The sequence below is a fragment of the Panthera leo genome, chromosome A2, assembly GCF_018350215.1.
Source record: "Panthera leo isolate Ple1 chromosome A2, P.leo_Ple1_pat1.1, whole genome shotgun sequence".
NCBI classification, from domain to species: domain Eukaryota; kingdom Metazoa; phylum Chordata; class Mammalia; order Carnivora; family Felidae; genus Panthera; species Panthera leo.
Genome location: NC_056680.1, coordinates 32,202,256 through 32,273,288, shown reverse-complemented (window position 1 = coordinate 32,273,288; position 71,033 = coordinate 32,202,256). Strand labels below are relative to the sequence as shown.

The following is a 71,033-nucleotide window of genomic DNA, read 5'->3' as shown; positions in this document are numbered from 1 at the left end:
AATTTCAATAGTTTTGTATGTCTTACAGAATAGGGAGGCCTGAGGGCAGAGAGAGAGAGAGAGAGAGAGAGAGGAAGAGAAGAGAAGAGAAGAGAGAGATATGGGGCAATGGTTGGTTGGTGGTGTAGTCAAAACACATAAAATATTTATAGGTTAAGTTCACCGTCTTATATGTGTGTAGTTCATGGCGCTCCAAACAATTAAAATAGCAACCTCAAAGATCACTGATTATGGATTCACCATAACAAATATAATAATGAAAATGTTTGCAATATTTGCAAGAACTACCAAATTGTGACACAGAGACACAAAGCAGAAAATGTCTTAGACATCATTTTATTTCTCCATAATTGCTTATGTTGTGCCTCTAACAGAGAAGGACTTTTAAAAAGCATACCTACAGCGCTATTAACACACATAGCAAAATTAATAATTCTGTTATCCCAATTGTATATTGTTGACATCATCCGAATCTAGCTGTGCCACAAGCCAATCAATTCCCTTTTCTGTTTAAGACAGCGTAAGTTGAAGGTTCTGTTACTTGCAACCAAAGTAGTGTGCTGAACAAACCACCACGGGAAGAGTTTTGGGGGACCTGGGTGGCTCAGTTGAGCGTCCAGCTTTGGCTCAGGTCATGATCTCGCAGTTCTTCGGTTCAAGCCCTGTGTCAGGCTCTGTGCTAACAGCTCAGAGCCTGGAGCCTGCTTCAGATTCTGTGTCTCCCTCTCTCTCTGCTCCTCCCCTGTTGGTGCTCTGTCTCTCTCTCAAAAATAAATTTAAAAGTAATAAAGAAAAACACTTCTTTAGCAGTAGCACATGATTTTTTCAGATGGTCTTTGATAGCATACATTAACATATAAATAATGAGTTTACCAAGAATCAGTCCATAAATAACAAATCCATTAGAGCTTCATAATTCTCCATAGATTGCAAAATACTTTCACATACATTATGTTCATAGTAGCTTATGAATTGGTCAGTAATTATCATCCTTAGTTTATATGAGGAAGCTAAGATACAGATTAGTTCAAGAGATTTTTCCAAAGCCAAGAAAAATGATATGAAAGGTCATAATCAGAACGATCTTCTTCCTACACTCCCAGTGACTCCTAGTGGCTGTTTCCTATGAACCTTTGTGAGTCACTAGTTCCAGGTCAGTAAGAGCATCTAGCTAAAGATATAAGTAAATAATATATCTTAAGAACAATTCAAATGTGTGTATGTGTGTGTATGTGTTACAGTTCAAGTTAAGCAACACAGGAAAAATAATCTGATATCCTAGACAACTTACAGTATAGTTTCTATCAAAAAAAATATGGCAAAACTTTCTAAGCACTTTCTATTAGTCCTTTTAAAGAGGTGCTTACTTAGTAGCATTTAGCTTTGATCTTGTGATACGAGGGAAAGTCAACAAGTTTTCATGAAGAACCACTATCCCAAGAACTTTAAATTAGACTCTTGCTTTCCAAAGTGTTAGCCAAGCAATACAACTTGGTAAACTGTCTTCTGCTCCATTTATCTAATTTGAAAGGATAAAAGCCTAAGCTGACCTGGCAGGATTTGAACTCACGGTTCCAGGAAATCTAAATGAGCCAAAGATAATGCTTGGCCATGGATCATTACCTCTGGCAGGGAACATGGACAGCTTCAAGCTTGTTTACACTGACAAAGCGTTTTATGATAAGGGATTAAAATACTCCCTAAAAGCAGAGAGTCTTGGTGTCTGTCTTAATGCAATAGGTAGATCATTCCAGTACACTTCTGAAAAAGACCTTTGTTTGGGATACTTTCCATGGGAAGGGATAAGGAACTTACGTGTTACCAAAAACAAACAAAAAAGGCAAGCAAGTTGTTCTTCCCTACTATAATATGAATAAGACCCAGGGAGAGAGACAATCTTACCTTGCTTTAAGATACGGTTAAAAAGAGGTAATTTTCTCCTCCCTCAGGCTCTGCAGTAAAGTGGAAGAGTTGGAACTTAAGAGAAAGACTAGCAGCTTCTGTTCACAGCTTAGATAATCACTTCTTGCCTGTCTGTAGGCAGATTGTTTCATCAGTTTGAGGAGCCTTGATTAAGGGTGTCTCAATTTACCCATCTAAAATAATAGCTGTTTCATCAGGGGTATTGTGGGGTTTAATTAAAGCCTGTGAAGGGTAATGAGATCTTCAGATAAGACCCTGTGTAAACACTAAGTAATGTGTGTCTGTATACATACTTGCCATATAGAGATATAGACCTAGGTCTACAAAACTGGATTATCAGACAAAACTGTTTTCTTTATCACATCAATATGCCTCATGCTCATCCCACACTTAGAAGATAAATTCCTTCAGGCCAGTGTTCTCTAAGGATTGCCAAATACTCAGGTAAAGCACTTGGGTTAAACGTTAGATGCCACAGCCAAGTTCAGGTCACTTGCCTTACTACAGTGTTTCCCAAACCTCAGGCATTCCTTTATTTCCCTGCTTCTGCTTCACATATTGTACTATTTCTGCCTACCGCCTGTACCATTGTTTACTTATTATCTTTAAGTTGGGATACTTTTTTGCTTTAAAAAGCTTATTCAAGGCAAAAGCTTTTTATGACTATTGTTCATAGAAAACTAGTGTTTTCTATTAGTCTAAACATATATTTATTAGAAATTTTAAGGCTTCTTTGTGTTATTTTTAAAGTATCCTGCATATCACTAGTTTATGTGTATCACATTTAGATGAGGTCCAAAGTAGAGATATTTCAAAATTTCATATAATCCCAAGACTGCTTATATTTGTGGCACATTTTGATGCTGTTCTTTTTTGGCAGCTTTATCAATGAACTATGGTAACAAACTCCTCTAAACTGAGAGGCTTGAACAATAATAATTTATTATCACTCTTCAGGCGTCTATAGGTCAGCTGGGCAGTTCTGCTGATCTGAGCTAGACTTGGCTGGCATTGGCTGGCTTGTTCATGTGTTTGTGACCAGCTGGCAGGTTGGCCAGAGCTGGTTGGTCTAGAATGGCCTCCCTTACATCTCTGGTGGTTGTCTGGTTTTTGCCCTGGGGTAATGCATGGAGTGGACCATGTCTTTTACCTTCCAACAGGCTATGCTAGACTCATTCCCATGTTTCAAGGTTCCAAGAGAAAGCCAAAGCCATAAGGCTTTTTGAGGCCCACACTAGAATCTGGAACCACCTCACTTCTACCACATTTTATTGGTCAAAGAAACTTGCAATGCCAGTTCACATTCAAGCAATAAGAAAATGGGACTTTTGCTGTAAAGTCACATTGTAGGAGGCCCTGAGTCAGGGAAAAATGAAGACCTACAGCTATGTTTGTAGCCAAGTTACCGTAAATATTTAACACCTGCTCAGATTTGACTTTGAAAATAGTAAAGTGAATGTGAAGTGACGAGGGAAGATGACATGCAGTTACGAAACTTGGTTCCTGAGCCCCATGCTTTGTGGTGAGGTGATCTTGGATAAGTTATTTCCTTTTTCTATGTCTCTGTTTCCTTGTCTGCAAAGAGAGGACTTGGGTGACCACAAGTCACTGAATCAAGGATCGATCACGGCATGTCAGTTAGGAGTAAGTAGGTTTTGCTACAGTCCTGAGCTGCTACTATAATGCTGAAGACTCATTTGGGACACATATTCCCCCAGAGGACTTCGTGAAGGGGCCTGAATTCATTTGTGTCATACCTTGAAGCAACTTATGCTGGAGAACATTGCCAATAAACAGTAGAGCAATAAGTCAATAGTTAGTGTAGCCCAACATCTGGGTGTGATACCAACAGAGGCAGTCAGTTTAAGAGAAAGCTCAGAGAAAGAAACAGAGATTCCTGCAGAAAACACTGTCACCTGGGTTGACTGTGTACACGCCCAGGTTTCTTAGAGAAACCAAACAAAATTGATAAGCATTTAGCATTCTGCTCAAGAAAAGAGAGAGAGAGAGAGGAAGAGGAAGAGGGAGAGAGAGAGAGAAGACAAATTGCTAAATAGATAATGAACGAGGGGGTAATACTAATAACTTCAAAGAAATAAAAGTGATTACAAAAGAATATTACAAACAACTATATGTCAACAAATTAGATAACCAAGATGAAATGGAAAAATTCCTTGAAAAATACAAAGCATAAGAACTGACTCAAGAAGATATAGGAACTCAGATTAGAAACCTATAACAAGAAAAGCCCAGGACCAGATGGCTTCCGTGATGAATTTCAGCAAAATTTTAAAGTATCAATACCAATTCTTCACAAAGTCTCTCAAAAAAAAAAAAAAAAAAAAAGGGAACATTTCTTAACTCAGTCTGTGAGTCCAGTATTATACTGATATGAAAACCTGACAAAGACATCACAAGAAAAGAAAATTACAGCTAATATCTCTTATGAATAGAGATACAACATTTTCAACAAAATACTATCAAATTGAATCCAGCAATACAGAAAAAGGAGTATACACCATAACAAAGTGGGATTTATCCTAGGAACACAGGTTTAGCTTAATATTTAAAAATCAATTAATGCAATATACTCTATCAATAGCACAAGGGGCAAAAAACCATATAATTATCTCAATAAATGCAGAAAAAGCATTTGACAAAATCCAACACTCCTTTCTGACAAAAAAAAACACTTCATAAACTATGAAAGAACAAAATTTTCTCAGTGATTAAGGATAGCTACAATATACCCATAGCTAACATTATATTTAAAGGCAAGACTGAAACCTTTTCCCCATGATCAGGAACAAGACAAGAATGTCCATTTATGCCACTTTAATTTAACATTAGGCTTGAGATTTTAGTCAGGAAGATTAGGCAAGAAAAATAAAAGGCATCCAAATTTCTTCTCTTTTTCAGATGAGGCATATATATACATATATATGTATATGTATATATTTTTTAAATTTTTAAATTTAAATCCCAGTTAACATGCAGTGTAATATTAGTTTCAGGTGTACAATATAGTGATTCAACAATTCCATACATCACCAGGTGCTCATCACAACAAGTGCACTGCTTAATCCCCATCATCTGTTTCACTTATCCCCCCCCCCCCCCACCGCCCCGTAACTATCAATTTGTTCTCTATAGTTAAAAGTCGGCTTCTGGGTTTTCCTCTCTCTTTTTTTAAAGGCATCCAAATTAAAAGGGAAGAAGTAAAACTATCTCTGTTTGCAGGTGGGATGATCTAATTTATAGAGAAAACTCTAAAGAATAAAAAATATATATTAAAGCTAATAAGTGAGTTCAAGTTTGCAGGACAAAGATCAACATACAAAAGTCAATTGGATGTAAATACAGTAACAATGGACTAAGTAAAAATAAGATTAAAAAGTGAAATTCCCAGGAGCGCCTGGGTGGCTCAGTCCATTGAGCATCTGACTCTTGACTTTAGCTCAGGTCATGATCTCACAGTTTGTGAGTTCAAGCCCCACGTCGGGCTCAGTACTAACAGTGTGGAGCCTTCTTGGGATTCTGTCTCCCTCTCTCTCTCCTCTTCCTCCCCCTCCCCCCCCCCAAAAGAAATGAATAAACTTAAAAAAAAAAAGAAATGAAATTCCATTTACATTAGCATTAAAAAGAACAAAATACTTAGGACTAAATTTGTCAAAGCAATGCAAAACTTATACTTGAAAACTATAAGGCTTTGCTAAAATTAAGGCATAAATAAATGAAAACTCATTTCATGTTCATGGGTTGGAAGACTTATATTGTTAAAATGGCATTACTCAAATTGATCCTCTAGGTCCATCCATGTTGTCTTAAATGGCATGATCTCATTTTTTTTTTTTTTTAAGTAGGCTTCACACCTAGCATGGAGCCGTGCAGGACTTCAACTCATGACCCTGAGATGAAGACCTGAGCTTAGATCAAGAGTCAGTTGTTCAACCGACTGACTCACTCAGGTGCGCCATGAATTGTACATTTTAAATGGGTGCGTTGCATAATATATGAATTATAAATCAATAAGTTTATATACATAAGAGAATATACCAACCAAAAGAGAACAATCCATGAATGCCAACAACAAAAACATGCCTGGTGTCAAATTTAGCTCATCACCAATTTGTGGTTCCCAGAATAGATTCTCTCTAAGGTCTTCTTTAGCTTCAGGATTTTCATTTTGTGGCAGAGAAGTCTGACCTGAAAAAAATGAATTAATGTTCAGTATGGAGGACCAACAGGTGACTCGAGTTGATGATCTACATCTAGATCCATCCATCCATCTTTCTACCGATCTTTGTTTTTTTAAAAGTTATTTAATTTTCTTTTGAGAGAGAGAGTGAGTGTGCCTGCAAGTGCCTGCAAGAGTGCAGGCGAGGGAGAGGCAGAGAGAGAGGGAGAAAGAGAATGCCAAACGGGCTCTCCCTAACTCACAAACTGTGAGATCATGACCTGAGCCAAAGCAAGAGTTGGATGCTTAAATGACTGGGCCACCCAGGTGCCCATCTACCTATCTTTCTATGTATCCATCTCAGCTGACCAGAAGTATGGAGAGATGAGGAATGAATGTTATGCCTAATTAACCAGATAGACCAAAAGAAAGAGTTGGTTGCTAATTCCAAACTTAAAACAACACAGTATGAAGACTAAAATTTCCTCCTTGGTGAGGACACATGATATTATGAACTGAGATGCAGAGAAGGTCCTGGAAAGAGCAAGAGGCTTAAGAATCAAATAGTACTGGGTACAAATTCAGGCTTTGTCACCTGTTACTGTAACCTTAGACTTACTATTTCCAGGCCTCAGTTGCCTTATCTATAAATGAAGACAACAATAACTATATTAGAAACTTGCTGGGGGATTAAATAAAACATGGTTAAAAGTGCCTAGCATGTTGAAGATACTCGGAAATATTAATTTTCCTTCCTTTTGCATGGTGGAAAAATCCAACTATAGAATATAAGATGATATAGAGGACAAGAAAATATTTGTTCAGATTCACTAACTTAGACCCAAATCCACCATCCTGTTCCATACTGTCATATCCTCCTTTTGAAAAATTCACCACATATGCTCTCCCTATATTCTGGGGAAAGCATAACTTACTATCAGCATGATAGCGTGTGATTTAGAAAATTGCGTTATTTGACTTAAAGGAGAAAAGAAAATTCCCTACCATCACTGCTGCTACCAAATGTCATCAACTCGCTGCTTCTGGATTTCAGAATAAATTGGGTGAGAAGGATAAAGAAAATTATTTGCCCAGGAACAAAATTCAGCTTTAAACCCAGAAGTGGTCCCAAAGCAGAATTTGGTCTAAAGCCCTGTGCGTGCAGCCAAGTGCTACAAAAGAGAAGTGCAAGGTGTTCCAGGAGATGATGGAGTGAGAGGGGCTAACTGTGTCCAACTGGCTCTTAAAGTCGCTGCATCATCATCTGTGCTTCCTCTCCATTCCCCTCCCCACCAAATGGTTGGAAACTGGCCTTTTTGAAGTTGGTCTTTTAAACAATCATTCGCTGTCTTTAAAAAGTTTTAAATGGCTGTCTCGGTAAAAGCGAAATCAATATTCTTTCAGCCCAGGCTTTTAGCAGATAATGTCTCCCCATAAATCATGGGCATAATGACATTGGAATAATTCATCATCTCATTACATTTACATATGATGCGCCACATTGTTCTGAGGTGAAGGTTATCTTCCCTGCCTGGGATTCCATCCAGAAACAAATAAAAGACCAAGGAACCTGATGATTTCATGGTCCGTTTATAGAAGCTGTTGTGGATCAGTTTTCTGTCTGTCAGCTACTTTTTCTTTACAGTCCTTCTGTGCACACACTGCCTGGATATATCCTTCCAGTGCAAGAATTTCAATAACCTGTAAAACTTTAACTGTTGAAGAGGCGCCTGTCTGGGATGAAGATGTTCTCTGTAACGCTGGGCTTCTTTTTATATCAGTGCCAGGTCCAAGGCTATCAGTAAAACAGCCTTTATTGAGCTCCTACTCTGTTTGTAGTGTGGCACTGAGTGGTGGGGATACACATGAAAAAAAAAAAAAGACAAATGTGGTTTGCTCTCATTGGGCTTACCGTCACATGGGGATAGATGATCAAAGAACTCTTTACAGGTAATCATGCCACCTTTGGCAGTGGTAAGTACTAGCAAAGTACAAGTTGACAAAGGATGCTCTCAGTCAAGGAACCTTCTACTTGGTCTGGTGGGGCATAGATTACAGAAGGCGGCTCTAAGGGTGATGTCTAAGGTAAGACGTCAATGTGAGGTACTCGAATTGAGCATTTCGGATGGAGAGAACATCAATACTGCTCAATAAATACTTGATGAAGGAATGAATGAACAAAAGAACAACAAAAGAGAGTGAATAGATAAATAGTTCAGATAGTGATTCAAATTTTGAGGACCTATCTTCGGCTGGCAGAAGAGAGTTGCATTAGTGAAATATCAGTGAAGAGCTGTTTAGACCTGTGGCATTACCCCTTCCACAAAAACTCTTGCCATTTATACACACTGCTGGAATCCTGACCTGGGTAAGTACTTTGAAAGAAACAGACCTGAGTGTGAATTTCAGACTTATCCCTTATGGTCAACTTGGTCCAAGCTTTCCTTAGGCGAGTTACATTCTGAATCTCAATTTCTTCAGGTTAAGAATGTGAATCAAAAGGTTCTCTTAAGGCCTCTGTGAAGATTAGAACAGATGATACATGTCAAAGCAGTAAAATACAGGGGTTAAGAAGGTAGGATGGGTCCCTTAGCAGATGGCGTCTGAATCTCTGCTGGGCCACTACTTGGCCATGAGATCTCGAGCAAGTTACAAATAATAATGCTATAATACAACATATGTGTTTCTGAAAATCACTGTGCTTTGCAAAACCAGGCAATAAGAACCACAGAGCTTATGGGGAAAATGAAGCAAGGGACACAAAACAAAAACTTGTCAGTATTTAGGAGTCTAAATGGTAGTTTACGCTTGTTAGATAGCTGGGAAATACATAAATATGACAATAAATATTGCACTTAGCCTTGAAAAACATCTTGAATTTGCTTGCAGCAGTGGGCATTGAAAGGGTTGCAACTTGTGGGCATTTGTGAAGCAGGTGGAAGCCGGGTTATCTGAAATGGGACAGAAAATTGTGGCGGCAGACAGGGATGGTGTGGTTCATAACCGTTGGTGACCTGAAGGTGGATGGCGGAAATGCAAGTATGTGTTTTGTGCATTTCTATGGAGCCCAGTTCAGCCAAGTGCAGTTTCTGCATCCGCCTGGTGTGCGTTGCAGTGACAAATAAGCATGAGCAAACGTGAAAATCACAAATTCACATTAGGTTCAAATTGTTTCCTAAAACATCAATTATGTTGGAACAAAAACCTTTAGAGCAGAACTGTATGTATTTATCTCTGCTCTGCCTCAGTTGTCTCATCTGTGAAGGGGACATAGTGCCAACCTCATGGGGTGGGTATGATCATCATTACACAAGATGATTCCATATAAAATATCTGGTACTGGACCTGACATATAGGTGTGATCCCTTTTCTCTAAGCATTTAACATTTCATTTTGTGTCAAATTTGATTTGGAGAGTTTTAGTGGAGGGTGTGTGTCACTTCTCAGTGAGTGAGGGATCTACCTTGCTGCACAGAGCTTGACAGGGGCACGCTCCTACTCGCTCCTGGTAAATGCACTGAGTCTCCTACCCCCTTCCGTCGAACAGACAGCACTGAGGACGGAGACCGAAGGCCCCATCTTCACAGGGAGGAAGCAGGGAGAAGAAATGGCATCAGTGGCTCTCTAGACTCAGCAAAGGGACAAGGACCACAGGGTGAGTGTTCACCGTAAGCCATGGCCTCAAATCCCCTGTACCTGCACCCGGTACCGATGGGTCACATAAACTCTCTGTAGCTGTAATCCATTTCTCGGTGACCCTCCAAACTGGGCCTGATAGAGGTTTCTCCATCAACGATTACACTTGATCCAGCCTGCAATGAAACCCAAATGGGTAATTTCATCTTTCACCTGCCCTCCTTTTGGGTAGCTGCAAACCGCCAGCTAAGAACAGATGTGAGGGGCCAGGGCATGACTCATAGGGTTTGGTTGGCTGAGCTGGAAAAGACAGGCGGTCTGTGTGCGTGAGGTGCATGTGAGTTGCTTGCAGTAAACTCATGAGGCACCAGAGCAGGCATCTGTGTGGGCTCTCCTTGTGTTGTTTGCTTCCAGCTGAATCGCTTACAAGCTCCTTAGTCACATAGTGTCTTTCCTTTCCAGAGGTTTCTGCCCCACCTGTGTGTGAGGGGGCATAGCGCTGCCTCCTGCTTGGCATCCAGCCCCAGAATACCCTCTCTTATTTGACATTCCATTCTCTTCCAAGGGTGACCTCATTCCCCACACCTCCATCGCCACCTTCCATCCCTTCTTCTGGCTCTGAACCGTCAAGGATGCCTTTTATTAGCTCCTTGACACCTCATCTTGTTTGTCCCTGTGACCTCCAGCTCTCTGATCATGGTCTTTTATGTATCCACATCTCCTATCCCCCCAACACAGAACAGAGGGTTGGCGTGATTCAGAGTACAGACTTTGGAGGCAGATGGAGCTGGCCTGGAATTCTGCTTCTTCGGCTTATAAGTGGGAAAATGCTTCACTTTTCTAAGCTTTAGTTGTCCTGTTTCTCCAAATGGGAAACTAGTACCTTCCTCTTTGGGGTTGCTGTAAGGATTAAATGAGATAATATCTTTGAAAGATTCAACACAATGCCTGGCAGAGATTAAATACTCCATAACTGTAGCTGTTGTGATTATTAGGTAGTTTGACTTCTGACAACCAGGGGTATGATCCCCATGGAGCTAAAGCCACACAGTTAGGAAATGCACAAATAGTTATCAGATGAATGAGTTATCACTTATCATTAATTTTTAATGCTCTAGTCAATATATATATTTTTCAGTCAATATATTTTTATTTTGCTTTTTTTTTTTAACTTTATTTATTTTTGAGAGAGAGAGCGAGAACAACCAGGGGAGGGACAGAGAGAAAGGAAGAGAGAGAATCCTAAGCAAGCTCTACACTGTAAGCACAGAGCCCGACACGGGGCTCGATCCCATGAACCATGAGATCATGATCTGAGTTGAAATCAAGAGTCAGATGCTTAACCAACTGAGCCACCCAGGCGCTCCAGTCAATATATTTTTATATGAATGTTTCATTCATTCATTTTTATCAATTGTCCAATATGGATCAGGCTCAAGCAAGGAAAAGGAAGATAGGAGTAAAGAGGAGAGACAGTCATTGCCCTCCTTGGAGTCTCTAATTCAGCAGAAGAATGCATTGCAGGGTATTACCCGTTCTAGACTTATTCCCCCTGAGAAACTGTCTCCCGAAGGACTTTTGACATGAATTTTTTTTCACCTGCATATATTTGAGTACATCAGGGAATGAAATATAGATTTTGACCAGCAAAATGATGCATCACATAGGTAGAACACTGATGAAATAATGAACAAAAGCCAAATGTGGAAACCATGAAATAAAGTAGACAGTATCACCAAAAGTCAACTGCCGAAACGATTAACACTCGTTGACCTTGGCTTTCATGAGATTTATGGTCTATAATATTTTTAAGTTGGACTTAGAAGCCGCCTTACCATTTTGACTGGATTCCTATTTAATATAAAAGTCCTGTTTACGTTCATGGATGAATTGTTTCATGATGAAGGAATTAGCTTATATTATAAAGCAGTGTTTCTCAAAGCATAGATTCCAGGTGATAGCACCCAATATTGGTTTTTTTGTTTTGTCTGTTTTAGTTTATTTTTAACATGTATCTTTGGTTGATTTTGACACAGATGGTATTCACTACCCGTGAGAAAGCAGAGAGATTGGTTTCTGAGAACTACAGAAATAAGTTCAAAATGAGTGAGAATGCCAGGCCCTTGGGAATAGGAAGCAGGTGGAATTGGTACTATGGGAATGACATTCAGGTGGAATACTTAGAAGTTTGAGGTATTGTCTGGAATGCTCCAAGTTTGCATCTTCACAAATCCAAAAAGTATAAAATCCACTTGTCCAGACTTTTAGCTTTCTTAACTCAACCTCAGTCCACAAGTGCCTCTAAAGAACTGTGTTAATAGAAATACTGAAAAGACTGCTTGTAAGGAATTTGCAGTTGATTTAGAGATATAAGACACCTTCATATGAAGCTTTCAAATATCAGCATGGGCTAGCAGATAATTACTCATTGATGTGTGCCCTCCAGATAATCCATGTAACAGGAGTTCAGAAGCAGGAGACATCTGGTCCAGCTAGAGGAGTTAGTGGCCGGCCAGGTCTAACATGAGGGAATGAATTTAGTGAGCTCTAAAAGAGATGAAGCTTGTATCTAGGAAAAAGGTGAGAATAGGTCATCCCTTGAAGGAACCACAGTACAAATTATACAGGAAAGCACTGGTGTTTTCATCAGACATTGGTCCTCAAAGGGAGCACAATCACCAGGAGGCGTTTGGAAATTTGTGTGGATGATTTAGATTGTCACAACTGGGGAGCTGCTACTGGCATTTAGTGGGTGGCATCTGGGGGTGCTAGGCATCCTGTTATGAGTGCGATGAACACACAAGATAGGAAATGTACTTGAGTCTTGTATGACTTTCAGATATCCTGCTGGACATTCATTGGGCTGAAAAACCTACATATGATTATCTTAGGTAGATGATAGATGTTAGATGTTAATAGATAGATGGTTTAATATTATTACATTTTCTGGGATTGTAACTACAGGGAGTAGGTTTCAGGGTTTTTCTAAGCATTGTTCACCATTTCAGAAAATCATATCACTAGTAACAATCCCACTTGTGAAAATTTGGGATTGAGTTTCACTTTGAGTTTGTAACTGTCATACTCATGGGAACTCCACGCATGTATATGTGAATGTTCTTTAGTTCTCATTTCAAAATGTGTGATGGAAAGGTGTGGGGAAATAGGTTCTACTTATATAAATGGGTTAGAAAAAAGCTTAGGGCGGAAGGCCGCCTCGTTGGGGTGAAAGCCCCCAGGCTAGGTATCCAGCTATTGTAATGAGATCACGAGTAAAATCACTTTCCATCTGACGCCAATATACTATTGTGCTTTGATCACAAACTCCACTCGACTCCCCCAGACCCTTTGCTTCTTACACACAGAAGTTAATGATTACTATCTGATTGTTTTCTCCACATTCATGTGTGTTAAGTTCTTGTTTTCCTCACTCTCACCACGTGGGTAATATCTTGTAGGCTCAATAAATACGGAGACGAAACGCCTGCTGGGGGTGTTTGTCTCCTCCTGGACATTAGCGCCTCTCGTATTCATTTCTGCATCTGCTCTCTTGCTGGACAAGGGAGAACTTCATACTTTTACTCTGTGACTGAAAGGGAAAGAATAGACACATTCTGTGAATACTGTAACTTTTCTTAAATCCAAGGTGATTTAATGAAAGTAGGTGAAGCAGCAGTAGGTGTCTTCAGTGTAATCGTGCCTGAGTGCTTCTATTTTAAAATGTGTTAATTTAGCTTCTTCTTATTAGTAGTCCATTTAAATGAGTTTTCTTTGTTTCTCTTCTATATTATAGTGAGGTGATCTTGTTAATATTTTTCCAATTGTATGCGTACATTGGCTGTGTTACCAAATATTTATCATAGAAATGGGATGTAGAGTTTGAGAAGCATAAAAACTCCTAGGTTAAGACATCAAACCTGAGAATTACAAAGGACATGTTGCCTTAAATTCCCTGGGAGTCGGGGGTCAGGGCTGGGGTGGGCATGGAATGGGAGTGAATCTTTGATCACCTTTTGGTCTTACCTTCCTAGTGCCAAAATAAAGTTAGCTCAGATATGTCAATTTTTAGTCGTCTATTTTAACAAGAGGTAGATAGGCCTTTTAATATTTTTTGCAATGTTTAAATAACTTAGATACGAATATTTATGCAATAACAGACTTGACCAAGAAAATGGCTCTTAATATAACTTCTTTTTCAGCATTTTCAGTGGATCAAAATGTTTTCCTCATGTTCAGAAACCATAGCATCAGAGGGGACTCCCCTGAGAAGATTTATCTGAATAAGCCATTTTAGTGATAAGTAAAGGACACAACCCAATAACCTTCCCCCCCCCACCCCACCACCACAGTTTATGTTCTTAAGCTCAATGGAGTTCCTTTTTCTTCTTTTTACAAACTAAATAATGCTTCCCCCACCGCCTGACAGATGGTTGATGCTTCCCAGAACTCCATGCTTCTCCAGAAACTATTCCTCAGGCACGTCTGAAGATCACTTAAACCAAACTTTGGCAAGAGGGAGGAATCTTGTTTCCTCAAAGACATAATGAAATAAGGAAGGCACGAGAGTCAGGTCTCTAACAGTTGGGGCTAGAAGTTGTTCATAAACGTTGTTAGAGAATTGGTGCCAGAGTAAATCCTAGGCCTAGTTTCTCAATATCTGAGGATGGCAGAATGCATCACAGAGGCTTATAAAAGTCTACCAAGAGAAAATAAACTCACTGCTTTTACTTACAAATGAGTTTTCATGTCATTTTAAGAAACAAAAGCATGAAGCCATAAAGTCAATAATGATTGGTTATGGAAACATGACTTGTGTATTGCTGTTAGGTGTTTAATAAAAAGAATCATCTAAACTCAGTCCCAAAGATCCCCCCGATCATTATTTGAGATGAGTTTCTATTATGAGGGATAAATAACCAGGAAACAGCAAATGCAGTGCTCGTTTTATGCTGGAATTGCAGCCAGATGCCACGTTAGCTGTTCTTGGGCCTGCTGTGTCTGGTAAGAAGGGGCTCCTCATACCACAAATGGAATGCAAGGGAAATAAATAAATGAATAAAGCTCATCCATGGTGAGCATGCGGTTTGGATTGGTCTGAGAAAAACAGTCAAGTCATTTTCACCTAGGAAATGCTTTTTGTAATGTGATTCACCCAGAAATTTCTGTCAAAGAGTCATTTTAGGATGGCTGCCTGCTGCCGAGTACACGAAATGGACTAACTTGTTTCGGTTTGGGTTTTGGTTTTCTAGGAAGTTGTTTTGGCATCAAGTGAACATTGGCTAACATTTTCAACTGGGCAATAGTCAACAGTATGGTTACGTTTAAGAGCTTAGGCTTTGTAGGCTCAATAGATTTGGGTTTGAAACCACAGCCTTGGGAAACTGAATGTAAGAGCAATAGCAATGATAACGTTATATCATGAAAAATATTATAAGTAAAATTAGAGAAACTAGTACCATGAACTGTCATGTACCCATCACCCAACTTCAGACATTACCAACATTTTGGGCAAGTTACTTAACCATGTTCTCAGCAGTAAAATGAAAACAGGAATTCTCCTGTCCAAGAGTTCTTATGAGGAATATAATAGCAATAGCATATGTGACTTTTTAGCATAGAGGCTGGCATATAATAAATGCTTTGAAAAGTTTATTGACATTTAAATCAAGAATATTCTTGGGGTGAAGACACAACAGCCTATGCTGAGCAGAAGGTAGGATCTTTGTGGTTTTTACTGGTGTTCAGAAGTTCACAGAGCATATAGGCCCTAGGCATGAAATGATTAGATCTTTTCTTAAAGAAGTAACCCCCAACTAGTGCAGGAATCCAGTGCTTAGCTAACTAGGGCCGTATCTCAGTGAAAATTCCAAATGACTCGTGAAGGGCAAATAAAGCTCCAGAGGGAGATGAGACTGTCCTTGAAATAACAATAGCTACAATAAAACAACAAGTTTATAGCTAGACAGTCTTACCCTAAGGAAAGAATATTCTTTTTCCTTAGGTCTCTGGGCCACCAGCATGAGATGACCTCACAGTTAAGAACAGTCCTGCCATTTCCTCTTGGCTATTCTCACAGGCCCTTGTGGCAGTGAGTGAAAACATTCTTTTGGAGCCAGAAATAGTTGTTGCACTCAGCGTAGAATGAGAAACTTTTTGCTGAGCTTCGGGATTCAGAATGATTAATTTGCAGAAAGCTCTTGAGGGCCAATTAGATGGGGCTCCCCTGCCTGGAGAGGCGATAGGCAAGACTAGTTTTGGAAGATGAAAAATGAGCCGGGTACCCATGCTGCTTTGCAGAGCAACTAAAAAAAAGAAAAAAATGCTAGGGAGAGAAAGGGGAGCTTCACACTTGATTTGTAGGGATCATTATGACCTGCAAAGAGTCAGCGGACAGGGTACGTAGATGTAGAAGTTCTTAGACCCAGAACTAGTTTTTAAATTTTGTTAGTTAAATTGTAAATGGTAAATTGTAAAGTATGTTAATTTTAAAAGGGGAGTTATACCATAGACCGCATGCTTTTAGGTCTCAGATCTGCCACCTAAACGTCTAGACAAAATTCTTAATCCATGCTAGCTTTAGTGTCCTTGTCTGTAAAATGGGGATGACATTAGTGTCCTTTTCATGAAGTTTTACCAGGGCAAAAGAGATAACACACATTAATGCATGTGCACTGCTTTTATTTATTTATTTTTGAGAGATACAGAGACAGCGTGAGTTGGGGAGGGGCAGAGAGAAGGAAAGAGAGAGGAACCCAGGCAGGCTCCTCGCTGCCAGCGCAGAGCCTGATGCGGGGCTCGAACTCAGGAAACCATGAGGTCATGGCCTGAGCCAAAACCAAGAGTCAGACCCTTAACCGATGGAGCCACCCAGGTGGCCCTATGCCCTGCTTTTAAATACGAAAGGTAGAGGTTTACATCATCATTGCAATCATTACTACTATTCTTCTCATGAGTTTATTGGTGATGCTACAGGATGGAGAACTTTTTCTGAATGACACTTGTGTTGCTATTAACTTGGCACTAGGTGGATAATGAACTGGATGTGAAAATCTCCATGCAGTGATTTTATGGTCTCCTTGTACCAAACTGCAGAAAATCCATGCATAAATCACACCTCTTCTCTCTGGCATCCAATCTGTTGACTCTACTTCTACTGTAAACAGTGAGTCAGTGCTGTATCTGGCAGGATGGGAGTTTAAAAACAACAACAAAGTCTGATTCTTTTGGTTTGATCCTAGCTTAGGGCCTATTACTAAGTAAGTGTTCAGGACTGATTAGTTGAATGAATGAATGAATGAATGAATGAATGATGCACATTTTCAGTGTCTATTTTGGTTCTTTTACCTAGGGAAAAGTACTAGGCCATGCTTTGTTGTTTTCCTAATGTTTGTTTTATCTGCCTAGCCCTAGACAAAATCAGCCAGCTCCCGTAATATATATTCTCCTTGTTTTATAACTCATCTCATTACTTGTTTTTATTTGAATAGAAGCTGAACAGTAAAAACTTGGGAGTATTTAATTTTAAAAAGCAACTCAACAAGCCCCCTTTTAGAAGAGTACAATATTGATCAAAGAAGACACAATCCATAGTGAATGAATTGAAAAGTGTAATGAATTTAAAAGTTCTTTCAAGGGGCCAGGATAAAAAAGCCCAAATACTTGGGAATTAGGGGTGACTTTGGAAACCAGTGCCATCTTGTCCATTTGCATTTCATTATTCTTCTTTCTGTCTGCTGGGCCCACTGCATTCACTATCAAAATGCATTTATTGCTTAATGGGAGTTAGACACTAAACTGAACGGTTAATCCCTTACGACCATATTTTGAGGTATCTATTCTTATGTTTGTTTTATCCATGAATAAAAAATGAGTCTCAGAGAGGTTGAGCACCTTGTCCAAGTTTACACAGCAGGTCAGCTGCAGAGCCAAGCTGGCTCTGAATCCCAACTCAACTGGCTCTGAATCCCAAACTCTTAAGTTTGCTGTTGAGCAAGGACTGATTGGGGCCAGCCAAAATTTTTTTTTCCCATAGACATTCAGACAGACTCTTCAAGTAGGATAAAGGACTTCTGTGATCTTTAACGTGACATTGTCTTTGCCTTCCCCTGGCCTGATCAGCACATCTTCCCTTGATTATCCATTCTCCGAAGGTGATTGGCCAATGAGAGAACTAAGACCAGGATCTAGGACTTGGCGCTGAGATCTCCTTTGATGAAAATTAGGAGTTGGTAAAATTTTGCAACTATTTTGGGCACCGAGACGACAAATACAAAATGAATGTGGTATTCAATAAAAATGTAATGAGATCAGAAGTCCAGTTACAGTGGTACGAAGAGTAAAGAGAGGTAAAAATGGAAAGTGTGAACTTTTGATTCATCTGACAGTGAACAGGGAGGGGAAATAATGTATTTGAACTGTAAATGGAAAGAGGAGAGATTGAAAATAATAGCAAATAAAGGCTGGGGGTGAGACACCCTCTCCCCCCCCCCCCAGGTTTCAGGTATAGCCTACTCCCCATCTCTTCTCTCTCCCTTCACCAAATCAGCTCTAATCATGGTCACCTCTACCTTCCTAAATCCAATCGATATTCCTTAGTCTTTAGTTTAGTTGACTTCTGAGCAGCACTTGCATGACGGCCTACTGTTGCCTCCCTTCCTTGGCTTCAGGGCACAATTCTTCCTGAGTTTTGTCCTATTACTCCTTGTCTCTCTCATGTGTTGGCTCACCTTCTACCCAGAAGTTAAATGTTGGAAGCCCTACACCCTCTACTCTTTTTATTCTAGTTTCCCTCCCTGGTGATCTCATCCACCCCCATAGTTTCATATCACACATATTCTCACATGACTCACAGTTTTTATCTCCAGTCTTGATCTCACCACTTAACTCCAGACCCGTACATTAACTGTCTACTTGCCATCTTTTGAATGCCTCAAAGGGATCTCACACTCAGCAAGTCCAAGACTGAGCGCATAATCTTCTCCCCCCGGCCAGGTCCTCATCCAGGGTGTCTCTCGGTGAACAGCAACACTGTCTAGTTGCTCAAGTAGAAGCCAGGAAACTATTCTCTGTCTTAACCCTCATATTCATCACTATGTCCTACTGATTTCATCCTCCTCAATCTCTCTTGAATCTATCTGCTTCTGTCTCACACTCTAGTCCAAGCCACAACTCTTTTTTTAGACAACTGCCACATACCTTCTGATTGGTCTACCTCCATCCACGCTGTCCTCCCTGCAGTATTTTCTTCACCCTGATGCTAGAGTGATTTGTTTTCCTTCAGATGTAAATTGGGTCACATGACCTCCATGCTTCGAATCCTTCAATAATTTTCCATTCTCCTTAGGACATAATCAGAAACCCATGCCCTGGTCTACCAGATGCTGTATAATCTAAGGCAGTGGTTCTCAAAATATGGTCTAAGAATGCATCGACATCACCCAGGTGTGTGTTTTCAAATTCAAAGTCTACTGTATCAGAAACTCTGGGGATGGGGTCCAGCACACTGTGTTTTAGCAGGTCCTCCAGATGATTATGATGTGTCTACTCAAGTTTGAAAAACCACTGCTCTAGAGCCTACTTTCCTTTCTGGCCAAATCTGGCCTCTTGCTCTTACTATTCCAGTCTCTTACACCTTTTTTTTTTTTTTTCCATTCCCTCATATAGCAACATGTTTCTTTCTACCACAGGACCTTTACACAGCTCTTTTCTCTTCCTTAGAAGCTTCATCCTCTCCTCCTTCCCTGGTTCATGTCTACTTTTCCTTGAGATCTTAGCTTAAGAAAGCTGATGATGACTAATTCCTCCTAATACCATAGAATGCTTCTGCATAACACTTAAAATAGTTGTATTTATTTTCTCATTTTTCTGGTTATAGATTAACATCTGTCTCCCCCACTAGACTATAAACTCCAAAAGATTTGGGACGGTATCTGGTTTTGCTTGTTGCTGTTTGTAGTGTCTGGTAAGAGGATAGAGCCTGTGCTCAGATGAATTTTCCCTTACAGTTTGTGTAAACTATTTGAGAGCACAGACAGACCGGAGTTCTCATGGTCAGCTTCCAGTGCCTTCTTCCTCTCAAATGGGACACTTACCTCACAGGTTTAGGGGGCCAATGGAGTGAAGTACTACATGGATAAAACCTGGGATACGGCGAAGCACACAAGTCCTTGATAAATGTTAGCTCCGAGCATCGTTATAATTACAACTACACCGTTAATTACCATTATTCCAGTTTCCAAAATCTCCCTTAATCTTAAGGTTGAGTGTGATGAAAACCAAATAGAGTGGTTCTTTGCAAGAATGCACATTTTAAAATTATAAGATAAAAATCAGGTATCTGTGCAAGATCTCAATTTTTTTTCCTCAAAAATTATTTAGCTGCCAATATATTTGCTCCAGGAACTTCTTGTTAGCCTGTTCACTGGTTTCTAAGGCCATTCACTGATTCGGAAATAATTAGGGAGCACCCGTATGTGCCTGTATGTACTAGGTTCAGGGGCTGTGTTAGTGCTCATGATGGGCACGGTCCTCATAGAGTTGACAGTCCAGTGGGAAAACTGTTCACCACAGTGACAATAAATGCTATGAAGAAGTACAAGGTCCCACATTATGTGTTTGAACCTAGGAGGCCACCCATAAGCTGGGAGAGGTTTTCTCCTCTAAGCTCACCTTTGACTCACAGGTTGAAGCTGCCTGTGCACAAAGCAGATCAAGCAACCGGAGTACACAGTGGCATATGCAGCAAAACCAATTAGTGAAGTTGATGTTTTCCTCCCGCTCCGAGTCAAACTGGTCTCTGTATGTGCTAATTCTGTGTCGTTCTTATAAACAGGGTTTCCATGAAAACCGGCTCTGAGAGGAACAAAAGGGAAAGGCTGGCCAGGAAGCCTGCACTGTTAACGTGTTTCCCAGGTGCTTGATATGTACATGTAGTGGCTGAGAACTATTCCTCGTTAGGCTCTCTGCCTGATTTTTCTTTGGCTGGCTCTGATTTCTTTACCACCCTGAACACCTGGGGCCAAGACTCCTTTTCATAGCAGTGTGAAAGCAATCCTTTCTCTTTCTCTTTTCTCAGTTTGGTCCAGGTCTTAATCTTTGAACAGCATCAAATATTCATCGCCTTTGACAAAGCTGGGGTTGGAGGATCCAGGATTTTTCAAAAGCAGGTCTTGCCTTACCATTGGTGATCCAGTGAGCCTTTCAGCAAGACTGACTCTAAATCATCCAGGCTCAATTAGTTTATTTCAAAGAAATATCCAGGTGTTGTTTGACCTTCAAACATATGGACTGCTGGAGTAAATGAAAGGCCTGCCTGTTCCCATAATGCCGAGGGAACTGGATGGGGTAATTCTTTTTCATATTCCCTGAGTTTTGTAGAGGGATTATTAGGTTTGGGTTAAGTGAGTTATTTACTTTAGCAACCGCTCAGCGGTGGGCTGCATTTGCCTTGCTGAGGGAACAGCCAGGTGTGAGCTGTCACTAAGCACCAGTAAAATAGTGAGAGGTAGGGAGAGGGATTGGGCCACGGACGGACGTAGTGCGTGAGCTCTGAGATTTGGGGGAAACAGCCCGGGGCACAACCAGAGGCAATAAGGTGGGTGTCTAGCTGAGCTTTGTGTCCAGGTCTTAGCAAGTTTCCGTAGCAGGACAGAATGGGTCCTGGGGGTCTTGCCTTTTTGCCTTTTCCCGGCACAGGGGGTGATTGCCATCCCCAGACTCCTGACTTAATACCCTAAGGTTTTCTTTAGGAGGGTATTCTATCTGGAATTGTCAGAACTTGGTGCAAAGGCCTGTTTTTGCAGCCTTAACAGTTTCTAAGAACTGGGGCAGTGTTGCAAATAATTGTCCCGTAGCCAGGAGCATGGTTTTTGGAATTAGAAAGACCCCGTTTCAAATCACGGTTCATCCTGTTTGTTAGTTGGATGACCTCAGACAAGTTACTTCTCTGAGCCCCAGTTTTCTAGAGATGGAGCTGTTAATTCTTTTTTGAGCCATTCACAAAGTATGTTTAAAAAGTATTTCAGTACACATCCAACCAAAAAAGGATTTAATGGTCAAATATACTTGGAAAACCCTTTAGACTTTCTTCTTCTCTCTGGGATTTGATCATGCATATTGTCAGATTAAAGGCTCTGAGAAGCTCCGAAGGTAACAAACCTGTTTAACTTAGTTTCATCCAAAATGTCAAAATGTATTTGAGTTCATGAACTTTTTTCTTTTGTAGAAAAATGGGAGCGGTGTTTAATGAAATACAAATGACCTCATAGGATTGTTGTAAGATTTAAGAATTTAAAATGAATGCTTCCCGTGATGTCCGGCCCAGAGTAAGTACTCAATAGTAGTATTACAGTCGTATGATTATTATTAATGAGGGATTTTGGTTTCCAAAACAGAAAACTCTAAATATGATATACCTGATTTTTTTTTTTTTAATCACAGGTACTTTATCAGTGTTTGCCGGCTGGAAATGTACAGATTTCAGCTGTCAGTTATGGGTAGAGGTTGAAGTTTATTGAGTGCCTACCACATGTCTGGGCATCCATTAGGTTCTTTAACCAAATTATCACTACATTTAATGGTCACACCTGCTCAACAAAGTAGGTATTATTCTTCCATTTGTAAATACCAAAGTTGAGGCTCAAGGATGACACGTGACCTGCCCAAGTTGTGTAGACACCCAGTCGTGAAATGGGAAATTTGGCTTGGATTTGTTTTCCTCAAAGCCCTTTATTATTCTCAGTGGGTATTCTACAAATCAGGGATCTGGAGGAAATTTACAGTAGTCTACCTGAAATCAAACACTTGACCAACGTGAGGTGATGCAGGACTCAATACTTTGGGAAAGTCCCATTCCAGCCCTACCAAAAATCTTGCCTGTATGGGATTCACCTTGTTCTGCCACTTTGAAGCCTTGCATTTAATCCCTGTGCCCAAAGCACTTCCCCTGTATCTTCTTTCTCGGCTAGCTCTCATTCACTTGTCAGTCCTTTTCCTTGTCTGGCTCCCCATCCTGCTGAGCAGGAGGCCAGCATTGTATCCCGAGCACATAACACCTTGTGTTCCGTAGATATTTATAGATAAGTGAATGATGTCGTTTCAAGACTGGTTATTTCTGCCCTAGAGTCGTAAAGAAAAGGAAAATAAGGTTATTATTTAATAAGCACCATCTCTGTGATATATAAGAGTCTCAGAACATGGTTTCATGGAGTTTTTGGCAATAACATTGAAAATTTCTGTGTAGAACAATGCCGGCCACTAAACTATAAGGAAAGCTTTGGGCCTCAGTGGAGATTGTTGAAAATGGCAGCCTAATTTTGCCTGAGTCTTGAGGTGTCTACAGAACGGTGCACAGCTCTGCAGGTTCAGAAACTCTCTTTTTCACAGAACTGTATCTTGACGAGAGGGTGGTGTTTGTGACGCCGCTCAAAGAAACCAATTCACGTGAATGCTCCTCGGTTATAATGGTTACTGTCTGTGGTGACTTCTTTTACCACGCTGTGTCCTAAGCACATCTCACATGTTACCTCTCGTTTTCCTGCTATTTCTTTAAAGTACTGGTTAGTATTTGCATTACAAACGAGAAGGCATGGCATAAGCCCTGAGAAGTTTTGCCACTTGCCAAAGACCTGTAGCTAGTGAGTGGCAGAGCAAGAAGTTAAATTCAGGTCTGTCTCTGAAGCTCATTTGGCCTCACGGGGCTACCTGGTCATCCAAGATGGGAGCTGTCTCCCTCTTCTTATTATGGGAGTTGCATTGCCAACGTAATTGGTACTGGACATGAATGAATAAGTTCTCTCTGAAAACTATCCTTGTGAGAAGGATACACACTGACCTTAAACTAAAATTCAAGGCAAATGTTCCTTTAAAGCTTTGTCCGCTCGGCTTAATCATGCTACCGGCTCATCTTCCTCAATGCCAAGAACATTTTGATGGTGATAACAAGGAGCAGTTGTTAATACCTGAACATCTATTTCGGTGCTTAATTCTGAATCCATGCTTAGCCTTTGAAATCAAATTCTCCTTATGTTCCATTTCTTTGTTTGAGAGTACCTCATGTTAGGCTTGTTTTAGTTCGACATTAATTACAGCTTTGCAAGCAGAGAGTAACCCTGGTTTGGAGAGCCTGACTAACTTTCTCAGTGGTTGAGGGATTATTTCCTGCAAAGATTTCCATGGATGAATTCTTTGATGCATTTTATTTTGATCTTACCTATTTCAGGGCATATCTGGAAGGCAAGGAAGAGCTGGGAAAATTGATTTTCTTGAGCCCATCCTCAAAGACTGGCATATTTTCAGTTATGTATTAGGGTAGTATATTGATGAGATAATTGTGTTGGTTCAAATGACCAAGTACTGGGGAAGCAACACTAAAGCAAAGGGCGTATATGTTCAGTATATGCTGGAAAATTATCTCCAGGTGATGGGAAACTAGAAGAGGGAACCAAAGCCTGCGACCATTTGTGATACTAACTCCTCACTTGGAAATGCCACAGCCTCTTAATGTTGGAAATGAGTGATGCTGCCACCTGGTTGTGACCATTACAGGCCCCCTGGCACAGGGCAGGGCACACAGCATAGAATCAACAAGGGGTGATAGATAGTCTCTCCATTTAAATTCCAATGAGATGATCTTTTTTTTTGAGATGATCTTTGTTTAAAAAAAATATTTTATTTTTATTTGGGGGGGTAGAGAGAGAGAGAGCCTGCGAGCATGGCAAAGAGGGAGAGAGAGAGAGAGAGAGAGAGAGAGAGAGAGAGAGAGAGAGAATCTTAAGCAGGCTCCATGCTCAGCAGAGAGCCGGATATGGGGCTTGATCCTACAACCCTGGGATCATGACCTGAGCCAAAATCAAGATTTGGATGCTCAACCTACTGAGCCACGCAGGTACCCCAAGGTGATCTATTCTAATTTGGCTTCTATTTCCCAAAGGTATAATTGGATACTTGGGGCTCTTTATGATTAACTGTATAGGGGCCAGTTCCTGAAAGAGTAGTCATCTCCAGGCCTCTTTTCTATTTTTTTTTTTAATTTTTTTGTAACGTTTTATTTATTTTTGAGAGAGAGACAGAGACAGAGTGCAAGCTGGGGAGGGGCAGAGAGAGAGAGAGGGGGAGACACAGAATCCAAAGCAGGCTCCAGGCTCTGAGCTGTCAGCACAGAGCCCGACGTGGGGCTCAAACCCACAAACCGTGAGATCATGACCTGAGCCGAAGTTGGACGCTTAACTGACTGAGCCACCCAGGTGCCCTCTATTTCCATTTAAGTGAAGGGACGCTCCGTTCCGTCAGAGTTTCTCAAATGTTGGATCTGAAAACCAGTGTATGAGATTCACTTGGGGCACTTTTATTTTTAAATGTTCCCACTTTACACCTACCTTACCTACATTTCAGAGGGTGAGGTTTGGGTTTCCACGATTTTAACAAGCTTCTCAAATGGGTCTTCTTAGCAGATTTCTAGCTTCAAAATGACCATCTGCAAGAGGTCAGGGTTCAGAGGAGGAAGGAGCTGGGAAAAGCCTGGTAGATCATATAGTCCGTTAATTCCCTTCATTTGACAGATGAGGAAATCGAGGCATGGAAAAGCACCAGAGTTGTTAACAGCTCAGAGAGGACCTCAGTGTAGGTTTTTTCAGATTTTTTCCCAAAGACTAGGACAAAAATCCTTTTGTTTGACATTCCCTTTTTCTTTTTAAAAAAGTGTTTATTTTGAGAGAGAGAGAGAGAGGTCAGGAGAGGGGTGGGGGGGGGGAGAGAGAGAGAATATCCCAAGCAGGTTCACAGCTGCCAGCACAGAACCTGATGCAGGCCTCGAACCCACGAACCATGGGATCATGACCTGAGCCAAAAGCAAGAGTTGGCGCTCAACTGACTGAGCCACCCAGACGCTCCTGACATTCCCTCTTTCTGCCGGGAAATGGATTTGCTCCGTAAGGCTATATTTTATAAAGAAGAAATGGTGACTTGGTAAAGTCCTCATGGCAGCACCACCCTCCTTTAGAGTCTCAAACAGTTACATTTCAACTAACCTGTTGTGAATTCCTCTGTGATTCCCCGTTGTCCTGAGAGTAGGGCTCATGTGGCTCATGGGTGAAGTGAGCCGTATTCTTCCTTCTGCTATTGTCTCTGCGCTGTTTTTCCTAGCAAAGCTCTCTTCCTTTTTTGACGTGTGAGGGGTCAGGTTATCTAGCTCTCCCCGCCTCAACTGGAAACATTTCTCTGAGTTCCCAGTTGTGGGTGACAGACCCTCCCAGGTGCCTACTTGGCATCCTGTACCCTTTTCAAATGGATAGGTAGTAGTATATCACAATTGTGTTGGTGCTTTTCTCCTTAACTGTGTTTTTAAACTCCCAAGGACAGTAATTATGTTTTGTGTGGTAGGAGCACACATACATGGTATGTGTACAATAGAGGCACTCAGTAAACTACACACTAAATAAGTAACAGGATGATCATCAGGTCCCCGGAGCAGAACGTTCAAGCAGATAATGATCTGCCTGGAATAATGATAATGTTAGTAAGTGACAGAAGATGAGATGGGTTAGGGAAAGTGGGATTGATCATGGAAGGCTTGGGTTGCGAGTGAATGGTCGTGATTTGCTGATGGGGGTGCGTGAAGAAGATTCCTTCTTCGGTGAGGAGCAGGGGTGGGTGTGAGAGGAGGCTAGGAACCACGTGAAGATTGTGATGTGACTCGGGTAGTCCAGACTCCAGGCAGTGAGGGTCAGGAGCAGGATGGTGGGTGAGTGAATGAGGAGAAAGGAATGAATCCCAGAAATGCTGCCATGAAAGAATCAAGAGTGCTTCATAGGAGAGAGCCTAAGATTGTTCCCAGGTGTATCTGTCTTCTTTCATTAAGAAGAAATTGGTTCATTAATAACTCAACAAACATTGATGGAGGTATGAGGCACTGCGTTACGACAGTAACTAAAACAGGCACGCTCCTTGCTGTTCTGTAAGTGCAGGAGACAGATAACAGATAAGTAAACAGACCCAGGAAGGGGTGCCTGCCTAACAGAACAGGCAGGTAACGAACCTCATGAATTAAGCTGAATAATTTATGTAAAGCCCTTGCCACAGTACTTGGTATACAGTAAAAGCTCAATAAGTGTTTTCATGTCCCTCTACTGAGTGTCTGTTTCCTACCAAGTTCTATGTCCTGGGCTTGGCATGTATTAACTTGTCCTTATAACCACTTTGGCAGAAGGTGTGATTGTCCTTTTTAGTTTCAGATAAGGAATCAGAAGCTAAAAGAAATTAATCAACTTCCCCGAATTCCCAGAGTTAGTGAGCAGAAATGCCTAGGTATGCCCAACCCTCGGAACCCAATTCCATTCTCTTTCCATTATCCCAATGTAGTTTTTGCTAAGCAGTAGTGTTATGGTGGTCTGCTTTATGGTGAATCTGGCAGGATCTAGACTTGCCTATCCATTCAGGGAGCTGAAACAGCAAAGGTCAAGCAAATGGCAGCAGTTACATGTGTCTCAGTTACCGTCATCCAGGTATGCCCCATCGGATGGTCATTCCCCACCTTCCAATGAACATCTTTGATTTGGAAGGAGATTTGCATAATGTGACATTTTAGCAACTCTTTTAAGAATGTGTTCATTTATTTCTGTATTTTTAGAAATCTTAGACTATAGAGAAAGCACCTACAGTATTGCTCAATTTAGATTCTGGATATAGACAGTGGTAGGATAAAAAGTATAACCCTTGCAGGGGTGCCTAGGTGGGTCAGTCAGTTAAGCATCTGACGTTAGCTCAGGTCATGATTTCATAGTTCATGAGTTTGAGCCCAGTGTCAGGCTCTCTGCTGTCAGCACAGAACCCACTTAGATCCCCTATCCCCATCTCTCTCTGCCCCTCCCCTGCTTGTGCTCTCTCTCTCTCTCTCTCTCTCTGAAAAATAAACATTTTTTTAAGTATAACATTTTCAGATCTAGTTGAAGTCTTTTTTTGAAATTTTTTTTGAGAGATAGAGATAGAGAGTGAGCAGGAGAGAGGAAGAGAGAGGGGGAGACAGAATCCCAATCCCGAATCCGACAGTGCAGAGCCTGATGTGGAGCTCAAACCCGTGAACGGTGAGATCATGACCTCAGTCGAAATCAAGAGTCTGACCCCTAACCAACTGAACCACCAGGTACCCCTGGTTGAAGTCTTTTTCTTTTTTCTTTTCTTTTCTTTTTTTTTTTTTGCCACTCACTAGAATGCAATTGAACAGCTCACTCAATGCCCTCTATGCTATGTTCTCATTACTTATGAATGATGAAGAAATAGGAGGGCAATAATAGCACCTACCTTATCGAGTGTATTTGGCATCGAATTAATAAAAGTAAGTAAAGTGTGTTCTTAACTAGTGGCACCTTTGCTCCCTCAGGAGTCATTTCACAGTGTCTGGAGATATTTTTGTCTGTCACAACTGGGGGAGTGCCGCTGGAATCTAGTGAAAAGTGACTAAGGATGCTCTAAAACATCCTACAACACCTGGATCGTCTCCTCGGCAAAGAATTATTCAGCCCAAAGCGTGAATACTTGCCCAGGTTAAGAAACCTTGGTCCATATCCCAGTACCTGCTGTGTAGCAATGCAAAAACAAAAACAAAAACAAAAAAACCCTCCTAAAATGATCCAGGAATGTGGAACACTTGGAAGCACTGACATATAGCACACTCAGACGAAAATACATCTGAGGAATTGATTAAATATTTCACTTTTCATCTAACTATGTTGAAGTCCTGAAACAGACATTTATTTCCATCTGTCGATTAGGGGTGTGGGGTGTGGAGGTTCTTTGTCCATTGTTGAGGAGTTTCAGAGGCTGAATTTGCATTTGATGGCAAGCTCTGTTTTTTTCATTTCAAGAGTGGCCGACTCTACGACACGGCTTTTGGAAAGGGAGGTTTATTTGTTTTTAAGTATTCTTTTTGTAACTTAAAAGCATCTTGAATTATTAAACCAGTTATTTTCCGGGCCTGTAAATGTTTTCAGCATGTTGCCTTAAGTTTTCCCTGAGTCAGCACATAGTATTGCATGTTGGAAGACCTCAGTCAGAACCATTTCCTTAAGACGTCGGTAATTTTCTTCGGGGTTGTGATGTTTTCTTCAGGGTTGTGCTCATTCTGACAAGAGAGGGTGTTTCTCTCCCAGACCCCCACATTCATAGCTGTGGTGGGGACTCTGCTCGGAGCAAAGGTGTGTGCGCCACAATTTCAGACTAGAGAAAAGGATAAAAAAGAGAATCACAGGTGATAATTTAATACTTTGCCCTGATGTTAGACTCTTGCTTACTTCTAGCCAGGAGTCAAACCATGAGGTAAATCCTCCAACCCACATTTTATGAAAGACAATAAGAGAGAACTTGGTTGGAGTTATAACTAAAAAATTCTTTTTTTGTGCTTTGAAGCCAAATGCTTTTACAAGAGGCAGAAAAAGAAAAAGAAAAGAAAGAAAAAACACCCGAGTCAAACTGATGAAAACCAGTCAAAATATGGCCTTGTTGTGGCTGATACAGCTACCCTGGCTGGTCCCAAAACACAGAAGGCTTCTTCAGGCATGGCTCTCAACACTGATTGAACCAGATTTCTGCGTCAACTGCTTGAAAGCTGCACCACACATTTCCTGAGTATATTATTGAAAATTATCAGACCTGTTTTGTTCATTACCGGGAGCCTGAAAAATGACCGGCAAACGTGGCTGCAAGCCTTTCTCTAGCAAGTGGAGGCCGACTTTGAAACAAATGTCCTCGCAGCCTGTGAATACATCATGTAGAGCCTTGGGCCTTGGGGCAGGTTCCCTTCCTAATAACTCCAAGGAAATCTCCACTGGCCCCTGAAGAGGGTGGACAGCCTCCCACCTAAGTCTGTTCACTTAATAAGCACTCACAACCTATGGTTCGTTGTCAAGGAGCAAATGTGTTCATTCTTAGTATTTATTTGAGACAATATTTATTGATACAGAAACCATAGCAAGAAATGTTTTTCCTCTTTATGTCAAGAAATCTGAATTACCGCATCAGGAAATCAGGAGATTATACCCTGTGAGGACTGGAAGGGACATAGCTCATGACCCAACTCAGTTTTATAGAGAGGCTCCTAAGATCCCCAGGTGAATTAGGCCTGAATGGGGAATGCCAGAACCCCAGCCAGAGGTCTCTGTGCTATAATACATGTGGCAGTCGAGGTCTTACTTTTGCTAGCTCTTCTCTTTGTTTTCGGCTAAGACTAGACTCCTCAGCTCTTATTTCTCCTGATATTGCTAACAGTTCATTTATAACCCTTACCCCCTTCCCCCCCATCTGACTTTGAAGAACCTGAATTCATTTAGGCCTTGATTAGTGGTAATTATTTACCTGTCAGACCCCAGCTGGACTGCATCACCAAAGCTGAGTCACATAGCCTTGCTTCCAGTGACTGCTTCCAAACAATTAAATCAGAGAAGCACCTGTGTAAATATGTAATATTTGGCGATAAGAAAATGATTAGGCAACAGACACTGAGCTGAACTGCTGAAAAAAAAATAGTGAATATTTTCCCCTGGGGGCTTTTCACATATGCCTTTAAGCGTTTCCAATCTCAAGAAGAAGGTCAGGTTATTTTCCCACCCCTCCTACCCCTTGTTTGTGTGGAAAATATAGCTCATCTGATACCACCAGATTTGATTTGTTTGCAAACATTAAAATTTCAAGGAAACCTTCTGTGTAAGCTGAAAGAGAAGAAGTTGAAATAGGGTGACAGACTAACCACTGATTTTCTTTTCCAAAGCCAAACTCTCTATCTCAATAGACAAGCTGACAATTGAAACTCATCTTGGACAGTGATCTCTGTTGTTATTTGAATTTAGGGCTTCAGTGATGAGATTCAAAGTGCAGGAGAGTGGAAAGAGTGAGAGTTTTTGAAAACAGACCAGGAGATGAATCCCAACATTACCACCCGGGAGAGCTGTGTGACTTGTAGCACGTTTGGAGCCTCAGTTTCCAAATCGGTTAGAAATGACATAATTCTTAACCCAACATGCCGGGCCGTGTGTAAAATGCCATTCTCGGTGCCTGCTGAGCAAACATTCACTGTGCTCCATTCCATAACAGTAGACTGGAAAATCTATTCAGTATTCCATAGTTAAAACTGTTGGTGATTTTTTAAAATTGTTTTCTGATGAAGATCACTTTTTAGCAATAGAATGTATCACCAGGAAGTGATTCTAAATTTCTCTCTTATATTTCAGAAGCTAACCTGCCCTCGTTTTGGTATTTGTACCTTCCTTAACACAAATTCATATGGACTGACTATAAGAGAATCTTTTTTACAATTGGGCATAAAAAGATACTGACCCTGGCTGACCCTCATTGATTGTTTGCTGTTTCATTCGACTTGGCTGGTATTTTTAGCTAAAGGACATCTACAGGTGAGTTTTCATGGGCCCACTCCTGTTGTGTTCCTTGTACAGTTACGGATGCATTTTTGTGCAGAGCTCAAACCTGTTTCATCTCTTCCCAAGCTCTGCGATCTTGAGCACGTTAAATATTCTTAGCGCTTCAATATCTTCACTTGTCAAGTGGAGAGGATGATAATTAACGCGTAATGTTATTCGGAGAATTCAGTGAGTAACCGTAGAGAACTTAGAACAGTGACTTGAACAGAGGGAAAAAAACCCTGTAGTTGTAGTTGTTACATTACTGACACTAATGTAAGCAGCTTACAATAGAGCTGGTCTCACAGAGCTAGTGTGCAGAACAGAGCGTTCAGACCCTCAATCAAATCTTTCCAAGTCGAAAATGTTACTGTTAAAAAATGTTATCCTCTTTCATAAAAGTTCTTAATTTCATTTAGTTTGAATGCAACGTTTTATTTGTGGTTTCCGAATTAGACAACGAAAAGTAAGAATGCCTTCTATGGAATGTTACTAATTATTCATAGAAGCAGGTCCAGTTGTCCTTGGACCTTGAGTCTAAATTGAGATAGTCACTAGTTTTTAAAATCCATAGGATACCATTCACTGTCTGACCTCAAGTTGATAGGGAATAATAGCAAAAAGTTGTCACAAGTCCGGCTTTATTTACTATCTATTTTAAAGTGAACATTTTGAAACCAGGATATGGAATGTTTGAGGATATAGATGTATCTGATTCTGCTGCACTAAAATGGGAAGTTACTCGAAGCTACCTGATCGCTTTGTCTGTTTGATGTTTTCTATTTTTGATGAGCCCTTTGCTTGTTGGTAGAGCTGTCTTACTACTGTAAAAAGTGACTCTCCTGAACTCCCCCACGATTCCTGAAGCCAAAAGATGTACTTAAGTTGTGACAGCACAGCTAATGTAGATTTGTAAAAGGCTGTGAAAGGAGTTATAAGTGCAAAACTTAAAGATAAGAAGGATCATTTTACTTGGGGCACATCCTTTCCCTTCCTAATCCGTTAAGCAAATTGATTAGTGTTAAATGAAAAGATGTGGTGGGGTGATTTGCTTTAGAATAGAAAAAGCACTTGGAATTATTAAGCTGCCTACACATCTGTAAAATAAATTTACTCTGAAATTTCCATTAGATCTCACTGAATTCACTGAGCAATATGGCCTCCCTGTTTTGTTTAATAGCTCTTCATTCCCAAGGGTGTTAACTCATTGTGTTAGACCAGAGCTTTAATGTTCTTCTTCCCCGAGGCCTTATCACTTATCTACAACGTTGATTAACTCTGTACATCCATATACTGTGGTCCAATTGAATAAGCTGTATGACAAGTATCTCCACAGTAATACCATAAAATCTAAGCAGAGAAATAGATGGTACACTGATAAATAGAAATGCATGCGCTAAATTCTAAAAATATGTTTTCCCCTTCTGCAGTTTCAAAGCCACAGTTTAAATACCCCAAGCCCTTTCCGTAAATGCATCAATGTATTACTCTCTACATTTGCTTTCTTTTTTTCTTTTTTTAGTGAACATTCATCCAGTTTTTCTAGGAAGTTGAAGAAATCATTATTCTAATACTACATTTTTGGTCACTTATTTATCATTAACCTTAAATTTTTTCATCTGGTTTAAATATTCTGCTAGTACCTCTTACAGCTGACTTTCTGGTCAATTTCCACTTAAATTTCTGCAGGTGCAGACTCTCAGGCAGCTATTTATTGATTGTCTGTCTCCTTGCTAAAGGTTACTAACTTCATCAACAGTAGTGCTATAAATTACACCTGTTAAGATTCTCTCATTGTTGCTAGCTGACAATGTACTTTTGTTTTTTGGCTGTTCAGTGTTGTTGACCTGCATTGTGTCCAATCACTCTACAAAGACTGGTGGACTGAATTATTCCTGGGTACCATTACCCAGTTGACACTTTGAGCTCCTGAATCACCAGCTGAAACCAAAAATCTCATGTTTTTGGCAACAACACCCACAGTTTGTATTATCTTTAGTCCAAAGAGGCTTTCAGAGCATGAAAAGAGTATTGAGTCTCCAAGCTTTTTCCTCCTGCCTCCTTTCACCAATGCATGGCATTCAGGAACGTAGACTTGGGATAACATCCTTAGTTTGTTGTGTTTAGAAAAAGAAGAAATAAAGTCAACTTGCTAAAGATCTGCCTAAAGAACAATTAACTTAAGCATTGCGGCATCAATACGAGCTAGATTATAGATCTGTGGGTCTCAGTTGGTTTACCACCAACCTTACATGGGTACGTCACCTAATTGGGAACAGTCTGTGAAGTTTTCTTTTTGTACAACTGAAAGCATTTGCAGACATGACAACAGCTATCACTTATTATGTTGGTCATGCACCATGATTGTTGGTCATGCACCATGATGGGGGAAGGGGCTGAAACTTACCAAGTGTAGGAAAGGGGAGACATCAGAGAATACAAATCTGAAATAAAAGAAATAGAAAAAAGATAAATGATACAAAAGATGTATAGGCAGAAACCTAAAATAACTTTGCCCTGTGAGTGTGTAAATAAACATATTCTCAAGTTTATTGAAGTATAATTTACATACTACAAAATGAATGTGCCTGTTTAAAATGTATAGCTCAGTGAGTTTTGATATATGCATAAACACATGTAACCATCACCTAAGTCAAGAAAGAGAAAATTTCCAACTCACTAAACTATTCTCTTCTGCTCCTGCCCAGACAACTTCCCAACCCAACCTTAGTTGCCGTTACATTACTATCAGTATAGACTAATCTATCTATACAAATGGAATCATGTGCTATATATTCTTTTGTGTGTGGCTGCTTTCCCTCAGCAAAATATTTTTGAGGCTCATTCATATTGTATGTATCAACAAACACTCACATAAACAGACTAGCAGACTATACTTTTTATTTTTTAGGTTCATACATAGGAGATGAACTGATGGGTTATATGGTAAGTTTATATTTAACTTTACAAGAAACTACCAAACTGTGTTCTAAGATACTTACACCATTTATGCTCCCACCATGAATGGGTGACATTTCCAGATCTGTATTCTTGGCAAATATTAGTAATGTTCCTCTTTTTTTCATTTTAACCATTTTAGTGGGTATAGAGTGGTTTAAAACTGCATTTCTTTGGTGACTGTGATTTGAAATATCTTTCAGTGCTTATTGGCCACTTACATATTTTTTTCATTTGTGAGGTGTATGTTCAATGCTTTTGCCCATTTTTAAAATTTGGTTGTGTTTTTATTATTGAGTTATGACAGTTTTTTAATATATATATTCTGGGTAAAGATAAGTATTACAACTATTTTCTTTGAATTTTTGACTTGACATCTTTTTTTGTGGTTGTTTTATCAGGAGCAAAATTTTTAATTTTGATGAAATCTAATTTATCAGTTTTTCCAATGGTTGTACTTTTTGTGTCCTAAGAAATCTTTGCTTAACTAAAGTCACAACTTTGTACAGTTTTAGATTTTACATTCAGTTCTGGGATCTGTTTCTAGTTTATTTTTGTATGTGATAGGAACTTGGGTTCAAAGTTGATATTTTCCAACACAGACATCTGATTGTTACAGCACCAGTTTTTGAAAAGATTATCCTTTCTTCTCTTTGTTCAAGTTCACTGACCTTTACCTCTGCAGAATCAAACTGCTATTACACCTAGTGAATTTTTTCACTTTAAATATTTTTCTGTTTTAGAAGTTTCACTGGTTCTTTTTTTTAACAGTGTTCATTTCTGTTACTGTATTCGTGTTTTTTTAATCCAACTATTTATGATAGCTATTTTAAAGTCTTCGTATGCTAATTACATATTCTCTGTCACTTGTGGGTCTATTTCTGTAGCCTAATTTTTCTTCTGCTTGTGGGGGAAGAAAAAGGTTTTTTTCTAATCCTTTGCAGGTGTGGTAATTTTAGATTAGATGCGGTGCTTTCTTAATGTTGTACTGTTGAATGTTCAGGTTTTATGATGTTCCTTTAAATAGTGTTGCTCTGTGATCTGGCAGTCATTTAAAGTATGGATCACTTTAATCTTTATGAGACTTGTTTTTAAGATGTGTTAGGGAAGGTATGGAGTAGTCTTTATTCCAGGGATAATTTTGTATCATTACTGAGGCATGGCCATTCTAGGGTCTCTACTAACTGCTTAATGGTTTCAGTGATGTTTCTTCTCTCTGGCTGGCCTGAGCTTAAAGATGGTTCAGCCCAATGGGAGATAAGGTAGCCATTAAGTTAAATATTGTTCTTTCCCCAGTTCTGTACTTTGTGGAGTATTGCTCTGTATGGCTTGATAATCACCCAAAGGCTCAAAGGCGCCCTTGTGCATATTTTTTGAATTTCTTTCCTAAATATCTCTTTCCTTTCTAGTACTTTGTCCCACAAATTCCAGTCACTTCAGCTTACTCAGTCTTTGAACTCTGTCTGTTCCAGTTAGTGAGGGCCCATGTTCTACCTGGGCTTCCTTTCCCTGACTAGCAATCTGAAAAGTATCTCCTGGTTAAAAAAAAAAAATTCTATTACATCCTTACCTCATCTGTTTTATTTTTCTTAGGGATCATAGTCTTGTGCTGTCTGTAGTCCATGGTCTGGAAACAGTGGTAATATATAGATGTTTTCAGTTTTCTAATTGTTTATGGTAGGTGGTTTCTTCAGTAGCTGTTAATCCATCATGGCCAGAAGAACAGGTATATTTTAAAATTTTTTTAATGTTTTTATTTATTTTTGAGAGACCAAGAGACACAAAGCATGAGTGGTGGAGGGACAGAGAGAGAGGGAGACACAGAATCCAAAGCAGGCTCCAGGCTCTGACCTGTCAGCACAGAGCCTGACAAGGGGCTCAAACTCACGAACAGGGAGAGATCATGACCTGAGCTGAAGTGGGACGCTTAACTGACTGAGCTGCCCAGTAGCTACTGTATATTTAATGTAAAGGTATTAAAAATACCTACTATATTTTTAAAGAGTACAGTGAAGGTAGTTACTTTACTACAAATAGGGCTGTAGTGTTCAAGGTTACCTCAGATGGGATTCATTCCTCTAGAGATCACTAGTCAAAATCAGGTTTTGAGATCTATGCTGTAAGTATCGATGGAGGTGCTTTTCTCAAACAGGAGTTGCTTGTATTCTACTTTTTGTGAGTTTTGCTGTAAGACACTTGCATTGTAATTTACTTAAAATATTTTAATTAAGTTGACTTGCCTGTAACTTTATTTGAAAAGTAAACTCTACAACATTATCATAAATGGAGTTGAAAAACGAATTGTATTTTTCTTACACATATCGAAAAAAAAAAGGTTTCATTTTAAAGAGTAATTATCTTTGGACTCCTGAAGACATCTTATACCCCACCAGGGGTATTTTTCTACACCTAGCCATGCTAGAATAGATCATACAGACATTGGATGAAGAAATAACATAGGTAATAGAGATAAAAAATGTAAAGTCCATTTTTTCATTTGTAGTTTCTGATACAACCATAAAATTTTAAAACTAGGATGGTCTTAGAGAATATCTAAACCTACTCCCTATTTCACAGATGTACTGGTTTCTTTTCAAGGCCTCACAGCTGGCTAATTAACTCAATAGATAATCATCAAGGGCTGAGCATGATCTAGGAGCTTGGAATACAGCAGTGAACAAAACAAGACTTCTTGGAGCTTATGTTCTAGTGAGGAATGGAACCCCTTTCTTTGGCTCTGTGTCCAACTGTGTATTGTTTACTGGTCTATTTACAACAAAAGAGACTACCTGAACCTTGTAATACCTGTCCCCATCCTGTCTCTCGGCACCTTTAGAAATAAGGTTTTGCTTTACGAAAAATCAACCCAGTTCCATAATCATCTTATTCTAATTCACCTGAGATGTGCCAGTTCACATGATGACACTTTATTCTTCCTAATGGGGCTACTTCTCATGCTTTTTACTTTAGCCATAAAAGGGAAAACAAATCTCTCCTTTTTACAAGGAAGCGCCCATTACCCATTGCAATTATGTAATGTGGAATTTTGTGGGATATGGTCAACCTCTGGTTGCAACACACATTAGAGCTTTTAGACAGGGTCTTCTGGTTTCTTATCTCATCTTGTGTCATGATCTTGTTCTTGTCCTATTCTAGTCTCTCTTGATATATCACTCTCTCAAGGTGTTTGTGCTGTTTATCTGTATCAGTTCCCATGTCCCAGCTCTGTCTCCTTTCAGACCTGGAAACTTACCAAATCAAGTCTCTTCTGGTCTGAGGAACAGAAGTCTCTACTCTGACATTCCAGTCTTGAAAGCAGACTCTGTTCCTGACAACTTCAATGTTTTTTACAGGCACAGCCACCCCCAGAGAGGCAGAAAGGGTAGGATGGAAGAAATCATCAGAAATGAGTTTGGGCACACAGTTGACTCTCTTTTGTCTTTAAATCTGTGGAATTAGTGAAAGCTTCTATGAACTCATGGAATTTTCAGCCTTTGGAATTCCCAGACGTCTTCAGGTTGTCTTTGAAGAATGCTTATTTTACAACGTGTGTTTTTCCTTGGAAAAAGAGAAAAGCAGAGTGAGCCTTGTTAAAGGGATAGCTGAGACTTGAAGATAACTCCCTTTTATATGAAGGCTTTGTGCAATGCACTTTACATGCTTTTTCACTTTTGACTTCACAGCAATCTGATGAGAAATGAACTATAAGTATGAACTCATTTTAAAATGAAGACGTAGGCATAGAATCTTGAGGAGACCATTTAGCTTACTTAACGTCAGTCAATCTATAGTTAGGTCAAGATTCAGTTGTGTTTGATACCAATGAAACCCTTCAATAGCTTGTTAACATCAGTGTCAAGGTAAAATCATGAATACAAAAGTATGTATAAAACATTAAGCATAGGATTTGTCCTTGTATATTCATTTGATAGCTGAACTGACACAGAGTCTGTGGGATTTGTCTCAAAAATCACTAAATGAAGTAAGTGGTGGTCTGAATCAGAACCGTATTCTTTTGAATTTTATTCTAAGGTTTTTCCAACACAGCATTGTAATTCCAGGAGAAAACCTTTCATCTTGGCAGTGACTTGGTTAAAACCCAGTGTATGAACAGTCACAACACAGAGATTTTCAAGATAGAGTTATAACACTGGCATTATGAAAATATTCAATTATTTTGAATTCAACAACTATTTATTCAAAATATTTATTGAAGGGCGCTTGGCTGGCTCACTTGGTTAAGCTTCCGACTCTTGATTTTGGCTCAGGTCATGATTTCACGGTTGGCGAGTTGGAAGTCCTGAGACAGGCCCTGTGCTGACAGTGCAGACCCTGGTTGGGATTCTCTCACTCTCCTTCTCTCTCTGTCCCTTCCCTGATCTCTCTCTCTCTTTCTCACTCACCATGTGTGTGTGTGTGTTTGTTTATTTATTGAGAGAGAGCAGGGGAGGGGCAGAGAGAGGGAGAGAGAGAGAACCCCAAGCAGGCTCTGCACTATCATCACTGTGCCCGACATGGAGCTCGACTCATGGATTCATGCCTTGAGCCAAAATCAAGAGTGGGACATTTAACCGATCAAGCCACCCAGGTGACCTTCATGTCCTTTTACTGATTATATTATGCCTTTCTGCTACTGGGCATCCCTAATAAGCTATTCTATTACCAGATTAAAACAAAATTGTCTTGTTCTGTCTAGATTAACTCTCTTTTCCTGAAAGACTGGTAGATAAGTAACAGGTGAGAATACAGTGGGCTCTGTCTCTTTCCTCAAAATGCCTTGTTAGGATACATGCTGTTTGAAAGAGGAAAAATAATAATAGTTCAGTCAGAACCACACAGTCATTGAAAATAATCTTGTTTCAATTGCCGTCACTGCAAATGCAATTATGGCCAATTCTCATGAGTCTCTGCTAATGGGAAGAGGGTGTAACATGGATGGTTGACAGGCTCAGATAATCCAAATAACTGATTTTCAGCATTTCCCCCACTAAACATATTCACCAGAGTTGCTAGCAAGTAATGGAAATTGCTGATTCTAGTTTCCTTCCTCTCCTCCCCACACCCAGGCCCTCCAACCCCAGTCACCCTTTGATGGAGATACAGTGAGCAATGAAATGGCCATAAACCTGTGGGAGGAAGAAGAGAGAAGGAAAGTCCATCAATCCTTGAATAAATTAGAGCTATTTTAATCCAACGCTTTAGAAATGGAAAGTCCTACTCCTATAGAATATTGTTTTGCTCACTATATTTGTACAAGAAATACATCTCAAATGACATTTTATTAAATCCTCATCACAGAACTAATGTGTCAATTCATTTTCTCTGTTTAAAAACATTAACATTACCGATAACTTTTCCTTGACCTTTGCCCTCTGTCTCAGACCTGCCTCCTTTTCTCAAAAGGAACACAACAATCCTGATGCTTGTTTGTCATGACAAACAGTGTCCAGCTTTTTATCTATTCAAATTGCTTTTATGTATGCATGCAGAAATTCAGTCAGAGAAAGTAATCATGTCCTTTTGGTTGGCAGTAATGGTAGACGATTCGATTGTTGAGGCGCGAGATAGATCTGCTGTGCATTGCCCACATGACTCTTCCATGAAGGACTCCTTGCCTCATTATGGAATGTCGTTAGCAGACAGTCTTCAGCTGTCAAGCCCTTCAGGGACTGACGACTTGCACAGAAGCTCCTCAGCCTCACCCCTTTCAGATTCAGCCAGCGTTCAATAACCGATCCGGTTCCATTTGAAACCACTGTGCACATTCTTACCCCAGTTCAGTGCAAGACTCTAAATGTTGGCCCATCTTGGGACAACTCAGAATGAACTTTTAGGTTCAGAACGCTGTGGAGTGACTGAAGCTGCCGTTGGGCCTGCATTGCAGCTCAGCTTTTTCCTCTGACCGATCCTGCTTCCTCAGATACTGATAAAATGAATATTCCTTAATAAGTTTCCTGAACAGTAAACACCGTCTTAGAGTCTGCCTCCAAGGAACCCCTTCTGTGACATGTGTCTCGCTTGCTTTTTCACTCAGTGGTATGTCTTAGAAGGCTCATTTGCTAGTAAAATAGATCAGCCTTATTCTTTTAATATTCTTACAGTATTTGTGTCGGAAACTGAGTAGTTGTTCATCAAAAGCCTGGTTCCCATTCTTCCCGAACCTGTATCTGGACCACGCCATGAATAGATATGGCTTCGGTTACCGCATTCTGGCCACCGAATTGTGGAAAGAAGTGCTCTGTGACCCAGGCTCGATCTATTCAAATGTCAAAGTCTTTACTGCCTTTCCCCATGCCTTGTGTGCTAGCAGAATGCAAAAGATTTAGCAGAAGTTTCCAAGGTCTCAGGGAATGGCAGAGCCACCTTTGAAATAAGGTTGGGTAACTGAATTACCACATAGGCTGTCCACGAACCACACGACAAATTGTGAATCTGTTGAAATATTTAGGATTATTTCTTCAAGGAATTCGCTTCTCTTATTTAAAAGTGAAAGGACCTTTCAGTTGTTTCCAGTTTCTCTCACTAATGCAAACCACTCCATTCTAAATATTTTGTGCCTGTCTTCTTGGGTGTGTTTCTGTAGTGTTAAACACAGTGAAGTAGACTTATTAGGTCTTGAGATGATGTATAAGCTTTAACATCAATGGATGTTTTCACAGTCCTTTCCTAAATGGTGAAACCAGTTTCTACTTTCATTAGTAGTGCATTGGAATACCTGTCTCTGATCATTTAAACCTGGAATTTCACTTTTGACCCCCAAATATTTTCATTCGTGGTTGAATTTTAGTTGGTTTCACATCTCAAGTTCCAGGACATAAAATTTAAAAAATAGTAGACACTGGGGGCACCTGGGTGCCTCAGTCAGTTAAGCGTCTGACTCTTGATTTCAGTTCAGGTCGTCATCTCGCAGTTCATGAGTTTGAGCCCCACATTGGGCTCCACACTGATGGTCTGAAGCCTGCTTGGGATTCTCTGTGTCCCTCTTTCTCTGCCCCTCCCCTTCTCGCTCTCTATCACTCTCTCAAAATAAATAAATACTTTTTAAAAAAAATTATAGACGCTTGACACTTACAGTTTCGTCTCCTTGAAGGTAGTCCCTAACATTCATGCCATGAAGTTACTCACCCTGTTGCCATAGAAGGAATTTGAACTCTGTATGCCAAGACCGATGTATACCCATGTGTGCAGAGCTCCTGAATGAGCCCTATCAACTGACCAGATTCTACCTCAGACAGCTTTGCTGTTAACTATTCCTCATTCAGTAAAAGGTGAAAGATTTATGCAATCTGAAGGGAAACCAGAGTATTAACTATTCCTCATTCAGAAAGAAAAAAAAAATGATGATAAAAAAATATGCTACTGACTTCTATTTGTTGAGTATGTAATATATACTCTTCACAGAGCCTGTGCTCAGCATTTTATCTGCGTTCACTTATTTGAGTCTCGCAGAAGTCCTCTGATGTGGAAGTTTCTCTTGTTTAGCCCTGCTTTTCACCTGAGGAAATTGAGGTCCAGGTAATATATTTCACAGGTGAAAAAGCTAAGGTATAAACCTAAGGCCTTCGGACTCTAGACCCAGAACTAGAATCTCTTTCCTCTTGCACTCTGTTTATATACAACTCTCATCAAAGTCGGAGGGGTGACACATTATTTAATTCCATTTTGCTCACTGATAGAAGTCAAGGGCTGTGGTGGTCTTTGTGTTTGTGGGGTTAACCAAGTCATGAGGACATATGCTTTGTGACTGTAGAGGGTTTATTTTAATGGGTGGTACATCACATAGGAGGGGTGAGCCCTCTATCTCAGCTCTGGAGGAAAAAAAGCATAAAAGCATACAGTTCCATTAAGTCATTTAAAGGTTTAACAAAAAAAAAAAAACAAAAACAAAAAACAGTAAAATCTGTATTCTGGGTAGCTGCTTGCAAAGCAGCTATAATCGTTTGGCCAAATCACATCTTGCTCACTGTTCCTCCCTGAACTTCCTTTGTCCTCAAACTGAATATAACGCAGAGGAGGTCTGTGTGGGTCTGGGACATGATGGAATTTGGACCAGCTGTTTGCAAAGGTTACATTAGAAACTCAAAAAGCCAAAAGGGGTTGCAGTGAAAACTGGCTTCTGAAGTTGGAGTCCCCACATGGTGTCTCATGTCTATACCAAGAAACTACGGGTAGGGCTGGAACTGGCAACACATAAATCTTCCCGAGATGAAAAAAATGTTAAGCCCTATCGATGAGGCACAAGAACATATTTGACTTCCCACATTTCTTCCATTTTTGTGGTTTTTGAGGTTGCAGTAGAATTCAAACCTCTCTGGGTTCAAGTTCATCTAGTCTTGACAAAATATGACTTCCTGTGTCAGCAAAAGAAGGTTTTGATTAAAAAAAAAAAAGAGGACAATTAGATGAAATAGTTTTTACCAACTGTAAATGAATCAAGGTTAGATTTCCCTTAAAATATACAGGGGTCAAAAATCTGGGAATGAAACATAAGCATTGGGCTCATTTGGTGTTTCCTGAGGCCATGCCACGTTGGAAACCCTGAGTTCCTGTAAATCCCAAACTGGGTAAAGGGACAGGCAGAGCCCAAAGAAAAAGAAGGTTAAATGGGTATGGGCAATCATTTGAACAGAAGGCTTACATTTGGTTTCTTCTCAGGCAAATGTGTTTCTTCAAAGCTGTCATCCATTTGTGTCATGATATATGTTTGTTCATTTAAGCAACTTCTATTATGTTTGCTTCATGTCCACTACAGTTGCAAATTTGTTCTACAGCAGAGAATGGAATAGATGGAATCTCTTACAGTCTTTGGGGGAAGAGATAAGGAAATAAGCACAGCTATTCATAAGCCAGTATTTGCAAACTGAGCCCGGTGCTATGAAGAAAGTGATTGGGGTTCTCTGATAAAGAATGAAGGGAGAGACCTCTGTAGACAAAGTCTGCAGGGGAGATGTGGCCGAAGGAGAACCGTCTGATGGAGACACGTGCAGACTGAGACTGGGCAAAGTTCCTCAGGCTGGGGTGCTGCTCGAATAAAGACTCTGAGACTGGGGAAACTTCGGGCTGATTGGAGGCTGTGGCGAGAGCCTACTGGGACAGTGGGCGGCTGGCTCCAGCAGTGGCCAGTGGGTCTCAGACAATGAGATTGCTCTGGAGAGTTTTAAACAGGGAGGTGACAGGGTCCAATTTACATTGTAGGATTATCGGTCCAGCTGTGATGTTCACACTCCATCTGGGGGAGATAGGTCGGCAAGGGCATATACGGTGGAAGCGAAGAATGTAGATAGTGGGCAATTCTAATAGTTCAAGTGCAGCAGAGCAGAGGAACAAGAGTGAGATATATCTGTTTATCTGTTCTCTTGCCATTGGCTGGACCTCCATCAAAGCTGACATGCATGTGAAATGTTTGTGTAAGTTTGATTGTATTGCATGAATTCCATTAAGCCCTCTCAGGGGAAATAACAATTAGGGAAACCGCAAGGCCATTACTGCAGCTTGAAACTGTCAATTGCCAGAGACTGCAAGTATCCAAAGCACCTATATCCGTGATTATAGTAATGTGCAAAATAATTGAACTTCTGGAATTCTGCAAGCGTCTGCATGTGATGTGTGGTGCATGTGGTTGCCGGGTAGTGAGCTCGGGCAAGGATATTAGAAGGTGCACTTGGCTTTAGTCTCTTTTCCATCTCCTTGACGTGAGGTTGCATAGAGAAGGCAGTGAACTACCAGCAAAAATGAGTTTTGTTTTAATTTGTCTGTGTGTATGCTCATGGAATACCTTAAAAGAAGGGGAGGCATGATCTCTGTTTTCAAATGGCAGTGTGTGGAGACCAGAGCTATGAATTTTAAAGCTCCAGTTGAGATTTTTGACTGGCCTTTGTCTGTTCCACTGCCTGTGGAAAGGCTTCATCAAAAGCAGACATTTCTTTAAGCTGTGCTGAGCCAATGTCTTACCTATACATTTGTTTTTATTTTAGTATTTCATTGTCCACCAAAATGTCTATGGAGTTCTAAGGTTATTCATGAACTCATTGTTTTGGAGAAAGGGAATTGGATGTCCCAAACAGTAGGATTGCTAGGCACCACTGAACGGCCATTTGAGATCTGTGGCCATGAATTTAAAATGCTGTCGATCAGCACTTTTACTTTTAAAAAGTCACAATGCCATATTCTTCTAAGGCAAATAGTCTCTTCAGTGGGAAGTTGCTTTAATTCATTTCCCTTGATATCTGTGGTTTGAGTCTTTCTTTGATTAAGTGATCGGTATTTCCTGAGCATGTATTAGGAGCCAAGCGCTGTGCTGACAGATCATCAGTAATAAGATAAGGGAGGCAGAATGAAAAAAAAAGAAAAGAAGATAGAAGTAGGAGAGAGGGATGAAAAATAACTCAGGAAAAGAAACTTTAAAATCCTTCCGGTGTTCACTTTTTAGTCTGTCATTTTCCATCTGTATGGCCTTGGATGAAATCACTTTATCTACGTCTTTGTTGCCCTCTCTAAATCTGAAGTCTTAATTAAACTATAGAGTCCTTGGTGGCCTTTCAGGGAAAGGTGTAACTGCAGTGTCAAGTATGACACATATTTTATATTTCAGACTTGTCTGAAACTGATAAGCTCTAAGGATTTTGATATCTTATTTAACAGGTAACAACAGCAAGTAACTTTGATAAAGTTCTCCTCAGAGGTTGAGAACTTGGTGAAGTTTTCTGTACAGAAAAGAAAAAGAAAAAAAAATTGCTATTCAGCAGACTGATTTGCTCTAAATTTTTCCTGTTTCACCTATAAGACAAGAGCACAGGAGCTCTTGGGAGCTTTAGAGATTGTGTGTGTGTGTGTGTGTTAGGCTGAGCTGTGTGTGGGCAGTGTTGGCCATCTGTCTTTTTTTTTTTTACATCAAAATATAAAGCATTTGGGGATTTGTAAATATAAATATAAAGCCTGGGTGGCTCAGTTGGTCAAGCGTCCGACTCTTGATTTCGTCTCAGGTCATGATCTCACAGTGCGTGGGTTTAAGCCTGGTGTCTGGCTCCAAACCGGGCAGGGAGCCTGTTTAAGATTCTCTATCTTCCTCTCCCTCTGCCCCTGCCCCACTCACTTGCACACATCTCATTTGCTTTCACTTTTGTTCATTTCTGGGTCTCCATGTTGATAGAATCCAAGTGCTAATTTAGCTAAGTAAGTCTAATCCCCTAGAAGCCTCAACAGTCAGCCAATAATTCAGTGCCACACCACAGAACTTTCAGTTCAACTTCGCAGATTTGTGAAGGAGAAGGATTAAAAAGGGCTTCCCCCATAAAGCAGAAACAACACTGAAAAATCTACAATTATATAGAACTTTCCATCGTCCATGCTGTTATAGCAGCCTTTCCAGCTCCATTGTCTATAGGAGTGGTTCTCAGTCTGGGGCAGTTTTGCCTCCTGGGGCACATTTGCAATGCGTAGACACTTTTTGATTGTCATGGGTCAGAGGTAGATGCGGAGGCCAGGGATACTTCAAAATATCCAGCAATGCAGAAGACAGCCCTCACAACAATGTGTGATCTGGACCAAAATGTCCATAGTGACAAAGCTGAGGTCCGTATCACGGACAAAGAACCTGGGTCCGTATCACCCCTTTAAACCCAGAATAACATGCACCACTTTTCCAGGTTTTTAAGCTTGCTTAGAGAAAAAGCTAAAGATTGAATTTAATTTAGATTTTCGCATGATACGTCAATAGCTTTCTGATGCAAAGGACTTTCAAGTTTGTAACATCAAATGTAAAACAGGTCAATTGGTAATAATAAAAATAATAATCCCTTACATACATAAGGTCCTTTATAGTGTGCAAAACAAATTTACATATATCACTGTGTTTGATTATCAGTTCAGTCCTGTTTAAGAGTTATGGCTGGCAACATAACCATTTTATAGAAAGGAAATTATTTTTGCCTGTTGAATCTCTAGAAATGGCTTTTCAACTTGTTATGACACTTTAATTACTGAGGAGTCACCAACAAATCTGTCACATGTCAAGTGTTTCTAGGAGGAAATATTCAGGGTGTGGGCTGCCCATGTCTCTTCCACTGGGCATGAGTGAACTTACCTGGGAGGAAAATGGAAGATTAGGGACTGCCTGGGAAGTGGTAAATTGCATGGTACGCCACGATTGCGCCACAAAAATTAACATTTTTGGGTAGCAGCAGTAGATAACTGGAAGTGTCATTCTTACTTGAGCTGCCTTTTTTATAGAACCTAAAATAGAATGGGGTTTTGATCAAGGGAAATTCCTGGCCTCTGCTCTGTTCTTTGTATGGCTTTAACATGCTGTGGTCCATAGACCATAACTTGAAAATTTAGTGAAGAAAGGATCAGGGATATCACAGGCTCAGATGTTGTTTGGGTCTCTTTGGCAAGCCAAAAAAATAAGAATATACATGTGTCAAATCCATTAGACACTTAAAGGTCCTCCTTTGATTCTGGAAATGTCTTTAAGACAGTGCCAAAAGACCAGGCAGACACAAGGATTCAGGAGAGTCCTTGCTGAATGTGAAATGAGTTCTTGCCTTGTTCAGGATGGGCACAGAGCACATGGCATTTAAACCCAGGGTTTCGCAGCAGGCCGAGCAGGGCAAAGTGCTAGTTTGAGCACTAGCTCACTGAGACGGTAGCAGTTACACAATAGTGGATTTCCTCACCCCCTTGATGGGATGGTCTACTTTGGGGTAGCAGAGAGGATTAAAGCTGTGATGTAACGGACTTAGCAGAGCCAAGCACGTTGTAAGCACTTGAGGACAGCACAGCCTTCTTGAAGAGGCTGTGAGGTTTCGATTATGGCTCTTCTTGCTGCTATGATCCCTTTTCGTGGTATTTCCTCAGTATATCTGTTTGTTCGCTCTTGCCCGTGTGCAAGGCCACTATCCTAAATCAAACTCGTGACATGTTTTGCGAACACCTCGTGAATGACACCACACCCTGCCTCTGCCTGGAACCCTTCAAAGAACTTTCCCAAAGAAGTAAGTCTTCCTTTGCCTGTCCTTTAAATGTTGGAGCTCCTGAGTTTTTTCTCCTTATCCAGCTGCTGCTGCCATGAATTCCCTGATGCTGTGTTTTAATAAGCATTGTATACACCAGTGTTCACAGAAGCACTATTCACAGGAGCCAAAAGAGGGAAGCAACCCAGATGTCCATCAACACATGAATGGATAAACAAAATGTGATATATACACACAATGGAATATTATTCAGCCTTAAAAAGAAAGGCAGTTCTGAAAGGTGTGACAACATGGAACCTCGAAGACATTACACTAGGTGACAAGAGCCCGTCAGAAGAGGCCAAATGCTATACGAATTCACTCACCGAGACACTTAGAGAAGACAAACCTGTAGACACGCAAAGGAGAAGAGTGGTTAAAACAGCAAACTTTGTTATGGCATATTTTACCACAGTAGAAAAGATATTTAAAGTAAATAGAGTATAATACTAAAAGAAAAATTGCCAATAATTATTGATTACCACGTACCAGGCATTGGGCTGGTCACGTTATGTATAGTCATTCGTTTAAACCTTCCATGAACTCTTAGAGATCGGTGCTATGGTGGTTCGTATTTACCAACGAGAAAATTAAAGCCCTAAGAGGTCAAGTAAGCCCAAGGTCATGCAGTTAGGAAGTTGCAGAGCGGTGATTGAAACCCAGATAGCAAGTGCTAAATTCTTCCTCCCTATGCTTACTCCCTCACCTGGTGCCAGTGTGTTGACAACCATCACATTTTGAATCTCTAGCCCAGACCTTGGGAGCATGACAATGATGATGGTGCTATTGATGTTTTACTAACAATATTTTCAGGCTCTTCAAAAAATGATGAAATACTGCCCATCATCCCGATTTAAAGTTGAGAAATCTGAAGCATAGGGAGGTTAAATAACTTGTTCGAGTTCACTCATCCATGGCAGAGCCAGGATTTACACCTAGGTCAGTCTGATTTAAAGCCATATTCTTAAATATAACTGCGTTCTTGAATATCCCACAGCACCCTATTCTAAGATAAACTCTCTTTTTCTTCTCATATTTTAAAATTTCTGAACTGGGGATATAACTTATTATATCCACACAGTGTTCTTCCTGCATCCTGGCATTAACTTGACAGATGGACTTGGTAGAACTCAGGAAATAGGGTATTTATCACTCTAGATATACTAAGTGCTCAGAAGAACTTTGTTAGAACATGATGTGCCCCACGATTCCCAAAACCTGGCTCTTATGCACAGATCTAAACGAAAGAATCAGGAACCCAGATGAGAAGAACAAGTATATATAGGAAAGAATTCTCTTCTAGCAACTCAGTGAGATGCTTCTGGGACCAGAAAAACCTTGGCTATCCCACCTAGAGAGTGTGCCTATCTAATTTCTAAAGGTTTAACTCATTTTACATGATTTTGATCACCCCTGTTACAGCCACCTTTTTCTATTGTCCATGCTTCATTCCCTTCTTAGTGAGCATCTCTGTCTCACTGCTAAGAACTGAGACCCTTGGTGCCTCCGGGTCTTTTCATGGGCAGCGGTGTTTTGCATCAACTCACATTGTTGCCTCTTTACCAGTTTTACAATTGCCCTCAGAAACTCCAGAAAATGGAACTGGACAACTTGGAGCCCAAGCGCAATTTCTAAGACTTAAATCCCTGACCCCATAGAGACCCTAAGAGATGCTGTGGAATGCAAAGTCCACCACCAAATCCAATCTGCTTTGTTCTGTGAAAGAGTTCCCTAACAGCCATGAATCATTAGGCATCATAACGAAAGGGCCAATTTTCCTGCTGTATAAAACCAGCTTTTCATAAAAATAGGCATCCTTGATGTCATGGGTAGAATTAAGTGACCCGAATGCAATTTTTTAACAAAGGAAATAGTGGTTAAGAGTTTTTGCCATCATTTTTTTCCCCTGGAGTATATCTTGCCTGTACCCAAATCTAGATCTGGAATAGTTTACTGGTAATAATAATTAGACATTACCATGACAACTGCCACGTTGAAACATTGCTGGTGGCAGAAGATACGACTTCCCAGGAAAAAGATTTTTTGAGGAAATACATGTACTATTTCAAGGCATAACAACAATATGTATGGTTACTTTAAGATATACAACAATTTTCCCAATTGTTACTGATAATGTAAATCCAAAATGCAGTTGAAATTTCAGTGTGATGGTCACAACAATTTAAAGGTTGACTTGACTGCTATTACCTTCTAGAAGGAGAGGAAGGAGCTTGTGCTTGGAGAGGGCTGTCATCAAATATTCATGCTATAAAAATTCTGCAAAATAAAATGATGGTTTCTAAACAAATGTCAAGAGTTAGATGGCATTCGGTGAATGGTTCCCAGATGAGTGTAAATAGTGTTTCTTTAATTAAAAGCAAGCAAAAAATAACTAATTAAATGTCATGATAGGACAGGGAAAGTATAAAGAGAGAAAGGGCTCAGTGGGAAACCATGCCAGAGAATTGGACTCTGGTCCTGAGGAGAGGGCAGCCACGAGCACCTTCCTCATTTCTGTAGAGCTGGGTTCCAACAATGCCAAATAGTACCATTGTGGCAAAATCGCATCTACAGAAAGGAGAGCCTTAGGTAGGGAAGGAGCCTGCAGTAAATGTAATTGGGAACATATGTTGATGTTATTTTTTTTAACGTTTATTTATTTTTGAGAGAGAGAGCAGGGGAGGGGCAGAGAGAGAGAGAGAGAGAGAGAGACGGAGACAGAATCCGAAGCAGGCTCCAGGCTCTGAGCTGTCAGCACAGAGCCCTACGCAGGGCTCAAATCCACAAACCGTGAGATCGTGACCTGAGCCGAAGCCGGGCGCTCAAACCACTGAGCCACCCAGACACCTCATATCTTGCTATTATTCAAAATAATAGTAACTACCACTGACTGAGTACCTCATTTGTTCCAAGGAGTTTGAAAGCACTTTATGAACGCTATCTCACCAGGTGAAGCTTGTGTGTCAGGAAACAGCAAAGCACACAAAATCTTTTTTTTCTTTCTTTACTTTTTTTTTTTTTTTTTTTGCCAGAAATTGCTATTTTGTATTTCTCAAAAAGCATTAAATGAGTCTCAGAGGAAAACTTGGAATGTTGCTGAACTACCTTTGTTCATATTTTGAATTGGTATTGTTTTTATTTGAAAGTACATAACACGTTGTGGCGGGGGGGGGGGTTGTGGGCAGCACCGTAATCTTTGCAGGAACAAAAGTTCTAAAGCTTTAGCAGGGGCCACTGGGTCTCCACCACCACTCCTTTGTGAATTAGTTGCCATTAGGTAATGCCAGGATTAGGAGAAAACTAGGGCGTGCAACTTTAAGTGAGATTGGAGCACCGATCCCCCACCTACCCTGAACTTGCTCTGAACCACTTAACAGCAGCACCTCCTGTCCATCCTGGAGACACTGCCTGTTGCCAATCCCCCTTGTTGTTTTTATCTGCACTTTGTGTCTGATTCCATATCATCACTCCCCGGGATATTTCTACCCAGGTTGAAAACACACATCCCACTTCCAGGCATCTGCTTCACGTTTCCTGGATGGCCCAGTAATGTGTTTGTTTAGCTCACTTCACATTAGACTATAGATTTTGCCAGTGGCCTTTTGAACACCAGCCTCAGGATGTTTGTTTTTGTAAGTTTTTGTCTTATCTCACTTCCTCTGAAAAAGCCTGACTTTTCACAGCTTGGCTGAAGCCTGAATACGCAGCTCTCGCAGCTCTCTGTGCCTTGCCTAACATCTTGCCAGTGCATGAGGCTACATGATTTGCAGTTTGAAAATCATGACCATTCTATGTTTCATTTCACCAAGCAGGCAGAAAGGCATTCTAAGAACATAGACAAGAATGTATAGTAAAGTGCACCAGCAGTGGTCCCTCTGCCTCCTCTCTCTTCCTCCCTCGCCCTCCCTCCCTTTCCAGCCCCACCCCCTTCTCTCTCACTGGGAAAGTGGGATGAAGTTCAGTGATTCTCAAAAGCAAGGGAAGCACCTGGGGAACGTGTTAAAATGCAAATCCACAGACCAAGTCCTCAGAGATTCAGACTCAAAACAGCTGAATGAGTGCTGGGAATCTTTTTAACACCTCCTTTCCCCATTACCACCCCTAGCATGTTGATGAAATAGTTGGTAGATCTGAACGTAAAGAAACCCCAGTAAACTGGTTAAAATCTTCTATTTGAATATCTCTGTCTCAGACCTGGCTTTGAATTCTAGTTTAGTAATTGCCTGACTGGGTAACCTTCTGAATCTCTGTTTCCGTAAACTGTGGAGAAAAGGTTTTGTGAGGATTCAGTGGGCTAGGTGCAAAATGAATGTTCAAAAATAGTAGTTCTCATTAAATCATTATATTCTAAAGAAACACAAAAGAGATGAAAATAGTAGAAAACAGAATCTTATTAATGGTGTTGTAGGAGGAGAAAGTAGTTTTTAGTCTACGTGAAACTAAAGGCGAAACTTGGACTATGTATGAAAGACAGAAAGCAAATGCCTAGCTCTTTTATTTCCAGGGGCCTTCAGCCCCTATCTCTCCCTTAACTTGGTCCTTTCCTCAGCCCCATCTCCGCTCAGCATCCTTTGGGAGATTTCTTGAATTCACTTCCTCAGGGAGGGTGACCTTCCTGACCTGTAGGTTAAATCCACATCACCAGTTACTTCCTCTTGATGTGTTCATTACATGTTATTGTTAATTACGAGTTTCATGTCTGCCTTCCTGCTGGACTGTGAGCCCCACTAAGAGGTGGGGTCTTGTGGGCTATTAGAGCCTTATTTCTATCAGGAGGCTTATTTCTATCAGGCTCATACTAGCCTGATGCATATCTTTGGAGGGAGTAAATCAATGTAAAGAAGATTTTTTAAAAATTCATGAGTGCTTTTCAACTAGGGAATGGAGTGTCTTGGGGATACCAACTTTCCTGTCATGGCAGGTCCTTCCAAATGGACCACTTGGTTATCGTGCTAAGGAAATCCCTTCAGGAATCCGTAAGTTCTCTTTCAGTTGGCCAGTTTTCCAGAACATAGGAAGAAAATCTTAGGCAGTTTCTTGAAGAAAGACAAAGTCATAACAAAGAGCTTTGTTTTGCCTTTTGCGAGGAGTTAGACAAATTGTACAAGGAAACGCCAGATGACAACATCAATTTTAATTATGTCTCAGTGAAACACCTGAAGGTACCATTTAAATGATGCACTGCTACAGTTCACAGGACCTCCAAAGGATGAAGGGAGAATTAATGAAGTAGAGACAGAATGATTTTATTTACCAAACTACTCACAGCTTTGCTGCATTTGATTTTGTTTTCTTTCCTCATATGGAGAAATTTTAGCTTGGCATTAATATTCCCACAAAAGAAAGGTGATTCACGAGGTGAATGAATTAAGCATTCTACCAGACTTGTGCTCAAAAGTTGGAAAAACAGCAAAAATCACACATTATTTCAAGCCTGGAAAAGCTGAGCTAATATTTTTTTCTCCATTGTCTTTCATTTTCTGCTTCTGGCCAAAAATAGAAAGCCACTTTTATATCCTTTTAAACATGTTCTTAGGGGAAAAGGCACCTTCCAAGTGGAAGCAAGAACGGAGAATAAATGCTAAGTTCTATTTCTTTTGGCATATAGACTTCATTTGAATTTTGTTCATAAGGCTGGGGTTTTCATTACTGCAGAATAAAAGTCTTAACTGGAAGCTTTGGAAAGGTGAAGAAGGCCACTTAACTCCTAGCCATGTTCTTAATCAATTTAGTCCTCATTACATCTGAACTATTCTCCTTCTATTGGCCAATTTCTCCAAGTATTTGTATTCCATTATTTTCAAAGAAAATCAAGAGTGCCATATAGAATGATGGTTAGGTGTGACAAGCATGTAAGCGTACATAAATTATACATTCCTCATTTATTTGCAAAGTTATGGAGATGCAATTTTTAAGGAATTTCTATACATTCCCCTATTCATTCCTTTGAGCCCATTTGTTTTCTTTCTTTCGAGAAAGAAAATACACTGAAAACAAAGACAAAGTGTACTCTCTGGCAAAGTATTAATAGCTCCAATAACAGAGTACCTCTGAGTTCTGGGAGGTCATTTTGCAAAGGCTCTGGACTTAGTCTGGTTGATGAAAGCCCCTGATACTTGTTAGTAGTTTGAGCTTTATCAGGTTTATCACTTGCCATAAGTACAAAGAAAAGCCAGTGTGGGGACAACCATCTCATCAGATAGGAAAGCCCTGAAACGTCCTGTGGTGATACCACACGACCAGCGAAATCCGTGAGAAAAAAGAGCATGTTGTTGCTCTCCTACATTGGAAAAAGCGACAAGAAAAGGATTACTTTACTGAAGCAGTTTCCAAGGTGAATTCCTTAGATGATATTTTATGGTCAAAAAGTTTCTGCATAAAAAGTCTACGCTATTTGTATTTGTAGAGTCACACACATTTTAGTCAATTAAAGACCTTAGGAATTCCTGAAACCGTGTATATTTTATCTAACGTTTCCCAAATTCATTTGACCCCTTTTTTATAGCACACCTATTAACAAGAACTAGACGTATTAAAAAGATAGTTCCTTGGGGCACCTGGGTGGCTCAGTCGGTTAAGCATCTGCCTCTTGATGTCGGCTCATGTCGGTCATGATCGTAGGGTTTCGTGAGTTCCAGCCCTGTGTGGAGCTCTGTGTTGGCAATGCAGAGCCTGCTTGGGATTTTCTCTCTCCCCCTCTCTCTGCGCCTCCCCCACTTGTGCTGTCTCTGTTTCTCTCAAAATAAATAAATAAACTTTAAAAAAATATATTAAAAAAAATAGTTCTTTAACCCATAAGTCCCTCTTTGCCCCCAGCCCTTCTCTTCCTTGAGACTCTATAATGCAAATTATAGTAGTTGCATGCCACACATATGTATAATGAATTATTAGTATTTTTCCACTTAATGCTTTTTGACTTTCTTTCCCTGCCATAAAATAATCTGAATTCTCCTATTTTAGAAATTTATGAAGTAAGGTCCCAGTAGGGGATCACTAGCATGGGGCGGGGGGGGGGGGGGGGGGGGGGGGGGGAGGGGGGGGAGGGAGGGGGAGGGGCGGAGAGGGGGGCGGGGTTGTGGGGCACATTCAACCACAGCTTACCAGTTAGGAATTCCATTCTGATGAGCTAACAGGTATGCACAGGGTGTGACCCAGCCTGGCTGTGAAGCCTATTTGTGTACTGACTGCCGAGTCCTCTCTACTTGCCCTGTGTTTGGTGTCTACTTACCCAGCGTGAAGTCAGATATGAGCACTGTGCCTGGCGCCTTCTGTCCCACTGCCTCTCTCACTCCAAGCATTTTATGGGGAGCTGGTACTCTGTCATCCAAATGACTCCCCTCATTCCCTGTGTCAGGTACACTTCATTTTTCTTGTCTTGGTTTCTGCAAGAGGCCACAGACCAGATGGAGGAAAAGTGAGGGATGATCCATCAACTGTGCGTGCAAATGTTTGGAGGATTTTCACTTCCTTTCAATTAGGAGCCGGCTGTTCTCAAAGGATCCCCCTGCCTCCACGGCCCAATTTTTTTTCCAGAGCAGACAGCTAGAATTTCATCTCACTGTCAGAGCTAGGACTCTGGGAAAAAGTAACCCGGTAGGAAAGAGGTAACTGACAAGGAAAAGTTATATTCCAGTAGGCTGATGGGAGCTGATAGGGTTCCAGATGTTCTCCAGACATACCTAGAAGCTAATTCCGGGTTTCATATTCCCATTTGGAGATTTCTAGTCTCTTCTTCATTATCATTTCCCAGTAGAATGTATTGGCTCCTTTTTATTCCCTTAAAAAGTAATCCATGTTCATTGCTCACAATTGCAACTATACAAATGAGCAAAACGATAAAAATAAAAGTCACTCATAAAACCACTATTCAAATAGAATCATAGTTAATATCGTAATGTATTTCTCCTATCTTTTTTCCTTGCATAAATATTTGTAGTTTATTTTAAAATACTGGAATGTCTGTGCATAATGTATCATAAATATCTTTTTCCACCTCACTGCACACCTCACTTGTCTTTCGTGCCATGGCATCTTCTTCTGTGATCTCATTTCTGGAGGCTGTATGAAATCCCGTCCACAGGTCTGTGTGTGTTGATATTTGATCCGTCCCTTCATGCAACTCAAAGTAGTGATTGAATGTTTCATATTGTTGCTTATTATAAACAGAACTATGGTTAATACCTCTCTGACTAAGTCTTTGCACATACCCTTGACTTTCTCTGCTTCTTTTCTTGAGAGATAAACCCACAGAAAAGTGCATAAAACATTTTTGCAGTTAGTTGAATAATGGTAAAAATGGGCATCCATGATTGAATGACAGTATGAATGTCATACTTAATGCTATAGAACTGTATGCTAATAATGGCCAAAAGGCTAAATTTCATGTTCTATATATTTTACAAAAAGAAAAAAGGAAAGGAAAAAAAGAACACTGATATAATTACTATGCTGAGCCAGAAAAAGATCATTGCCCCAGCCCATGAGCCCATCACAGCTCCCTCAGCCTCTCCTGGAGGTAACCACCATTATGGTATCTTTCTCTTCATCTTAGTTTTACCTAATATGAATGAAGACCCCAAAATATATGTTTCTGAATTTTTATCAAAATGGAATCATAGTTTTGTATGTGACTTCTTTGGCTCAGTATATGCTCACAAGATTTATTTGTGTCATGTGTCCCTTTACATTGCTGCATGGCACGGCATGTGTGCATATACTGTTAATTTATCCATTGTACCCAAGGTGGATATCCCAGGTTAGATCTGCTGCAGTCTACAATCATCCTAGGGCACATACGCACCCATTTCTCTAAGGTACACACCCAAGGTTGAAATCACTGAGTCATGGGATAAGTGTATCTTTAACTTGAGTAGATACCCAAGTAAGTGATTACATTATTCATACCAGCTGTGTATGAGAATTCCCAAAGTTCTGTGTTCTCCAAACATTTGGTGTTTTCAGACTTAAAATTTTTTTTTCTCAATCCAGTAGATGTACACAATGGCATTTCATTTTGGTTTTTATTAGCATATTTTATATTATGAGGTTGAGCACCTTTTCATATATTTCTTGATTGATCGCTTGGATTTCCTCTTTTGTAAAACAAAAGACTTGAATCTTTTGCAGAACTTTTTATGTTGTCTTGCCTATTTTTTTCTTAAGGTTTTGGGAGAGTTCTTTTTGTTTTCTGAGAACAAGCCTTTTGTTGGTTATGTGTTACCCCAATATATAGATTTCACTCTCTTAATGGTATATTTTTTTACTGTAGCGAAATATATAACCCTTTCCATATTGTCCTTTGTATTTTAAGACATTCTTATCTACACTGCATTCCTGAAAACATGGTTTATTCTCTCCTATATGAGTCAGAAACTAATTGGAATTATTTTGTATGTTGTATTATATGGAAATATATAAATATTTAAATTATAAATTATATAATTTAAATATATATTTATAAATATATCTTTCTTATAAGCATAAATATATACATATATGTAAATATATATGTATATATTCTATAATTATATATACATATTTGGTATATTATGTACATGATATATATATTTATATTTATTTCCACATAACATATTACTATTATATATAATATATATTCCATAATTATGTGCACATATTCCACATATATATTTATATATTTCCTTCTTCTTTTTCAAAAAACATGGATACCCAATTGTCTCAGCAACATTTATTGAAATCTTTCCTTTCCCTCCCAAACTGCCATGCATGTGTCTTACAACAAACGCCCATATTACATGCATGGGTCATTTCTGGGTTTGCTGCTCCTTTCCACTGGTCTGTTTACCTATCCTGATCTACAGTTAATTCTGATATAATAATTCTTGATCCCTGGCAGGGCACGTTCCCATACTACTGTTGTTCTTCTTGCCTATATTTATCCTTGGCAATTCCGTATACATTCTAGATTCAGCTTCTCATATTGTTGAAAAATCTGGAAACATAATTGGGATTATATTGGAGGAGAATTTAATCTTTATAATATTGATGCTCTCAATCTGTGAGCATTTATTTAGGTCTTCTTTAATGTCTATTAATATTTTATAATTTATTCATTAGAAGTCTTAGAACTCTTCTGTTAGATTTTTTTCTTACACATTTTTGATGCTATTATGAATGCTATATTTTAATTTTAATTTTTTGTTTGCTAGTATATAGTACAGTTGATTTTTTATATTGATATCTAGAAAAGATGTTTAATTATTGTATTAATACATGTAACATATCTATAGTTTGGGGAGGTTTTATATATATAAAATCATACCATTTTTAAGGGACAGATTTTTTTTCTTCCTTCTTCATCTTTATGGCTTTTCTTTTTTTTCTTTCTTCATTCATTTGTTCTTTTTTCTTTTTTTTTTTTTTTTTTGACTCGCTGCGCTGACTAGAACCTTCTGTATAATTCTTACTAGAAGTAATAGTGAGGAGCTTTGTCTTTTCTTGATCTGAGAGTAGGAATATACCTTCAAGTGAAATGACTGCTGGGGTTCTTTTTGTGGCTCTACTTTATCAAATTAAGTAAATTAGGTCCCTCATATTCCTAGTTTGCTCCAGGATTTTCTTTTCTTTTCTTTTCTTTTTTTTAAATCCTGAATGAGTGTAGAATTTTTTTGTCAAATGCCTTTTGCGTTTCTGCATCCTTGGAAATCATCGTATGAATATTCTCTTTTAATGTTTTGGTTATCTATTACATCATAAGAAGCCATGCCAGTATTTAGTGGATTAGAAGAACCACCATTTTGGTGGACCTTCCACATCTGTGGAATGAGAGGACTTAGCAAGATGACTGTTCAGCTCCTGTTACTTGGATGCTCTCATGCAGTCACGGGGAGAAAGTGTCTGGGGCTGGAGTCACGTGAAGCTCAGCTTGGCTGTTGGAGCATCTTACATGGCTCATTGCGTGTCTGGCATCTCAGTAGAGATGGCTTGCAGTCCCAGTGCAGCTGAGATGTTGGGATGGCTGGACCAGTCTTTGTCCACAGTCTTAGGCCTTTCTCTCTCTCTCTCTCTCTCTCTCTCTCTCTCTCTCTCTCTCTCTCTGGCTTCCGGAAGTTCTCTCCAGCTGGATAGCAGACTTCTTACATGGTGATCCAATGTGCACAGCAGGAGCTGCCTGTCTTTCCTAAGGCATGTTCCTGGAATTGGCACAGCACCGCTTCTGCCACATTCAGTTGATTAAAATAAGTCACAAGCCAGCCCAGATTCAGTGCCAGAAGACTATGCAAGGATATGATGCCAAGAGGCCATCTCTAAGACCAGCTACCACAACATATTAATGTGGTGAATTACATCAATTAGATTTTCTAATGTCTTCTAGCCTTGCATACTTGGGATAAACCTAAGTCAAAATGAATTCTTCTCGAACATAATATATAACTTGTTTAGCTTGGCTAATTTTTACTTTTCCCTCACAATAAATGTCAAGAAAAATTGGAGGTATCCTTGCCCTCAAAAAGAATCCAAGAATACTCTTATATGAAAATACTTGAATGGATGAATCTAGAGGGTATAATGCTAAGCAAAATAAGTCAGAGAAGGACAAATACCATATCATTTTACTCATATGTGGAATTTAAGAAACAAACAACAACAACAGCAACAACAGATGAGCAAGGGGAAAGGAGACAAACCAAGAAGGCTACCATTTTAACTATAGAAAGCAAACTGATAGTTACCAGAGGGGAGGTGGGCGGGGGGTTGGGTGAAATAGGCAATGGGGATTAAGGAACACATGCGTGATGAGCACTGAGAGATGTATGAAGTGCTGAACCACTATATTATACACCTGAAACCAATATAACACTGTGTTAACTCTACTGGAATTTAAAATAAAATAAAATAGTTGAGACACGAAGTTCTCTCCTCTCCTCATGTGTGCCCTAAGATGAAACTTCTTTGACCTTTCCTTGGAGGGGGTGGGACATTGGAACAATTTTATTGTGCTCCCACCATGACAGGCATCGGACCATGAGCAGCCATGATTTCACTTGGTGACTCACTGTCACATTGGCATGTCCTGTTCCCTGCTGATGGTGCTACCTTTCACACGAAAGCATTCAGAACACCCAGCATGGGCAATGAAGTGAATCTCCTTCACAGCCTCCTCTTCTGGGCAGCCTCACATTTGTTGCATTGGAAGGATTATGACAGCAACTTCCTTAAATCCTGTGGTGCCCACCTAATGGAGGGTGACTCATGCCTCTGACAGGGAAGTTAATGTTTCTTCTCACTGCTTATTTTGGTCACTCTTCCAATTTCCTCCCCACATCTGTTGATCCTATCTTCCACTAAGTTTACGAAAAGATGATAGGACATCACTATAAGGTGATTGGGCTAGCATTTAGTTACTATTATAGCAGATTGTATTTGAAACATTATACCTTAAAATGTACCATGCACTCTAATTATTATGTATAATTATATATAATACATAATGTACGTATAATGTACATGCTTTGTGTATATATACATATATAAAAATATATTTCCAGTGGTACATATTTTTATACCACATGCTGTGTGTATATGCTTTATATATTGTGGTGGACAAAACGTAGCCACAAATTTATCAATGTTTCTCCTATTGAGAGGTGAGTCTTTGACTCCTACCCTTGAATCTGGATGAGCTCAGAAACTGCTTTGAGCAAGAGGATATTGAAGAGGTGAAGCTGTGACCATTTTCACGCTCAGGCTTTAATAGCATGGCAGCTTCCACATCCCGTCTCTTGAAACACTCATTCAGGGAGAAGCCACCTACCATAGGGGAAGTCAGCCAATCTGAGACCACCATGCTCTGAGGAAGACCAGCTTAACCACAGGGGAGTAGAGAGGCCTGACCAGCTCCCACTCAGGTATATTGGCGACCCCAGCCCAGGAAGCAGACTTGTGAGAGAAGAATCATCACATGATCCAGCCTCAACCACCATCTGTTTATACCACCTGATATAGAGATTATAGGAGATACCAGTCGATTTATGAATAAAGATGAATGCAGTTTGGGTCATGTGATTGACATGTTGTGGGACATCCTATACTTAGAGAATATAGAAATTTAGGGTGAATGAGCTGGACTTAATATATAGACCTACAAATCCTGAATGTGCATATTGTTTTTATTTGACATCACTGGATATGGCCTACTCCTGTTCTTAGTCCCTCATTGTGGACAAGGGTCACACCCCTAGGGGAGTGTAATAGAATCACACCTGTGGAGAAAGACAGTGTGTGTCACACAGCTTGAATGAACCCCTCTCCCAGGCAATTTTATTATGTGTCCCCAAGGAACAGTGCCAACCCTGTCCGATCCCTTGCCAAAAACAAAAGTAAAATAAAATTCAGAAGTATTACGTTAGACTATAGGCTGTTGTTCGTGAGATCGGCATGAACTTTTGTGTGGATAATTTCCCACTGTTGAAGTTTTCTTTTATCAGATTATCTCTTCTATTTTCTTTAATATGGTCTGTAAAGACCTACGCCATCTGGTCCTTGCCTACCATTATGACTTCATTTCTTTTAACTTACTCTTCATTGACTGTGCTCCAGCCACCCTGACTTTTTTTTTATCTACCCTTTCAATATACCATTTCCATTGGGGGTCCACTTATACTTATTCTTTCTGTGTAAGAGCTTCATCCCTAGATCCTTTAACTACATCCTTCCCAAACTTCAACTCAGAACCCAGGTGGTACCTTCTCAGAGAGGCTATGTTTACATACTACACCAACATGAGAATTCATCTTCTTTATAGCACCTATTTAGGGTGAAAATTAAAAAGAAAAAAATGTGTTTGTAGTACTGTTAGCTCCACAAGAACAGGATTTTTGAGTTTACAATCCCCAGTTACAAGTGAGTACATAGTAGATTTTCAATAAATAACTGCTGAATGAATAAATGAATGGTCATCTGTATGTGAAAGAGGGGGACCAAGAGAGGGGCAAGCGGGGCCATTGAGCGTGTGTCTTACAGGACTCTGTCTCCAGTGCTCCCATGTCTAGTGCCCTAGTCAATGGTTCTCAACCTCAGATACACATTGAAGATGTCTAGGGACCCACTAAAACTTGAGACCTACTCCCAGAAATTCTGATGTAATTTTTTGGGTATAGCCTAGGCATCAGGATCTTTCAAAGTTCCCCAGATGACTGTTATGTGTATCCCAGGTGAGAACCAGTCGTTAGGTGTTAATAAAACTGAGGTTATCTTTTCCTGGACCTCTTGTGACTTATTTTTTTAAATGTTTATGTATTTATTTTGAGAAAAAGAGAGAGAGTGAGAATGAGTGAGGGAGGGGGAGAGAGAGAGGGAGAGAAAGAGAGAATCCCAAGCAGACTCCACACTGAGCACTGAGTCCAAAGTGGGGCTCGATCTCACAATTGTGAGATCATGACTTGTGCTGAAATCTAGAGTCTGATGCTCAACCAGCTCAGCCACCCAGGTTCCCCTAACTTCTTTATTAAGTAAATTCTGAGACTCTCTAACTCCAGAGCCACCCAGCAATACTAATCACTAAAGATATCTCCAAAGTACTTGGTCTAAAGAAAGATCTGGACTGCTTGTGTTTACCTTAAGGATCAAATTCCCATTGACTGGTGGGAACCTTTTAGTTTATAAGAGAAGATACATAGAGCTTTTGTTATAAACTAGCAATGGTATGTGAGCTGAATTCAGAATTTTCCACATTAGTGTCTTTCTTGGTCATTGCATATTAAAGTAGGGTAGGAAAGTAACTTAATAGTGCTCCTGGGAACAGGAGCAGGTTTTGACATTTTGAAGGTCATGTTTCTGCCCCTTAGGGAAGCATTTGAGAAAACGGAGCCAGGTTCATTCCCTAAGCCCATCTCTTGGGTATCATGGGGAAGGTACTAATGGCATTGATGTATGTGCACTATGGAGCACGATGTTGGTTGAGAAAAAAACTTAAAGCAACAAAACCCTGTTTTCAAAGAAAATCAAACTGCAATTCTAAAACTGATCAAAGTGGAGTGGTTCGTTTGAAGGAGACTTTGTAGCTTGGAGGCCACTCATTGTAGGCTGCCTCACACAGTCCCTATCCCCAGATGGCCCTGGAGGACTGAAGCCTAGGGCTCTGCCAAAGGTATCTTGAAAAGCACACTTGCAGCTGATGCTTTTAGGAGTAGCAATTATAGAGAAGTTAAAAGTAGTAACAATTAGGTAAGGATGTGCTGTGTTTACCTTGGTTTCAAGATTGAGTATGGTGTCAGGATTAATCAGGTTGGCCCTTTTCTAGGATCATTTCAATATACACAAGCATGACCTGGGAACCTTGGTGAAATGCAGGTTCTGATTCAGTGGGTCTTGGATGGGACCCAAGATCTGCATTTCTGATTAGCTCCCAAGAGCTGCCAGTGCTCTTTCAAATCACAGTTCATATATCAACATCCCCCAGGAGACTTATTAAAAATGTAGATCTTGGTGCCCCATCCTGGAACTTCTGGCTGCAGCCCCTCTACCTGAGGGTTTGGAAGTCTTTGTTTTTAACAATTTCCTTAGACTTTAATGATGTTCAGTGAGTTTGAGAACTGTGCTCTAGCAGGTGTCTGCCTACAGGGAACCCTTCAGGAACCCAGGAGGAGGGCCTGTGGCTCACCAGGTGCCAGGGCTGGAGGAGGGTTTGGAGATCACTCTTTTATTGATTAGAAAACTGAACTCCCAAAGGGCAAATAGTTCTTTCAGGTGCCCATCACCAGCTGGCAGCAGAGCAGAGCAGACGCCAGTGTGGACGACCACCCAACCCCCAACTGGCATTCAGAACTTGGACTCTGAGAAGTAGAAGAGATGGCCTAGAATTTAGCCTCGGCTTCAACATTTACTAAGTGTGTGATCTCGGCAATTTTGCTCAACTGTTCTGTGTTTCCTCATTTGTAAATTGAAAATATCAATAGATTCTATGTCATGAGCTTTTGTGACCAGGTCAGCACATGTTTAACATGTTTAACATGATTCCTGGTACATAGTAAGTACTAAATCCCATGATAGCCTCTGGATTACAAAAGTGAGATCATGATTGCAAAAGTCATACCAGAAGACGTAGCATTAGGAGTCTCTTGCCAACTGCCAATTCATAAGATTTTGAAATGGATCGTCTTTGAAATGATTGTGTGTAGTGCACAGACCATAGATCTGGAATGAACACACCTGGGTTTGTACAGCTTCTCAGGAGAACTTTTCTATGGCATAAGGTAGGATCACCCTTGTATAATAAAGTGGTTACTAAGATACTGAGGAACCAGGTTACTGGAGTGAATCACTCTCAGCAGATAAAATAGCAAGATGGGGTGCGGAGGGCTGAATTCTCTCCTGGGATTCTCTCCACAGGGTCCAAGTATTGGTTGACAGCTTAGAGTTTGCTGCAGTTATGTGGTGCAACAGCTTTGAGCAATGTGTTTTAATCTTCACACAGAGAGTGTAGGAAAGATATTTTTAGCCTGATTACTAAATAGAGGAATGTGAGTTTGAAACGCATGCTTCAAGAGTTCAGTAGGGGAATGGTACTGTGTGCTTATTACTATCAGGAAGTGTGTTTTTTTGCACATGACCCAGGTTTTCAGAATAGTTCTCATATTCAGACATTCGGCTGTTCTATGAGTAAAATTCTACCTGTATGAGCAGATAAGCTGATTTTGTGGGGAAGTGGTTGGGAAAACATGGCCACTATAGACCAATATGATCATATCAACAATACATGGTGTTTGAGGAAAAGGTAGTACATACTATAAGTAGATGTGACTTTTCCTTTGTCTTAGTAATGAGTCAGATTTTTTTCAGTTTCAAATGACAGAAACTAACTCAAACTGGCTGAGGCAAAAAGGGGATTCCCTGACTCTTATTACAGAAAAGTCCAGAGGATTCATGGCTGGCTGGATGCATATTCTCAAACAGTGACCCAGCAAAGCCACCTCTCTTCACCTGCTTACTCTTGTTTCCCTATGTTGGTGTTATGTTCAAGCAGGCTCCCTCTTTGGGTGACACCAGGAGCCCAGAGTTCATGTCCTATGAGCTTGGCATTCATATATAAAGAAAATGACTTCCCATAGTGTTAGAGTGAAAGGTCTGAAAATTCACTCTGGCTGCATCTGGGTCATTTGTCTCTCCCATACCTTGCAGAGAGGGGACTGGTATCAGCAGCACCTGAACCACATAGAGTACAAGACTCCTCAAAGGAAACTGAGGCATTGAGTTCAAAAAACGAGGGCATGGGTGCTGGACAGGGAAACATAATAAATGTCTTTATATCCTTTGCTTCCCATCACTTCTTTATACCCAGTCTGCCTAGAATAAAATTCTGCCACATACCACTGTCAAAAGACATACTATCTCTTCTACAAGAGATCTGCCTCTTGCCCAAATGATAATCATTTGTCCACCACTTACTTTTTCCACCTGTACAACATGAACTTCACTGAGGTCTTAGTTCTGGCTGTTGACTGTCCCTCCCCATATGATTTTCCCTTGGAGATTTTTTTTTTCTCCCACACTGTCACCCTTTTGCCTCCCAGTCTCCATAAAACTTTGTCACTCAACTCTTGCAATTCCCTTCAAACTGTGGAAGGAAGGAAAATGCCTATAGCTGCAGACAACCAAGAAGAATTTCTTCTAGGATTTCTTCTCCCATCCAAGTACTAACCAGGCTTGACCCTGCTTAGCTTCCGAGATCAGACGAGATCGAGCGCGTTCAGGGTGGTATGGCTGTAGATTAGGATTTCTTCTGAGAAACGTGTCAACACAATTTCATCACCATATGTAGTATCTTTGGCAAACTGCAGAATGGACCCACTGTTCATTTTAGTTCACCAGGGCAAGTGCTGTAGGAGTGATATGCTTGGATCCAATTTGCAGTTTGCTTTTAGAGAGCTAATTAGATATGAATTTGCAAATGAGAATAACTACCCTTGCATGTAGCAATTTGCTTTATTAAATGAGAAATGACATGGTGTGTGTAATGTTCTTAGCGTGGTAAGGTTCACAGTTACGCAGAGAGTGGAAAAGTTCCAAGGGTGATTGGTGCTCAATGTATAGCTGAATGTCATAGATTTAGAAAGGGCCTCAGACAGCCAAAAAGGGACATTTTAATAAAATGTACATTTTCATTCAGCACAGTACATCAGAACCTCCCAGAGGGTTTGTTAAAAAGAATTAAGATTTATTGACTGCTAAGTGTCAGACACTAGGCAGAACCCGTTCTTCCAAACATTCTGCAGGGAATTTTATATTTTATATTGAAGGGTTAACTGACTTGCTCTTGGTAACACAGCTAGGCTATGAGGGAACTTCAGGCCAGTGGACCCCAGACCCCAAGCTCTGACATACCGTGATCCCTTTGGCTATTTAGAAATTATCCATGGCTACCTGCTGGGTTTTAAATTCTTTAAAAAAATTTTTTAGAACAGTTTTAGGCTCACTACAAAATTGAGAGGAAAGTACAGAAGCAGCCTATATACTCCTTGCCCTCCCCTCCCCCCCAACATGTGCAGCTCTCCCATTATCAACATCTCCCACCAGACTGGTTCATTTGTTATAATTAATGAACCTACACTAATACATTGTTATCACTCAGAGTCCATAGTTTATCTAAGGGTTCACCCTTGGTGTTCTACATTTCATGGGTTTGGACAAACGTATAATGACAGGTATCTGTCATTATACAGAATATTGTCACTGCCCTAAAAATCCTCTGTGCTTCCCTATCATCCCACCCCTGCTCCTCCCCTGCCATGGCAACCGTTAAAATTTGTAGAGTTTCCCTTGCCCTTTATAGAATGTCAAAGAGTAGAAACTATATAGTATATAGCCTCCTAGATTGGCTTCTTTCACTTAGTAATATACATTTAAGGTTCTCCCATGGCTTTTTATGGCTTCATAGCTCATTTCTCTCTAGCACTGAATAATATTCCATTGTCTGGTTGTAGTAAAGTTTACCAATTCTCCTGCTGAAGGACATCTTGGTTGCTTCCAAGCGTGGGCAATTATGAATAAAGCTCCTGTAAACGTCCACGTGCAGGTTTTTATGCAGCCACATGTTTTCAGCTCCTTTGGGTAAATATCAAAGAGCACAGTTTCTGGAGTGAATGGTAAGATTATGTGTAGTTTTTAAAGTAACTTCAAAACTGTCTTCCAAAGTGGCCGCACCATTTTTCATTCCCAGCAGCAGCGAATGCAACTTTCCTGTTGCTCCATATCGTTGTCGGCATTTGGGTTGTCAGTGTTCTGGATTTTATCCATTCTAATAGGTGTGCCACTAACTGTTTTTAAATTTTTCATTAAAAATGTATTGCATGCTTTCTAAGTGGTGGAGAACAGATGTGTGTGATGCTCTGTGAATTTTTGAGAAGCAACTGCCAGATAGTACCTGAGATGGAAAATAACAATAACTAAAATCCGTTGCGTATTGACTAAGTGCCATGTCTTGTGTTAAGCACGTTCTATATTTTCATTTTGAAATGTATTTAATCCTCCTACAAACTTCCTGAGTTAGATACCACCCCATTTTAGCATAAGGAAACAAAGTCTCAGAGAGGAGAAGACACTTGCTTCAGGGCATCCAGTAAGTGAGTGATAGAACTGAGGGTGGAGTCCAGAAAGTTTGGCTCCACGGCCTTTGCCTTTGACCTCTATGCAGCACCATCCCGCAGCGCGCCTTGCCACACCAGATCCTATCAGCCTCTGTCAGGAGCAATGATACCCTGTTAGAACTCAGTCATTTTTATACCTAGTGTTCCTCAGTTACCATACGAGAGCATCTAACCCCACCCCGCAAGCCACTGCTGTCTTTTAAAGTCATCACTATCAAAATGTTAGGTGGTATTTTATTTTTAAATTCACTGTCAAAAGGACAAAGGTTTTGGAGAGTGAGATAGTATCACTGAGGAAAGAGAGAATACTACATTATCAGTTTATTCAACAGATTTCCCAAGAGGGACTGCATGTGCCTGGTTCTGTGTGAGCCATTGGGAGGCAGTACCACAAGGATGCACACAGTGTAGTGATAGGTTTGCAAATCAGTACTATAGGGCGATATGCTGAGTTTTGAAGTAGAGGGGAGGCCCAGGTGCTTTGGGGGGGCTTGTTCTGAGCCACCCATGACAGCCCCTGAACTGCATCTTCCCCGGTAGGTAATGGAAGGCTGTTCTTTAGTTAACGGGATGAGGTTCTGCAAAAGTGCGTGCTTAGTGACAAATATGTCTCGTTGCCAAACAAACAAAATAGATAATAGAAATGTAAACAATTAATGAGTTAATCAGAGGTTGGCAACCTTGGTTTAGCTGCTCCACGGTATCTTCAGTCTCCTGCTATCTCTACCTTCTCAGTTGTTGGCATTCATATTTACACGTTTTACCTCATTGTCACGAGCTAGAGGTTATCACTCCAAACAGAACCCAGGTAGAAAGTTGACAAAGAGAGTGGTAGTGAAAGAGATCTTTTCCTGTAATGGAACTGTCCTTTTATTAACAGGGCGGAGAGGATATGAGACTCTACGGGGCACATCCTTGCACATTATGGTCACAACAGAATGACCGTTTCTCTGTCTGTAAAGAATTGGCTGGACTTAGAATGGCATCTAACAGCACTTCTATTTAGAAAGTACTTTGGAGGGGTACCCGGATGGCTCAGTTGGTTGAGCATCCAACTCTTGATCTCAGCTCAGTTGTTGATCTCAGGGTCATGAGTTCAAGCCCTGCGCTTGGCTCCATGCTGGGCGTGGAGCCTACTTAAAAGAAGAAAAAAAAAATCCACTTTAAAAAGAAACAATATGTAGTAGGTTGCTTCCAAGATCAAATAAGTGTTTTCCTCAAAAGCATGTGTCCTGATGTTTCCAAGGCCACATAAGTTAAAATCTTCTGGATTGAGCCAAAGTTTTCTTTTTTGTAGGACTTGTAAGAATCTTTAGCATGTTTATGATTTCTTTGAATCCCCAGGCATGCATTATTGGATCAATGTGGTGATTTACTTTAGTAAGCGCTTAACGAACAGGGTAATGTTTTGTATATGGGTACATGCAAGTTAGCCTACCCAGTAGGAAAAATTAGCATTTGAAGCAACCCTCAGAAAGACTTGTACCTCAGAGGTAGTTGCTCAGACATTGTGAATGACACTTTTGCAATCTACACCATAGGTTTGCAGAAAGGAAATAGAAATGCTTTTTTATTATTAAAATTAGTGGTTTTCAGATGTATTACAAGCCAGAATGATCTCACAGCCCCACAACCCTCCCTTGAACCACGGGAACCAGAGGATTCAGTCATCTGATCTCTTTGGTCCTTGAGGTGTTGCACCCACACTTCACGGAGCTCTTTGTCACGTGACACCGTCCTGTAGTCTGCTAGTACAGCACCCAGCAGACTGTGATCTCAGCCCGTCTTAGGCAGAGTGAATATTTTACACAAGGGGCTTATGCGAGATCCCAAAGGTAGACTGGGACTTTCTAGAACTTACAAGAACAGTATGCGTTCATGTGTATTTGCCTACTTGCTATTGCATATGTGTATGTTTGGCAGAAGGTGGTCTAGGACTTGCTTGTGTTAGGAGTTTTTATGTGGCAGTGGGAATGTGCGGTGGAGTGGAAGGTACATCGGAAGGCTTGGGAAATACTGGTGAAAATATTCATGATACCAACACAGCCATTTTGCATGAGCAGATGGGCTTAGGGTATTGACTATGGAATGTTTTCAGTGTGATACCGCTCATAACTAGTGTTCTCAGGAACACACTTTGGGAAATAAACTTAGATGCAGGGAGTAAATTTCTTAGGTGATATTTCCATTAGTCTGGAGTAGCCTGGGACCGTTGATCTAGGTCTTTCCTGTTTGTTTTTTGATTTTCTAATCTGTCGTGTAATTTAAAAGAAAATTGTTAGAGAGTTATCACGGTGAAATCTCTTTTGATTTTGATTTTAATGAACTGCTTTTTTTGAAAAGAGTAAGATTGAGGAAGTTTGAGAAAAAACGAAATACATGGTCACTCCACCTATGCACTGATAGCAGATATGTAGATGAGAAATTAAGCATGGAAAGCATTATCTGGATGTTTCTATGTGTTTAAATGCTTCCTATTTATAGAGTGACATTTAGGTGACTGAACATTTTGCTTTCAGAAGCATGATGCTGTAAGACCCATCTTAAGATAGAAAGTCCTTTGTGGTGAGAACATTCACTGCTTTTCTGTGGCATCTACAACCAGCACACATCTAGTAATCAAAAGGAGAACTGCGTGGAATAAATACAGTAGTTGACTTCTGCCCAAATCCTTTTGAAAAGAGGAAGTGGAGCCTTTCTGCTCTTTGACACACAAAAGCACATTGCTTTATAATGGATTCCACAGAAAAAGCAAAATCCAAACAAAGCAGCATCTTTTTACTGTAACCTATGTACAATGTAAGTGAGATGCCAAGTATGCAAATGGTGGGAGGGAAGAAATGCATTTTCACTACCCCAGTTACTGGACATTGTTTAGAAATACGAGTAGTAATTGCCCATGAGTTAGGTGATTAATGTACACATTTTTTCCTCTTCCTCTTCTTCTTTAATATTTGAGTCTCAGTCTAATTATTATATACTATTTCTTTGATGATTTCTTTTTTTGTAAAAGATGGGGTGGTGGTCTGAGAACTAGATCCATCTTCTATCCGCCCAAGTCAGCAGGGTGAAATGTAATAGCAGTTCCTTCCTTACTGATGACTCTTTCTAGACACCAGTAAGATTTTGTCATGTCCATTATAAGCTCAGTTCTGAAAGCAAAGCCAGATCAATCCCATTTATTCTAGTGGTCCAAGTGCAAGTGAAATCAGTGCCATTATGCAGCAATTTCTGCCAAGTAGACAATGCAGAGTCCCAGTTTGGAAACCACAGCAGCGAAACTAGACCTTCAGCCTGCCCCCATCCCCCGCCCCCCTGCATTCCACACCCTTTATTGGTTCCTTACTATGTGTGAGTTTACTAGTCTAACCAACTCCCCTTCACTATGAGATAGGGACCTTGTTTAGTTTGTCTTTGTGGCTCTATTTCCCTCCACCCTTCCCAGGACTTGGGCCAGTGCCCCATCCAAGTAGGCTCTAGATGTTGGTTGACTAAATACTTTTGAAGGACTCGAAAGAACTGTTGAGGGGTGGGGAAAATGGCTTTGCTGGAGCTGCACATGAAGGAGGTTTGATTCTACAGGCTGGAATGAAGTAAAGTAGGAGGATGAAGGATGTTTGAAAAACTGGGGGTGGAAGTCACTAGGGAAAAAAGAAATGCAAAAGGGAATTTTGTCTTCTGTTTTGGAGTTAAATTCATCAAGGCTATATAAATCTCAATGCATCAAAAGGGACACCACCTCATAAAATCTTAGACTGTAATGTCTAATGTGGTAGTCAGTAGTCACATGTAGCTATTATATTTAGACTGATTAGAATTAAGTAAAATAAAAAAATTTAGTTCTTGAGTCATACTAACCACATTTTAAGTGGTCAGGTGCCACATACAACTATTGACTGCTGTATAAGACAACACAGATGTAGAACATTTACATCATCTCAGAATGCTGTGTCAGACAGCACTGCTCTAGGGGATGATAGAATCATTTTGTCAGTCTCCTTGTTCTTTGATTCTACAAATACTAACTGAGCACCTGCTTTGTTCCTGGCTCTGCACTGAGAAAGGTCTGAAATGTTTAAGGGCATAGACTCTGGAATAGCTGGAACAGAGTCTGGTTAGGCTGTTCACTCACTGTGTGATGTTGGGCAAGTCACTTAACGTGCCTCTGCTTTTGTTGAATCATCTGTAAAGTGAAAATAATAAAATTATCTCATAGGGTTGGTGTGAGGATTAAATGAGTGGGTGTATGTGTGTACATGTGTGCACACCTGTAGGAATTTACATACATGTGTGCATGTATGTGAGT

General features: G+C 40.2%; 1 long non-coding RNA gene across 2 annotated transcripts; it reads right to left on the bottom strand.

The window, feature by feature from the left end:
- Positions 1–28,478: 28,478 nt before the first annotated feature.
- On the bottom strand, positions 28,479–54,525 carry LOC122214532. Of its 2 annotated transcripts, XR_006199933.1 has the most exons (6): positions 54,334–54,525; positions 37,349–37,653; positions 35,666–35,792; positions 33,545–33,581; positions 30,080–30,171; positions 28,479–28,945 (listed from the first exon to the last, which is right to left on the bottom strand). It is a non-coding gene; the product is annotated as an uncharacterized LOC122214532 (long non-coding RNA). The 2 variants fall into 2 exon arrangements; XR_006199934.1 differs by lacking the exon at positions 54,334–54,525 and having other exon boundaries at positions 37,349–37,756.
- Positions 54,526–71,033: the final 16,508 nt, after the last annotated feature.